Consider the following 72,089-nt stretch of genomic DNA (forward strand, 5'->3'; position numbering starts at 1 on the left):
GGGCCCCAGTGAGGTTGTGGGTGGGGGGTCGATTCTAGGGGATCTGCTAGACTGGAAGCTTCTTGAGGGCAGTTCTGGTCACCAGTCAATCATATTACTATGTGCTAAGCCTTTGGGAGAGTACTATACGACAATAAACGGACATTCCCTGCCCACACCGAACTTTCAGTCTAAGGCGGGAGCCAGACGTTAATATAAATAAATGACAGATATGTACATAAGGGCTGCGGGGCCGGGGATGAATAAAGGGAGCCAGTCAGGGCGACGCAGAAGGGAGTGAGGGAAGAGGAATGGAGGCTTGAGTCAGGGAAGACACTTCGGAGGAGATGGGCCTTCCAATAAGACTTCGAGGGAGTGATGGGGGAGAGTAGTCCGTCGGATATGAGGAGGGAGGGCGTTCCAGGCCAGAGGCGGGACACGGGTGAGAGGTCGGCGGTGAGATAGACTAAATGGAAGTACAGTGAGGAGGTTAACTTAACATTAGAGGAGTGAAGTGTGCGGGCTTTGTTAAGGTTAGTGCCACCTGCACTCTCCCAAGCAGTCAGTCCAGCGGTCTGTACTCCCAAAGCACTCAATAAACGCCACTGATGGACTCTTGAGCATTCATCCCTCTCTTCGGAGTTTAATTCCAGTTACATGCTTGCGTTCATGCGAGCAAAACCTCGCATTAGACAGTGAAACTGGGCTGCAAACTGATTTCGCTCAAAGGTTCATTGCTCCTCCTGCCAGAGAATCCCTCAGCCCATGTGGAACAAGTCAGCCATCCTCCGAGGACAAAAGAAAGACAGACGCCTCTTAGAACCCCCCCCCCCCCCCCCCCCCCCCCCCCCCGACAAATCCAAGTTGGAAGAGTTTGGCTTCCCAGTGTCCGTCCTGTCAGACGGCAAATGGGAAATTTCTTCGGTGCATTAGAGCTGTAAGTCAGTGGGGCAGTTGGCTCCCCTTGTGGTATTAAAAGCCCTTATTTCAGTAGCAGAAAAAATTAATCACCAACCCAAATGACTTCTGTAGTAAAAGATGTCTGCACCCAAACCTGCTCAGAAAAAGCTGCTCTCTGCTTAGTAGAATGCGACGGACTGGCAGGTGTTCAATGAAACCACTTGATTGATTGATTGACCGATCAACTGGGGCTTCCTTTGGGATAGCTGAGGCCAGGAATCTTTCAGAAATAAGAACTGCTCCTCCAGCTGCAGGCCAGTGGAGGAATCTCGAACCCAGCCCCCACCAAAATTCCAAAGAAAACAATGGATTTCTTTTCTCTCTTTCACAGGCAGCAGTTAATAGGCCTTCCCCTCCAGAGTACTGAAAGTAGGCATAACAAAGCCAGTCACCAGGACTGTAATACCCACTGAACTGTTCACTTGGCAATCTCAGTTTCTTGGAGGAGAAAATTGCCCCATTAACCGCTCTGTCCTGTTTTGTATCAGACTGTCTTTTACTTCGTTTTCACAAGTGACATTCTCTGAAGGTCTTATTCTTCCTGTCTGTGGTTAATACTAATAATAATACCTCAAACGTGTATAGCACCTTTTCTATTCTTCCAAAGTGCTTCCACATCAGCTATTTTAACTTTATAGCATTCCCACGAAGCAAGAAGAGGTATAATTTTTCCCCATTTTACAGTTGAAGAAACTGAGGGACAGAGGGGTTAAGTGGCGATCACCCAGCAGTCTCTAGCAGAGGAGGAATTCATTGTTACTACTAGCAATAATAATAATAATGATAATGGTATTTGTTAAGTACTTACTATGTACCAAGCACTGTACTAAGCACTGGTGTAGATTCAAGATAATCAGGTCCCACATGGGGCTCACGGTTTAAGGTGGAGGTAGAACAGGTGTTGAACCCCCATTTTACAGATGAGGGAACTGAGGTACAGAGAAGTTAAGTGATTTTCCCAAGGTGACATGGTAGCCAAATGGTGGAATTGGGGTTAGAACCCAAGTCCTCTAGAACTAGGGATTTATTCTCTCGACCCAGCTGCCTCCCTGCTAATATGTCTCTGTCTGTATTGTGTGATGTCACTCTAGAGAATGATTTTTGAAGCATTTTCTTTGCAGGATACAGAAATCAAAGCAGGGTTAACTGAAAGATTTGCATTTATCTTAATACAATATGGACTTTATCAAAATGAACAGCAATATTTCATTTGCTATTTGCAAAGTGCCTTGAAGACATTAGTTTTGCCAGGAACTCCAGACTTTGGATTTGTTTTGATTGATGTGCAAAGCAGAATGTCTTTAACCAAGACACAGAAATCGTTCGCTAGCCCAAGCTTCCTGTGGTAATTAGGTGTGAGGCATGTGCAGTTAGAACAGATCTGATCTAAGTGGAAACGCAAAGGAGGCCGAGGGCGGGAAAGAAACCCGAAGACTTTAACCCTCGTGCTCTAGGATTTAGAAGATGGAATTGAGGGGCGGCACGGCGAAGGGAAGGAACAGCTCAAACCCGAGGAAACAGATTAAAATTCAGACTAGACGTAACCAGGTGGAGATGCGGGCAGATCCACGCCAGAGAGAGTCAAACTGCCAAATGCAGAGTCATACGAAGCGGCATGGCCTAGTGGATAGAGCATGGGCCCGGGAGTCAGAAGGACCTGAGTTCTAATCCAGGCTCCTCTACTTATCTGTTGTGTGAACTTGGGCAAATCACTCCACTTCTCTGCACCTCAGTTCCCTCATGCGTAAAATGAGGATTAAGGCTGTGAGCCTCTTGTGGGTCAGGGACCGTGTGCAACTTGCTTAATACAGTGTCTGGCACATAGTAAGCGCTTAGTAAATATCACAATCATTACTATTATTATTTCTTATAGAAGGAAAATTCACAGAAGTCAGGTGGGGCCAAGGTGGCAACGTGCTGGTAATGGCCAGGACCCTGGTGTCCGTGACCTGAAATTGAAATCTGAGCATTAGAGAAGCAGCGTGGCATAGTGGAAAGAGCCCAGGCTTGGAAGTCAGAGGGCGTGGGTTCTATTCCCCGCTCCGCCACTGATCAGCTGTGTGACTTTGGGCAAGTCACTTGACTTCTCTGTGCCTCAGTGACCTCGTCTGTTAAAATGGGGATTGAGACCGTGAGCCCCACGTGGGACAACCTGATTACCTTGTATCTCCCCTAGTGCTTAGATCAGTGCTCGGAACATAGTAAGCGTTTAACAAATGCCATTATTATTATTTACCATCCCGGAACCTAAGCCCTCTTTCCTTCTCTTCAACTCCCTTCTGCATCACTCTGACTTCCTCCCTTTATTCGTTTCCCTCTCCCAGCCCCATAGCACTCAGGCACATACTCATAATTTATCAATTTGTACAAATTTCTGTCTCGCCCTCTAAACTGTAAACTTGTTGTGGTCAGGGAATGTTGTTATATTGTTTATATTGTATCCTCCCACGCACTTAATACAGTGCTCTGCACACAGTAAGCGCTCAATAAACACAATTGACTGATTGACGGAAATCATTCGCTGTGCTGGACACCCAGTTGGGAAGAAATCCAGGAGAACTCCAACCTCTGCACTCAGTAAACCCTAGTAACATCAGGGGGGCTGGGGATTTTGGCCTAGGGGAAGCAGCGTAGCCTAGTGGAAAGAAAATGGGGCTGGGAGTCAGAGGACCTGAGTTCTAATTCCACCTCACACTTGGCTGCTGTGTGACCTTGGGCAAGGCACAACTTCCCTTTGGTTCAGTTCAAAATGGGGATTCAATACTTCTTCCTCCTGCTCAGATGGTGAGCGCCAGGTGGGACCTGATTATCTCGTAACTACCCCAGTGATGACATTTGCTAGCATAGTTCAGGGCTTGAACCAATACCACAGTTATAATTATTGGCCCCAGTTGAGGCAGAAGAATCAGCAGTCAGGAGGACCTCTGTTTTAATCTCAGCTGAGCCACTTTCTTGTTGTGTGACGTCGGGTAAGTCACTAACCATCCCAGGGCCTCAGCGTCTTCATCTGTAAGATGGGGATGAAACACCCATTCTCCCTCCCTCTTAGACTGTGAGTCCCCTAGGAGACAGGGACTGTGTCTGATAGGATTATCTTGTTTTTATCCCAGTGTTTGGCCCTAGAAACCACTTATCAATTATTGTTAGCGAAATGGGTCTTGGAAGACCCGGTAAAAGGGTGACGGTGGATTTGCTTGGAGAAGTCTTCAGGGGACTTGGGCCCAGACTGTTGTCCCCAGGTGGGTGATCAGTCATTGGTATTTATTGAGCGCTCACTCTGTGCAGAGTACTGTATTAAGTCCTTGGAAGAGCTTACATTCTAGAGGGTTGAATGATGGTTACCCATGTGGGCTACCACCCCAAGAGGCTGGCCCACACGTGAAGGGATATCAACTAGACACCAGAAATAATTTTACAATGGTGAGATCCTGGGCTCTCCTATCGAAAGGGACCGAGAAAGCCCCTTGTCTAGAGATGGTTCAAGAAAAGAGCAGACAGAAATCTCTCCGGGGCGGTTGGAGTGCAGCTCTCCCCAGAGACAGGGGATGGAGGAGATGACTCTTTCATTCAATACCGGTCTACAGAGAATCAGAACTCTGGTCCTTATCAGTTGTTAATAATAATAATAATGATGATGATGGTGATGATGGTTAAGCATTTTCTATGTAGCACTGTTCTAAGCGCTGGGGTAGATACAAGGTAATCAGGTTGTCCCATGTGGGGCTCACAGTCTTCATCCCCATTTTAAAGATGAGGAGACTGAGGTCCAGAGAAATCAAATGACTTTCCCAAGGTCACACAACAGGCAAGTGGTGGAGCTGGGATTAGAATCCATGTAATAAATAACAATATTGGTATAAGTGCTTACTGTGTGCCAAAACCTCTATTAAGTGCTGGGGCAAGGTACAAGATAATCAGGACCCACATGGGGCTCACAGACCAAGTAGGAGGGAGAACAGACATTGAATGCCCATTTTGTGGATGAAGGAACTGAGGCACCAAGAAGTCAAGTGACTTGTCCAAGGTCCCATAGCAGACACGCAGCAGAGCTGGGATTAAAATCCAGGTCCTCTGACTCCCAGATCTGTGCTTTTTCCCCTAGGCCACCCTGCTTCTCTGGGTGGTCTCTCCCCTTTCCTGAGCATTTGTGATTTTCAGTGGTAACTTACTGGTCAACAAGACAAGGGGCTCAAAAGTACATGACATTTGACTCACCATCGGGTGAAGTGAACATTTTCCACCCAGGGCTAACCTAATGTATGGGAGAAGGCTGGGCAGGGATGGTTAGATGGAATGAAATGAAACGTGGGGTGAATCTGAGGGCAGTTCTTTCAGTGGGTGCAGCTACTCAACAAAGGAGGTTTCACAAGTTGGGTGATTTAAAGCCAATCTGGGAGAAACCTCCAAATATCTCACAATGGGCCACTCGATCGCTCTCCTGCCTCCGTCACTGGCCTTTGACCCTCTTGAACTCCGGGGGTAGGTCATGTGAGGATGTCCGAAGCTGTATTCACCCCCTGGAACTACCATCCCATCGTCCTCTTTTCCTCAACTCTACATGGTGCCAAGGAAGGCCAATTTAGCACTAAGAGGACTGACTGAGGTCTCCCAAGAAGCAGCTCCATCCAACTGCCTCATCTTCTCCATCCTTAACCTGGGTTTCCCAGATGACACCAGACCTGAAGAGAAGCAGATTCGCTGCTGGGAGCTGACCTCTAGAGGGTTGAGGTGGAGCCAGGCACTGTACTAAGCACTGCGGTAGAGACAAGCTAATCCGGTCAGATACCGTCCATGTCCCATATGGGGCTCACAGTCTTAATCCCCATTTTACAGACGAAGTGAGGGGTAAAGAAGTTAAGTGACTTGCCCAAGGCGCACAGCAGACATGTAGCAGAGTCAGGATTAGAACCCTTGTCCTCTGACGCCCGGGTCCATGCTCTTTCCACGAGGCCACGATGCTTCTCCAGCAGTCGGGAGCGTCAGGAGACCCCAGAGAAATGCTCAAAAGTCCGAGCCGATTCAGGATTGTTTTTGTCTGTCTGTCTCCCCCGACGAGACTGTAAGCCCGTCAATGGGCAGGGATTGTCTCTGAACTGTTGCTGAACTGTACATTCCAAGCGCTTAGTACAGTGCTCGGCACATAGTAAGGGCTCAAGAAATACTATTGAGTGAATGAATGAAAGTGGACTTCTACCAAAATAGCAGCCACATGACACGATAAAGCCACGCTGTGGACCGATCTACCATGTGACATCACAGGCATCTCGGGTCTACTTTTACGGATGGCCATCACAGGCCACCCTAGCCGTAGCCCAAACAGAGATGTCATTTGCCTTTTAAACCTTAAAACAACTTTGCTACCTAATGGTGACAGGCCTGCCCACTGGGGTCAGGATTTCAAATTCCAGAGTTACCAGAGTTGAGTTTTGGCAAACCTGGCAGAAATAAAGTCCTGCATAGATTGCATTGATAATGCCTTGAGGATTTTCCTTCCTGACAAAACTGTTAATAATGGCCTATAGAAAAATCATTTCGTTCTTGATATACAGTTATTACTGCACCCAGTTAGTTGGGAAGAATTTTATTATTCTTTCTTGACATAAATGCGCCATTATAATGCTAAGTGAAGGGCTCATTAGTCTTCATGAATACTAAAAATGGTGAGGGTTAGTTTGCCGAATGCCTGACCTTTCCAAACATTTTGTCTCCTAGAAAAAACCCGCAACCTCCTCCCCGTGTGCGATGCTGTTTGATGCCCTGGCTAATTGGCCACAAATTTCCCTTCTAACTTTGTCAAACACTGGGCAGAGTTGACAGTAAATGTCACTGTAATTGTGGGCCACATTAAATGAGTCGAGGGGTTCCATTTTCCACTACCGGTCCACAACACACACCACAAGCAACCCCCCAAGTAGCCTCAATCTCTGGAGTACTTAGATTGGCAGGGGATTAATTAATAATTAATAATTATGGTACTTGTAAGCGCTTACTAGGTGCCCTGTCCTGTGCCAAGATGAGGTCTAGACACAAGATAATCAGGTTGGACACAGTCGCTGGCCCTCAGGAGCCCCACATTTTAAAGTAGGAGGGAGTAGGATTTAATCCTCATTTTATAGATGAGGGAACTGAGTCAGAAGTGAAGTGACTCGGCCAAGGTCACACAGCTGACGAGTGGCAGGGCCGAAATTCAAGCCCTGGACCTCAGATTCTTGTTCCTGTGCTCTTTCCACTAGGCCTAGCTGCTTTCCAGGTATGGATTCTCACTTTTCAGCCCCAGCAGGTGCGCAGCATGGCCTAGGGGAGAGAGCACGGGCCTGGGAGCCAAAGGACTTGGGTTCTAATCCCTCTTCCGCCAAATGTCTGCTGTGTGACTTTGGGCAAGTCACTTCATTTTTAAATGCCTCAGTTACCTGACAATGGGAATGAAGACTGTGAACCCCATGTGGGACAGGGAACTCACAGTCTAAATCAGGAGAAAGATTTAATGCCTACAAGTGAGGTAACTGAGGTTCAGGAAAATTATGTGACTTGCTGCTATCCTCCTTACTTTTCTCTACTTTTTTTTAATATGTTACTTCTTAAGCATTTACTATGTGCCAAGCACTGTACTAAGCACCAAGGTAGGTACAATATCCCAGCTCTGCCACTCGTCTGCTGTGTGCCCTTGGGCAAGTCATTTCAGAGCGCCTCAGGTACCTCATCCCTAAAATGGGGAATAAGACTGTGAGCCCCACGTGGCACATGGACTGTGTCCAATCAGACTGGGATTAGAACTCAGGATCTTCGGACCCCCAAGACTGCGCTCTATCCATTAAGCCACACTTTCCCTCAAGTTGCACAAATCCAGCACCCCTGGGCAAAAAATGGAAGCTCTAGAATCTCGGGCATTGAAGAAGAGCCCTTAGAAAGGGCTGATGATAGTTTGAAACTTGATTTCCGAACCATTCAAGGACACTTGGTTTACGTTGCTTGAAGCAAGGCCAGACCTGGGGGCCCAGGCTGGCCAAGGAGAAATGCTAGAGCAATTGGCCTAACGTACAAAGAACACATCCCCTCCTTCTCCTTTTGCCCGTAGAGCATCCCTGCAGACACAGAGGAGACAGGACCAAGGTGGAAGGGAAGGAGAGGAAAAAGGGGGAGGGCTGCAAAACGGGCTGGAAAGACAGGAAAAGCCACTCCAACTGCATAAGGGAAGACTTTGCTAGCTACCTCCTAAAGGAGAGAAAGACAAAGAGGGTCCAAGAGTCAGAGGACCAGAGGCAGAGACTGAGAGACTAAGGTTCAGAAACAGGAAGAGACACAAACTGGGTAGATGGGGGAGTGAGGGAAAGTGTTAAAAACAGAAAAAAGAGAGATAATGAGAGAGGAAGAGAGACTGAGGTTCTGAAATAGGAAGAGACCAAGACGGGTTCAAAAGCAAGAAAATAGAATAGGGTGAGAGAGAGATTCAGAAACAGAAAAAGAGACAGGGAGACAGGCGAGAGAAAGAAAGACAGAGAGACTGAGATTCAGAAACAGTAAGAGAGAGACAGCGAGACTGAAGGGAAGGGAGACGGGGGCGGCGGGGGGGAGGATGTTCAGAAACAGGAAAAGACAGAGACACTGAAATGAGAGAGAATGAGAGAGGTAGAAAATCAGAGAGACAGGTTTAGAAAAAGGAAAGGAGAAGGGAAAAAATAAGAATGAGGTTCAGAAATGGAGAAAGAGACAGAGACTGAGGAGAGGAATGAGAGAGATGAAAAGACAGAGACACTGAGGTTCAGAAACAGATAGAGATAGAGGGGAAGGGAGACAGACATGGGGAGCGAGAGTGGGAGCGGGGGGTTCAGAAACAGAAGACCAAAAGGAGAGAGAATGAGAGAAGAGAAAGAGGAGACACAGGATCAGAAACAGGAAAAGAGACAGAGGGACTGAGGGGAAGGGAGACATACAGACATATAGAGACAGACAGATAGACAGAGGAAAGCACACGTTCAAAGCCGCATCGCTGTGCCCTTTCCCCCGTGAAAGCCGAACGCACGTTCTAGGAGCACCGTGGCCAGAGCTGCCGACTTCAAGGTCTCTGTGTCACACATGGTTTATCAGGAGAAAAATGATAATGGCCACAAACTGCAGTGGATTTTACTGTTAATGGGAGCGCGGAAGGGAAGAGACTGATACACTGAGAATAATGAAAGCATCACTCTCATTGTTACAGAACAAATCCCAGATAAAACCAACGGCCGACCTAATGCTAAGATCGCTACCAGATAATTAACGGGAACCATTTTCAGGGCAGAGTTTGAAGGAGGTCATCCTCCTTGCCGGCGGATTTCTGTGACGGGTTCGGAGGGGGCCGGGGATGAGTCCTGCAACAGCTGCCTCGGTTTGCGGCCAAGCTTTTAGTACGGTGCCCTGCACGTAGTAAATGCTTAATAAATACCACTGATTGAATTCTCTCTCAGCAAGATGGCAACTGCTCTGGGATTTTGGAAGAGCTTGAGTTTTTTGGTCTGGCTTTTTTTGTGGGGGGGAGAGGGGAAGGGGGAGGTTGTGGTATTTGTTAAGTGCTTACTAGATGCGAGGCACTTTACTAAGCACTGGGCGGATACAAACTAATCAGGTTGGAAACAGTCCCTGTCCCACTTGGGGGTCACAGTCTTAATCCCCATTTTTACAGGTTAGACAGAAGTAAAGTGACTTGCCTAAAATAACACAGGAGACAAGTGGCAGAGCCGGGATTAGAACCCAAGTCGTTTTGACTCCCAGACCTGCGTTCTAACCACTAGGCAAGCTGTTCCCTCCTCCAAAATATCTCACAGGTCTTCTCGGGGAGCGTGGAGATACTCCAAAAATTTGCACAGGGGTAAGGGGTGTTTGTGAAGCTCCAGGGGGAGAACAATGGGGAAACGGGGAGCAAGATCCCCCCGCAGGCCAAGGGGTGATACCCAGGGGAAGGGATGAAGGCCAGGCAGCAAGCATATTTCATCATCATCGTGCTATTTGTTAAGCGCTTACTATGTGTCCAGCACTCTAAAAACCACTGAGGGAGGTACAAGATAATCAGGTCAATTGATACAGTCCCTCTCTCACATAGGGCTCACATTCTAAGAGGGAGGAAGAACAGATAACTAACCCTTATTTTACTGATGATGAAACTGAGGCACATAAAATAATAATCTTGGTACTTGTTAAGCACTTACTCTGTGCAGAACACTGTTCTAAGCGCTGGGGTAGGTACAGGGTAATCAGGTTGTCCCACGTGAGGCTCACAGTTAATCCTTATTTTACAGATGAGGTAACTGAGGCACAGAGAAGTGAAGTGACTTGCCCACAGTCATACAGCTGACAAGTGGCAGAGCTGGGATTCGAACCCATGATCTCTGACTCCCAAGCCCGGGCTCTTTCCACTGAGCCACGCTGCTTAAGTGACTTGTCCAGGGCCATACAGCAGGCAAGTAAGAGAGGCAGTGTGGTCTAGTGGGAAGAGCTTGGGCCCAAGAGTAAGAGGACATGGGTTCTAATGCCACCTCCAGAACTTCCCTGCAGTGTGACCTTGGGCAAGTCATTTTGTCTCTCCGTGCCTCAGCGCCCTCATCTGTGAAATGGTGATTCAATACCTGTTCTCCCTCCTTAAACTGTGAGCCCCATGTGGGATTTGATTATCTTGTATCTACCCCAGTGCTCAGTACAGTGCTTGACACATAGCAAGTGTTTAAAAACCACAGTTACAATTATTGTAATTATCATTATTTAGTGGCAGAGCTGAGGTAAAATGCAAGTCGATTAGACTGTGAGCCTGTCGTTGGGCAGGGATCGTCTCTATCTGTTGCCGAACTGTACATTCCAAGCGCTTAGGACAGTGCTCTGCACATAGTAAGCGCTCAGTAAGTACTATTGAATGAATGAGTACTGAATGAAAGTCCCCTGATTCCAAAGCTTGTCTTTTTCCACTAGTCTATGTTCGGTAATAGAGGAAAAGGTTGGGCAAGGACTTGAGCATCTGTTCTCTCCCGCCGGGCACTGTACCAAATGCCGGTTTAGATGATCCAAGATAATCAGGATGGACACAATGCCTGTCCGACGTGGGGCTCGCAGTCTTAAGCCCCGTTTTTACAGGTGAGGCAACTGAGGCACAGAGAAGTTAAGTGACTCGCCCAAGGTCACACAGACAAGTGGCAGAATGGGGATTAGAATCCAGGTCCTCTGACTCCCAGGCCTGTGTTCTTCCTGCCAGGCCATGCTGCTTCTTATTAGGAGGAAGAAGCTTGATTTTCTAACTATTAGTATTGGTAGCTATATCATTAGCATTATTATAATTAGGGCTATGAATAGGAGCATTATTAATACTGTCAGTATTAATATTGTCACTATTCACTGTGGTATCATCAACATCAGTACAGTCTTAGTGTTAGCAATATTAAGATTCCTTATAATATTAGCATTTTCTGTATTGGTTTTAGTTTTATTATTGTACCGTCTGGGTGACGGGATTCAGTGACAATTATAAATTCTATGTTGGCAATGTAAAACTTTGCTTGGGAGGTAGTTAGGGTTCATTAGGTGTGGACAGGGACTTAGTTACAGTTTTCTTCTCACCTACTGCGGTACCACAGCATTATGCTGATTCTGCCAAGTAATTCCCCAAATTTTGCACGTTTTGTGTGTGTTGTACAACACACCTCTAGAGTACAGTCCTTCGCAGGGAGCAAGCAGTTCCGGAAAGCTAGACCACGAGCCTGGGAGTCAGAAAGTCATCTAATTCCACGTCTACCACTTGCCTGCTGTGTGACCTTAGGAAAGTCACTTAACTTCTCTGGGCCTCAGATGCCTCATCTGTAAAACGGGAATGGAGACTGAGCCCCCTGTGGGACAGAGACCGTGTCCAACCCGATTTGCTTGTATCCACCCCAGCGTTGAGTACCGTGCCTGGCACATAGAAAGCACTTTAATACCATTATTATTATCATCATTATTAATAATCCACAAAAATTCCAAAGTCGCACTATGCTGTAGGCCCCGCACTTCCTCTTAAAACACAGGCTCTAGAGCAAAAAGGCAGCAGGGGTCAATCCAGGGTCCACCCAGGGTCATTAGCGCTTTGCTCTATATCTTCGGAATACAGCCAAGAGAATCTGGGACACATCCTAAGTGTGACTGCACCCCCACCCATGTCAAAATTAGACCTGAGTTCTAATCCCAGATCTGTCACTTGCCTGCTGTGTAGCCCTGCGCAAGTCGCTTAACTTGTCTGTGCCTCAGTTTCCTCAACCATAAATTTTTCTCTCCCCTACTTAGCCTGTTGGACCTGATTAATTTGTAGCTATCCCAGGGCTTAACATGTAGTAAGCACTTAACCCATAGCATAATCATTATTAACAATAGTAATAATAATGTAATAATAAATGAGAAGGAGCCCAACCCCAGTGAATATTGCCACACATCCAGGATCAACCTGACATTCTTCGCTCCCCAGTTAAGATACTTTAGTGTACATTTGCACAAGCCGGGACACTTTCAAATGTCCTCACGTGACCATCGGATCAACGTGGCCTAGTGGAAAGAGCAAGGACCTGTATCAAGAGAACTGGGTTCTAATTCCGACTCCACCACTTGTCTGCTGTCTCTTGGGCAAGACAGTTCGTGTCTCTGGGCCTCAGTTTCCTTATCCGTTAAGTGGGGATTAACTACCTCTCCTCCCTCCCCCTTAGGCTGCCTGCCCCGTGTGGAACAGGGACTGTGTTCGGCCTGATCTTCTTGTATCCGCCACCGTGCTTGGCACATAGCAAGCGCTTAATCATTTTCCCTATTATCATCTAACCGAAAAACAATGGTGACCGAGGGGAAGCTCTGACAGAGATCGCAATGATCTCTTGATGAAGAGAAAACAGAGGATTGGAGCTGCTTAGGTGAGACAGCTGTTCGGCTTCCCCAAAACGGACTGCATCATTCGCACTCAGAGATGGTTGGCACAGACAGAGCCCTGGCACTAGATGTAGACCAGAAGTTGACAGCTTATCGGGCGCTAGACACGACAACCCGTCCCACGGGGCAGAATGTCAGAAAAATAATCTTTGTCCGAGAGAGCACCACCACCCTGAGCCTCTCCAGCCAGGAAACGTTCTGCCGTCGTGACTCATTCTCCGAGCTGAACGGGAAATGCGCGAATCCGTTGAAGACGCCATCTTGGAAAGACCCGGGAGACGTCGCAATGGGAGAGAGAAGAGCCGCTCCCTCGTTGGGCAGTGCACCCTGGCCGGTGCCCACGTTCCTGGAGATTCTCACAGAGTGCGTACGCGGTAACTAATGTGATTTTTCCTTATTTAGAAAGCGACAGATGTTGAAAATTGTATCTTCTGTTTAGCCTGATTTGTGTCACGCTTGAGGCGCCCAAGTCGAGAGGCGAGACCATCAGTAACAGCTGAGGCTTCCCCCCACCTTGGCGAGCGGGGCTAAAGGGAGATTTGTGGAGAATTCAAGAAACGCAACCGAAGAGAAATGATCATCTACACGTTGGGCCCATATAATAACAATCGTAGTATCGAATAGCACGTAGACCTCTATCCCACCCAGGGATCGCAATCTAAGAGACGGGTAGAGCAGGCATTTGACTGGCATATAGTAAGTGCTTGACAAATACCATAGTTATTATTATTATTCTCTGGGCCTCAATTCCCTCATCTATAAAGTGGGGATTTAACCCTCCCGCAGACTGTGAATCCCAGAATGAACAGGGTCTAATGCAGTGCTGGGCAGTCAATAGCAGGATGGCCAAATTTGCTTGGGATGGTCAGCTCAAATTCAGAATAACTAAAGAAACATTAAGATTGAGCTTAACTTGACAATAGAGTTCTAGCCTTGGAATTTCAGGGTGTTCAACATCTCGGAGACCTCTTCCATCCCAACTGTGGTCACTAAGTTCTCCAGTTTCCTGCCAGGCAAGCCCAAGGTCAATCAGTCGATTGAATTTATCGAACACTTACTGTGCGTAGAGCACTGTACTAACCGCTTGGGTGGGTACGCTGTAACAACAGACACATTCCCTACCTACAGTGAATTGACAGACTAGACGGGGAGACAGACATTAATATTAATCAATTTCAAATATGTTCATAAGTGCTGTGGGGCTGTGAAGAGGATAAGAATAAAGGGAGTAAGTCAGGGTGTTGCAGAAGGGAGTTGAAGAAAAGGGAAAGAGGATTTGGTCAGGGAAAGTCTCTTGGAGAAGATTTGCCTTCAATAAGGCTCTAAACAGAGTAATTGTCCGCTGGATATGAGGAGGAAAGGCATTCCAGGCCAGAGGCAGGATGTAGGGGAGAGGTAGGCGGCGAGATAGATGACATCGAGGTACAGTGAAAAGGTTAGCTTTAGAAGAGCCTCTGTTCAATTCCGCTTCACGCCTCATCTTGAAGAAAGAGCACTCCGGCCAAGATGAACATTCATAAAGCTGATTGATTCATTTTGTCCATTATCTGTATGAAGCTCTTTTATGTGGACATTTGGGAACTTTGAAAAGTTTGAAGAAAAAAAAAGCAGGTGATGGAGAAAATAAATAATGATAGTTGTTTGGCAGCCACAGGGACTTGTTAAAAGCTTGTAATCAGTTTGCCAAATATGTGCCGATATCCGAGTATTTTTTTCTTGCAAAAATTTAGGTGTAATATTGCACACAGTAAGGGGCCTAATTAAATTTTAAAATAAAATCGACTTTAAGAATGATTTCCAAGGTCTAGAAATGGAAATATCTTGGAAGGAAGCTTGAAAGTTCTCAGAGGGTGGGGGGGGGGGGGGATTGTGCTTCCTATAGAAAAAAAATACACTGAAAATTTGGGGAGATGGCCAATGAAACAGTTGGAGCAAGGTTTGGAGTTTTGTATTCCCTTTCTGAAAGCAACATGTGGAGTTCTGAGCCTTGAATCTTGGTTGGCATGATTGAACTCTAAGACACTCCAAGGTCTGCGCCTTATATTCAACTCAGGGTGAGTTCCTCGAGGAAACTGCTTTTTAAATCCATTTTTAACTATCTAAACCACTGGCATCACCCAGTAATTTGAAAAATAATCAAATATTACCTCAAAATTATCCCCGGAAAGAATTGGTGACCCTGGAAAGAACTGGTGACTGCTGGGGGACAGGTGGGGAAAAAAAAAAAATCTATGGCTAGCGTGTCCCCCTCTGGCTTGAGGGTTTTGGGGAGTTGTTTTTCTTTTGGGATATTTGTTAAGCACTTATTGTGTGCAGAACTCTGTATTAAGAGCTTAGTTATTGGAGAGGTTTGGTCAAGAATGGGAGGAGGGGCGATATCTGAGGGAAGCAGGGGGATCCGGTTAGGACAATGGGTCCGGGGTGGTGGAGGCCTTTTCAACCAGCAGAGAGCCACTTTCCTGAGCTAGAGAAAGGCTCGGGACTCGTCCCTGTTGTCAGCAGAAAAAGATGGAAACCGAACCCTGGGGATTGTGGGAGTACCGATAGGTTCTCCCCAAATCTTGGAGACCTGCGGGGCCTGAGTTACCCTGGGGGGAGGTGGCTCGAGGCCACAGTCGCCCCCCCACATCTAAACATTTCACACATCTAAGTGTTTCTCTCCTCTCCACACCCTCCTGCTTTCAAGATGAGAGAAAGTCTATATTGACCCCTTCACTCCCCCTCTTCTCCCCTTACTACTAATAGTAGTAATAATGTTATGTATTAAGCATTTTCTATGTGCCAAGCTCTGTACTCAGCACTGGGATGTATGCAAGCAAATCCAGCTGGACACAGTCCCTGTCCCAAGGGGGGCTCACAGTCTCGATCTCCATTTTACAGATGAGGGAACCGAGGTCCAGAGGAGTGAAGTGACTTGCTCAAGGTCACAGAGCAGACAAGGGGCGGAGCTGGGTTTAGAACCCATGACCTTCTGACTCCCAGGCCTGTGGGCTATCCACTATATCACTAAAGTACTTCAGGGCTGAGGAGGAAGATTGAGTCCAAACAGGAGAGTCAGCCCTGTGTTGCAGCCCTCACTTAATCCAAACTACCCATGCTCCCATTGAGTGGAGGATGGTTGCCCCATTCTGGGGGATTCTGTCCCCTAATCAACAGGTAGAAGCCAGGAGGAGAAGCCCCCTCCAGATTGCTAGTTTGCTATGGGCAGGAAACGTGTCTACTAATTCTGTTGTATTGTACTCTCCCAAGCTCTCAGCATAGTGCTCTGCAAAAAGTACTCAGAGCACTGTGCTGAACACGTGGGAGAGTACAATGTAACAGTCACATCCCCTGCTCGCAACGAGCTTACGGTCTAGTCTTTCCTATTCCCTACCAGTGTGGTTGTTAATGTAATTTATTAAGTGCTTACTATGTGCAGTACTATACACTGTACTAAGCGCTGGGGTAAATCAAAGCTAATAAGTTGGGCACAGTCACTTTCCCACATGGTGCTCACGGTCTTAATCCCCATTTTACACATAGAGGAACTGGGGCAAAGAGAAGTAAAGTGACTTTCCCAACGTCGCACAGCAGATCAGTGGCAGAGCGGGGATTAGAACTCAGGTTCTTTTGACTGCCAAGCCTGTGCTCTAACCACTAGACTACACTGCTTCTCGGGACCCAGAGAGTAAAATCCACTCAAGTCCCTCCTCCCACCAACCTCCAGACCCCCGAATGGCAGAGGCAGAAGGAGACCCCCAGGTGGGAGATCCCTTTCTTCCTCTTCCCACTCTCGCCTTCCTCCTTTTGGGGTAACGTCTCCTCCCTCGGTAGTCCTGGGGCCGGGGGGCCTAGAGACTGCCGAACAGCTGGGCCCCATCACTTCCCATGGCGGCGTTTGAGGAGACGAGGCTGACAGTGACGCACAGAGGCTGTCCCACTTAATGACTCCACCATTCTCCATCATTATCCCCATCATTAGGAAATTAGGAGGACAGAAGGTATTTACTGTAAGCCTGCCACCTCCCAAGGAGAGATAAATAGAAACTGATAAATGGGGATCTTCTGGTGCTGTTCGTCTATTAACCTTCTGCTTCCCAGCTCAGGAATATGTAGGCCATCCTGCCATTAATACCAAATAATTGGCACCGCGATGCGGCGTTTGATGGTCCCTTTACCACGAGGACCTCTCCCGCCTGGGTTTCTGGGGCCAGCTCACGATTAGGGCGGAAGCTATGTGATACTCTACAGTCGAACGGAGAGACACGATACAGAACTTCGAAGAACTTACAGTCTAGCAAGGGAGACAAACACTAATAAGCTCCTTGTTGGTAGAGGTTGTACCTACTTATGCTATTGAACCCTCCCAAATTTTTACTACAGTGCACTGTATAATAAGTTGAGCTATTGAACTGCTTCAGTTGTACTGTACCCTCCTAGGTGCTTAGAATAGAGTTCTGCACATAGTAAGCACATAGTAAGCACATAGTAAGCACTCAAATACTACTGATTAATCGAAATGCCTTCAGGGAGCCAGGCCAAGGTGAGAACTCAAGGTGCCAGCCTCCCAACCGCATACCAAGGCAGCCTCTCTGCTAGGTACCCCTCTTCCAACCTCCCCTATGTCATCCATCCATCCATCCGAGAAGCAGCGTGGCTCAGTGGAAAGAGCACGGGCTTTGAAGTCAGAGGTCACGGGTTCGAATCCCGGCTCGGCCACCTGTCAGCTGTGTGACTTTGGGCAAGCCACTTCACTTCTCTGTTCCTCGGTTACCTCATCTGTAAAATGAGGATTAAGTCTGTGAGCCCCACGTGAGACAACCTGATTCCCCTGTGTCTACCCCAGCGCTTAGAACAGTGCTCGGCACATAGTAAGGGCTTAACAAATACCAACATTACTATCCATCCTACTCGCTGTACCAGGAAGCTTCTAGAATGTGAGTCAACCACCTTGTCTTCCCATAGCCCCCCATTAAGATCTGACCTCAGCCTCCCACCTACCCACCACCTAAGCCATCACACAGACCCTCGCCCCCTACATAGAATGACTTCCCCTCTCCACTAGGATTTATTGAGCACTGCCGGACAAGCAGTGTGACGTAGTGGAGAGAGCACAGGCCTGGGAATCAGAAGGTCACGGGTCGTCATCTCGGCTCCACATGTCAGCTGAGTGAACTCAGGCAAGTCGCTTCACTTCTCAGGGCCTCAGTTCCCTCATCTGTAAAATGGCGACCGAGACTGTGAGCCCCACCTGAGACAGAGACTGCGACCAACTCGATTTACCTGTATTTACCTCAGCGCTTAGTAAAGTGCCTGGCACATAGGAAGCGTTTAACAAATACTATTTACTGTATGCCGACATAGAAGACGATCAGGCCAGGCCCAATTCTTGCCCAACAAGAGGCTCCCAAACCAAGAGGTAGTGAGAGGAGTCTAGGCGCTTGGTTCTGTGACCTTCAGGCACTCGCTATTTGCCCCACAGACCTTACGTACATATCTATAAAAGTTTACATTAACGTCCATATCCCTAACTGTAAACTCATGCTGGTCCGGGAACACATCCACCTACCTACTCTGTACTCCCCCAACCACTTAGTACAGAGCTCTGTGTACAGCGAATGCCCAGTTACCATAGATGGATCGGGAGACATTAATATAAAGTATAAATACGTACATAAACGCTGTAGGGCTCTAGCCCTCTTTCACACAAAACACAACCCCGCCACGGAGAGCACAAAGAATCGAGGACAATCTCGCCTTAGTCTCCTGAGCACGTTTCACAGCGGAGACAAAGGCTAAACGTGACACGGCCACCCCACCCCCCACCCTCCCCACAGAGACAACCAACTCTGGTTGAGAGAGAAAAGGTTTAATGTCAGCAGAGAGATAAAACGCGCCGTGCGCAGTAAACAGAGCGACGGAGGAAATGACATGACAACCTTATTACTGGTGTTCAGGCACCATGGCCTCTCTGTCAGAAAAACACCGGATCACCCATTTGAGAACTTCATAAAATTAAATGATCAATAGATTATGGGCAGCACCTCCTGCCTCACAGCATAAAATAAACAGCGCTCTCTGCAGTAAATAGCCCAAACAGTGATGCTGTCCACTCCTCCCGGATATACTCAGCAGGGTGTGTTTGCCTCATTTCTGCCCGGCCTGGAAGTGGTCCGGCCTGGGGGGGGAAATGGCTACGCGTGACAGGAGTGTCTAACGCTGAACTGCCCTGGGGGAGGGGCTTTTTTATGGTATTTAAGCGCTTGCTTTGTGCCAAGCACTGTACTAAGTGTTGGGGTAGAACAAGCTGGTTGGACACGGGCCAGGTCCCATAGTCTTAATCCCCACTTTACAGATGAGGTAACTGAGGCACAGAGAAGTGACTTGCCCATCGTCACACGGCAGACAAGCAGTGGAGCCGGGATTAGAGCCTAGGTCCTTCGGACTCCCACGCCCGGGTTCCATCCTCTAGGCCATGTTACTTACTTCTTTAAAGGGCTGAGGCGAATTCCCACTAATCCCCCTTTTTTGTTTTTAGCACCAAAACAATCTCTCCCTGATTTTCCCACAGCAGCTCTGGAGACTCCTATGACCCCTTGCTCATGTCCTCCCTCCAGCCTAGAGATCCCTGCCCCTCCACATCTAGCAGACACCCAGTGAGTCTTGGGTCTATACCCCTTAAGTTTTTGGATAGTCACTCCACAACATTTATATACATATCCTCCTACTCCTCTGTTTCTTCCTTCTGTACTTTATCTTAATGTCTGTCACCCTCACTAGACTGTAAGCTCCTTAAGGGTAGAAAGCCTGATCTACCCCACTCTATTGTAATATATCCTCCTCAGCCCTTCGTACGGTGCTTTGAGAAGTGTGCTCAAGAAATCCACTGATTAGCCGATCCAGGGCTCCCAGGCCGGGTGGTCCTGACAGCCATAGATTGAGTCTGTGTGCATAAAGTGAGTCTTGGGGTTCTTCTCTGGGGGGACCGGCCCTCTGCAGCCTGGAGCTTCTAGACTGTCAGCTGGTCGAGGGCAAGAAGTGTGTCTGTTATATTGCACGATTGATTGAATGAATGAAAGAACAAACACCCCCACAGCCTCAGGGAAAGCAGTGATCTGCACACACGACTTGGAAGCACACCCAGGTTCAAAGGAAGCCCTGGAAAGTGCAGTGGTGGGTTAAAGTCCTGGGAAAGCAGGGAAAGGACACACCTCCACCTGCTTGCTAAGGTGTGGGCTTAGTTCTCCAGGAAACAGCCATGACTTTCCCACAGGGATCGAGTCCAGCACGTGGGCTGGGTCCATTTTAACGCCCCAGCCAGTCAGACCTGCACCCGGAGAAGTCTCAAATGCTCTCTTGGGCTCTTTAGTGCCCCACGGTTCCTCCTAGGCCCACCCTAGGATGCCCACCCGGCCATTCCACGTATTTGACTCCACGGTTGGCTCCCAGGCGTCCGGAGTCCGCGGGCGTCGGGGTGGGAAACGCAGACACGATTCCGCCCTCGATCGGTGTTAATTTAAGGATTAATTTCCATCCGTCTCAGAGACTGGCAGCGTCCATCAATTACGGCATTAGCCGGCGAGCGGCTGCAGCTGCAAAGAGCGGAATTAGCGTTTGTGCTACTGTCATTCACCGGAAATTTTACAGCTCTAATTAGCCGGCTAGGGAGCCCGTCAACGTTGTGCCGGCTGACCGGGCCGATGGCTGAGGGGACGGTGTGTTAGGGCCTTCCCTCCCCTCCTCCCGTCTCCTCAGTGGGTCTGCTCCCGCCTCAGCGCTCTGAGACAGACGCCCGTCGGTCTGACGAGGAGGTGGGATGCGCTGCTTATGATAATAATTGTATTTAAGTGCTTACTAGGTGCCAAGAGCCTGGAGTAGATACTATAAAGACAGATAATAATAGTGGCATTTGTCAAACGTTTAGTAGGTGCCACTCCTCAACATTAACTTTAAAACACTCCATCACCTTGCCCCCTCCTACCTCTCCTGACACTCTGCTACTACAAACCAGCCCGCACACTTGGTTCCCCTGATGCCAACTTTCTCACTGTACCCTGACCTCACCCCCATTTCATACCTCTGGCCTGGAACGCCCCCCCGTTATATCCAACAGACAACGACTCTCTCCTCCTTCAAAGCCTAATTTTTTGAAGAGATTTCTCCAAGAGGCCTTCTCTGACTAAGCCCTCCATTCCTCTATCACACTCTTCTGTGTCGCCCTGACTTACTCCTTTTATTCCTCCCCCTTCATCACTTAAGTATCTCTTTGTAATTTATTTACATGTCTGTCTCCCCCTCTAGATGTAAGCTCATTGTGAGCAGGGAATGTGTCTGTTGTATTATTCCCTCCCAAGTGTTTACTACAGTATCCTGCACACAGTAAGCGCTCAACAAATACAGTTGACTGATGACTGCCAAGCCTGTGCTAAATGCTGGAGTATATATACAAGGTTATTCCATCATATTTATTGACCCCTTACTAAGTGCAGAACACTGTACTAAGTAGTTTGGAGAGTACAACAATAAACAGACATTTCATGTCCACAGTGAACTTACAATCTAGAGATCAGTTCAGACACAACCCCTATCTCTCTTGGGGTTCACTCTCTAAGAGGGAGGAAGACCAAGTATTTCATCTCCATTTTACAGATGAGAAAATGGAGGCACAGAGGAGTTGCGAGTGGCCCAAGATCCCACAGGAGGTAGGTGGCGAAGATGGGTTTAGGATTCGGGTCCTACGTTCTTACCATTAGGCGGTTCTTCTTTTCAACTGGACGCTGGCCCTTGTTTGTCCAGGATGGCCTGTCTTCACCATCGGTCCAGAACGTCAGAATAAAGTCTGCAATGAAGAAAGGCCCAAGGTGTTTCACCCCGCTGCTTGGGGCTGGGGTCACTGAGGGCCATTCCCCAGACCCAACCCGATCCTCTATTCCCCCGACTCCCGGCTCCTCGGGGCCAAGCCAAAATGGCTGAAGGAATCTGCCTTCAGGAAACAGAGGTGGAGGGGCCAGGGATGGACCCCATCTTTCGTGAGGAAGGCAGGGCTACGCTTCTCCAGTGGGTTGGAGAGAGGAGAGTCCCCACTCCCCAGGGGTGGAGAAGGGTGTCCCTTCCGGACTGTTTGTCCCTTCCAGACTGGTGCCGAATAGGTTCAGATTCTGCCGCCAGCCTTGCTTGGAGCCAACTCCAGGGCCCTAGTGTTCTCAGTCCTGAACATTGTTTTTCCCACAGTTCCACATTTGCACTGATGCTATGCATCTTCCCCTTCCCCCACCCGCCTCCACCACTCAAAAAAAATAAATTCCTCTTCACCCAGATCCCCAAGCAGTCCAGAGAGAGACTGGAAGAGGGGGGAAAGAGGATAATTCTCAATTGGCCCCCTGCAAAACTTCCTTTCTGCCTGAACCAGGGACTCCCGCTCCTAACTGCCTTTACAACCCACCCGGAGCAACCCCCACGAGAAGGGGAGAAAGGAAGGTCGTGTGGAAACTGCAGATTTTCCCAAGTTTAATCCCGGTCCCACGAAGCCCACCCAGAGCCAGGAGAGGTAGCAGATGGCCCCAGACAAACCCAATTAATCTCCAGCAGCTGAAGCAGGTCAACGTGGACAGAGATTGCTTCATGAGTGGCTTGGGGGTGTTTTGTTTTTTTTTTTTAACCTTCTTAAACTGCACTGTTCTGTGACCTGTCCCCACCGGTCTGTCCCGCTGGCCAGAGAGAAAGGTTACAGTTCCCCATCCCCCTCCATCACTATGTCACCTGGGATTGCATGAAGTAGAGGAGGGGAGTAAGGGAGAGGCGATGAAGGCTTTCTGGGACCCCAGAAGATAGTAATAATAATAATGGTATTTATTAAGCAACTACTCTTTGCCAGGCCCTGTACTAAGACCTGGGGTGGATACAAGTTAATCAGGTTGGACACAGTCCCTGTCCCACTTGGGGCTCACAGTCTCAATCCCCATTTTACAGATGAAGTGATTGAGGCATAGAGGAGTGAAGTGATTTGTCCAAGGTCACAAAGACAAGTGGCAGAGCCAGGATGAGAACCCATGATCTTCTGCCTCCCAGGCCCATACTCTATCCACTAGATCATGCTGCCTGCCCAGAAGAAACTCAGGGTTTGAGATCTGGGAGCTGATGGCTGTTTTTGTTGATTTGGGAGAAGAGTGTCCTTCATGAATTCTTCTGGCACCAAGCAATGGACTGCCCACCCAACACCCTCAGTACTTGGCAGAGTATCCCTCTACCCCACTGTGAGGAAATCCAGACAATGGAGATTTTGTATCATCCTAAGATTCCTCCAGCCACAGAATCTGCTGTCCGTTACCTAGCAGGGAGCTTTCAAATTTGAGAGTCACGCTGTTTCTATCCTGAGTTTCATTTGAATCCTCACCTTATACTTAGTCATCTTAGTCACACCTAGAAGCTCAAAAATCCCCAGGCAGGTCCTTGAGGTCACTGGGTTCTGCAAACCTGGCCTCCAGCTGCTTAGGTACTGTAAGACAAAATACCTCGGTCAGCCCCAATTTGTGACAGACGATTGAGGATGATGGCTCTGCCACTTATCTAATTTGTGACCCTGGGCAAGTCACTTCACTATGCCTCAGTTACCCTGGTCTGTCAAATGGAGATTAAGACTGTGAGCCCCATAAGGGACAGGGACTATGTCCAACCTGATTACTTTGGATCCACTGAGTGCTTAGCAAGAAAGCATAGAAAGCATTTTACAAATAGCGTTAAAAAAAGAAGAAAGGATGAGGGGATTAATCAAATAGCTGCTGTGGTTGGGAAGATACGACTCAAAGATTGCCCCCAAGTGGTAGTTATCCCCTGAGTTTCTTCTGAGGAAGACTTGGGCAAGTCACAACTTCTCTGTGCCTCAGTTACCTCACCTATAAAATGGTGATTACCACTGCGAGCCCCATGTCGGACATGAACTGTGTCCAACCTGATTAGGTCGTATGTACCTCAGTGCTTAGTACCTGGCACCTTAGTACCTTAGTGCCTGGCACCTAGTGAGTACTTCACAAATACCACTGTAAAAAAGTGACACTCATCTAAAATGGCTGATGGACAGAAGACTTTATCTGCAGCCCAAACTCATTACGATGCCATGTGCTCTCCTCGCGTTAGTACCGTGTTTACAGTGGAACAGATTTTTCCCTTTGGGATTTTCCATTTCTATGCCAGAAGCCATTAATCCATCTCAGCCAATAACTCCTAAGGCATGTCTGCAGTCATCAAAACACCCAAAACCTCAGTGTTTCCAGAGCTCTCAAGAGGTCAGCATTCCCGCTGGGAAATAAATCCCCACCACTGGGAAGTTTCTGTTCAGGTTGCCTGAAAACTGGGAGGGGAAAATGAAGAGTTTATAGCAAAGAGTAGTGCTCAGAATTCAAAAGTCAGCAAGTGTGCCCTCTCATCCCCGCCTCTGTTAGCAACAATGATTGCAAAGGGTCCCTTTCCCAGCATGTGGTATATTTAGTATGTTTGCCTAAAGCCCTAGGACAGACTCCTTTTTACACTTTACCCTGAGGACTGGACCTTCATTTCTTACCTCTGTTTCCCATATTTTAGTCTACTCAGCTCTTTCCAATTGCATTTTGTGAGGACTTGGTCAAAAGCCTTTTGAAAATTTAAACGCTGTATATTTTATCCACAGTTTCACCTTCGAAACCTATATATTAAATTCCCTTCAAAGAACCCCAGCAAATTAGTGAGACAGATCTTCCCTCTGCCAGAAATCAGGTTGTTTGTCTCTTAAGTCTTTTTCCAAGTGCTCACTAATATTCATTCAGTTGTGTTTATTGCACACTTACCGCGTGCAAAGCACTGTACTAAAAGTCTGGGAAAGTACAGCAATAAAGAAACGTTCCCTACCCACAACAAGCTTACAGTCTAGAGATGAGTTCAACTTAATTATAAAGCCAAATAATTTGCCAGATGTAGAAGTGAGACTCACTGGTCTAATTCCCAGGAAGTCCTCTGGCAATCTATTTATGAATGGGAACTCCACTGACCCTTCACCAGGCCTGTGATACAGAGCCATTTGTAATGATAGGTTACACCCTTTTTCCGGCAGCTTCCCAACCTTCCCATTCTTCAGAATTCTCAGATTGGTACCCCAAAGAGACAACATGACCTAGTGGAAAGAGCATGGTACCGGGAGTCAGGAGGGGCAGACTCTAAACCTGGCTGCTCTGTCACATGACCTCGGGCACCTGCATGACTTTTCTGAGCCTCAGATACCTCATCTGTAAAATGGTGAGAAAGGTACCTTGTTTGGCCTTCTAAAACTGTGAGTCCGATGAAGAAGACCGCGAGCCCGTCGTAGGGTAGGGATTGTCTCTATGTTGCCAGATTGTACTTTCCAAGAGCTTAATATAGTGCTCTGCAAACAGTAAGCACTCAATAAATACAACTGAATGAATTGCATCAACCCCAGAGCTTGACATATAGTAAGTCCTAAATTCCACCATGATTACTTATCTCATTATTTTGTATTTACCTCAGAGCACTAAGTACAGTCCTTTTCATATAGTGGTCAATAAATATCACTATTACTATTCACCTTCATTTGTCAGTTTAAATCTAGCAGCTCCCTGACAGCATCCTCAGTAAAGACCAAACTAATAAATTGGGAGCATTTGCGGTTGCTGCTGAGAACCGATAGTTTTCCTCCCTCCCTGCTTTGAACTCCAGAGACGAACCTGGATCCCCTTAGAGTGTAAGCTCTTTGAGGCCAAGGATACCAACGTTTTTGTAGCGTATTTGCACTCAAATACCACTGACCGACTTCTGCCCTTCCCCCAGCTGAGATTAGTCAGGGAGAGGAAAGATGAAGACTGAATGATCAGTTCATGTGTGCGTCACCTTTCCACTGATCTCACTTGATCTTTGGCTTGGTTTTCAGCCCGTCTTCATCTGACATCTCTAGCCTGTGATCTCACTGTGGGCAGGGAATGTGTCTGTTGTTGTATGGTACTCTTCTAAGCGATTAGTACAGTCCCTTGCACACAGCAAGCACTCAATAAATACGACTGAATGAAAACCGTAAACATTTCCATGGGAGGGGGTGCTTGGGTTCTGGGATAAAAGGCTGAAGGCACCATGGAATTGCTTCGGTGTTAACATGGGTGAGAGCCATTCCTTCCCTTGCAGGTCCTACTAGAAGTTTGAGTCTTCTCCCCTCTTGAAGATATGGCAGTGATGGTAAGACCTTTTGGTCCAAGCCCTGGACTATTCAGGGATTCAGAGCTCCACTGAGAAGATGAAGGGGAGGAAAGGATGAATGATGTGTGAGTCAGGATGAATGGATGTGTAAATTCCCCAACTGTTAATCTTTGGACAAGGTCTGAGCTCCCCAAAGTCACCCCTCCGCCTCTCCCCTCCCCCCCACCAACCCCCTCCCCTACTTTCCCATCCTTCCCTGCAGTATCCTCAGAGGAGATCTCCTCCCTCCTTGCAAGTGCCACCCCCTCCACCTGCGCCTCGGACCCCATTCCCTCTCACCTTCTTAAAACCATCGCCCCTGCCCTCCTACCTTCCTTAACTTCTATTTTTAACCACTCAATCTCCAAGGGCTCCTTCCCCTCTGCCTTCAAACACGCCCACGTCTCCCCCATCCTAAAAAAACCCGCTCTTGACCCCACTTCCCCCTCCAGTTATCGTCCTATCTCCCTACTACCCTTCCTTTCCAAAATCCTAGAACGGGTCGTCTACAATCGATGCCTAGAATTCCTTAACTCCCATTCTCTCCTAGACCCCCTCCGATCTGGCTTCCGTCCCCTCCACTCTACCGAGACTGCTCTCTCTAAGGTCACCCGTGACCTCCTTCTTGCCAAATCCGATGGCTCCTACTCCATTCTGATCCTCCTTGACCTCTCTGCTGCCTTTGACACTGTCGACCGTCCCCTCCTCCTCCATACCTTATCTCACCTCGGCTTCACGGACTCTGTCCTCTCCCGGTTCTCCTCTTACCTCTCTGGCCGATCATTCTCGGTCTCCTTCGCTGGAGCCTCCTCCCCCTCCCATCGTTTAACTGTTGGAGTTCCTCAAGGGTCAGTTCTCGGCCCTCTTCTGTTCTCCATTTACACTCACTCCCTCGGTGAACTCATCCGCTCTCACGGCTTTGACTACCATCTCTACGCAGATGACACGCAGATCTACATCTCCGCCCCTGTCCTCTCCCCCTCCCTTCAGGCTCGCATCTCCTCCCGCCTCCGGGACGTCTCCACCTGGATGTCGGCCCGCCGCCTAAAACTCAACACGAGCGAGACTGAGCTCCTCATCTTCCCTCCCGAACCCGGTCCTCTCCCAGACTTCTCTATCACCGTGGATGGTACGACCGTCCTTCCCGTCTCTCGGGCCCGCGATCTCGGTGTCATCCTTGACTCGTCCCTCTCGTTCACCCCACGCATCCTATCCGTTACCGAGACCTGCCGGTTTCACCTCTACGATATCGCCAAGATCCGCCCTCTCCTCTCCACCCAAACGGCTACCTTACTGTTACGGGCTCTCGTTATATCCCGGCTAGACTACCGTGTCAGCCTTCTCTCCGACCTCCCTTCCTCCTCTCTCGCCCCGCTCCGGTCTATTCTTCACTCCGCTGCCCGGCTCATCTTCCCGCAGAAACGATCTGGGCATGTCACTCCCCTTCTTAAACAACTCCAGTGGTTGCCTATCGACCTCCGCTCCAAACAAAAACTCCTCACTCTAGGCTTCGAGGCTCTCCGTCACCTTGCCCCTTCCTACCTCTCCTCCCTTCTCTCTTTCTACCGCCCACCCCGCACGCTCCGCTCCTCCGCCGCCCACCTCCTCACCGTCCCTCGGTCTCGCCTATCCCGCCGTCGACCCCTGGGTCATGTCCTCCCACGGTCCTGGAACGCCCTCCCTCCTCACCTCCGCCAAACTGATTCTCTTTCCCTCTTCAAAACCTTACTTAAAAATCACCTCCTCCGAGAGGCGTTCCCAGACTGAGCTCCTCTTCCCCCTCTACTCCCTCTGCCATCCCCCCTTTACCTCTCCGCAGCTAAAGCCTCATTTTCCCCTTTTCCCTCTGCTCCTCCACCTCTCCCTTCCCATCCCCACAGCACTGTACTCGTCCGCTCGACTGTATATATTTTCGTTACCCTATTTATTTTGTTAATGAATTGTACATCGCCTCGATTCTATTTAGTTGCCATCGGTTTTTATGAGATGTTCTTCCCCTTGACGCTGTTTATTGCCATTGTTCTCGTCTGTCCGTCTCCCCCGATTAGACCGTAAGCCCGTCAAACGGCAGGGACTGTCTCTATCTGTTCCCGACTTGTTCATCCCAAGCTCTTAGTACAGTGCTCTGCACATAGTAAGCGCTCAATAAATACTATTGAATGGACAAACCCGTTGCAGGGAAAGGCAGCTCATTAGCCTCCAAAGGTCAGAAGGACTTGCGTTCCGATCCGGGCTCCGCCACTTGCCATCTGTGTGACCGTGGGCAAGTCACTTCACTGTGCCTCAGTTATCTCATCTGTAAAATGGGAATTGAGACTGTGAGCCTCATGTGAGTTAAGGACTGTGTCCAATCCTATTTGCTTGTAACCACCCCTGAATTAGTTCAGTGCCTGGCTCATAGTAAGTGCTTAATATCGCAATTATCATTATTATACTTTTTATCCCTCCAAATACAGAGAATCCCAGTGACTGGGACTGTGGTCAACCTCACTATCTTGTATCTACCCCAGTGTTTGACAATAGTAAACTCTTAACTCATATCAGCATCATCCTCTTCAGGATCGTAATTCAACATTCTGTCCTCACCCCTCCCAAAGTTAATAAAAAAAGGGAAAAAAGACTAGTCTTTTCTTCAGCTCATTTGAATGGCTCAGGCCATCTTCCTTAGTGACATTCATTCATTATATGAGTGCTTACTTGGTGCAAAGCACTGTACTAAGTGCTGGAGAAAGCATAACAACAGACACATTCCTCCCCACAACAAGCTCACAGTCTGGTGGGGGGAGGGGGACGAAGAGACAGACATTAATATTAAATAAATTACAGATAAATACATATGCACTGTGGGAACGGGAAGGAAGATGAATGAAGATACAAGTAAGAGTGGTGCAGAAGGGATTGGGAGGAGAGGAGGGATTTGTTGGGGAAGGCTTCTTGGAAGGGACCTGCCTTCAATAAAGTTTTGAATTGGGGGAGAGCAATCATCTGACTGATGAGGAGTGAGGGCATTCCAGGCCAGAAGTAGGATGTGGTGAGAGGCCGGCAGTGAGATGGACGAGATCGAGGTACGGTGAAAAGCTGAGCCCTAGAGGAATGAAATGTGAGGGCTGCGTTGTGGTAGGACATGAGTGAGGTGATATAGGAGAGGGCAAGGAGATATAGTGTTTTAAAGCCCACGGTGAGGAAGTGCCCAGCTCAGAGCAGTGCTGCAGTTGAAAGCAACAAAAAGAGCAGAAATTGGGCCCATTTGCTTTCGCCATAAAAGAACACGCATTTCGGGGTATTCGGCACTTTGCCCTTTCATCTCCCCCAAGCTATGTGCAGGTCTGGTGCGCTGGAGCAGAAACCTGCCAGAAGTTGAGCTCATCCAAAGTTTTCCGGGGGAGCAGATGAAGAAGAAGGTCAGAGCCGGCCAGGCTCTCTTGGGCATGTCAAGCTGTCCGATTGGCTTCAGGGCTCCCTAGCCATCTTGCCTTTCAGGCAGGCTGGGAAGCTGTCCAGTTTGGATATGAAAAGAGAGAAAAGTGAGTAGGGAAGGGAGAAGAGATGCCAGGAAAAGAAACAGTCTAGGAAAGGGCTAACGTTTCCCCCTCAGAGGGAGTGCTCCTCTTCCACCACCATGGCCGAAAGCCCAATTTCCGGCCCGGAAATATAATATTAAGAAAACACTCGGCCTTCGGAAGCGGGGCTATTACCCGTTCAGAAAGAACGCGCTTCCTGGAGCCCAGAATTGCTGTGGTTAGCATGTTGTAATTGGGTGTCCCAGCCCACGCCATACAGGAGGTGGGTTTTTCCCCAATTCTTATAGCAGCCACCTTGCTTAGACAGGTCATTGAAATCCAGTCTTTGGAAAGGGCTCAGAGTTACGGTGATGGGCAACCCTACCCAGAAGGCACCTAGACTACAGGTGAGAGCATTACAGCGAGTCCAGGTGAGGTGAGCTGCCATTCTGGTTTCCTATTGTTAGACATTCACAGACTAGAATGCAAAGATGCCTTTTAAAGTCAGTCAAGAAACATCTCTCTTCAGCAGAGTAATGAAATGGCTTCAATTCCAACTGAGTTGGAAGGGAGGAGAAATAGAAGCGGGCCCATTTTGGATAGGAAAAATAACCCAAGCAATATTCCAAGCAGGTAGTGAGCATAAGACTACCAAACCAATTCCCCTAGGAATGCTTGTTACACGGACAAGAGTCAAATCCAGAAAACCAGCATGTCCTTTAAATGTCTCAAGGAAAGAGCGAGCACCAAGATTCAGACAAAACTGAAGGGCACGTAAGGGCTCACCCTTCTTTAAGGCTGTGAAAGATGCCACATTTGATTTCTAGAGCAACACGGCATACTGGCATTTTGGGAAAGTCAAAAAGCAGCACCGAGTCAGAGGTGACGAGATCTTGGAATGCATGCAGACCGTCAATATAAATGCCCTGCTTGCCACCTCAAATGACTACTGGGTGAGACTTGGCTAATAAAGGGCTCCCCTCAGCCCTTCTTTCAGTAAAGCAAAGCTCAAACCTGTTCCCAAGAAGCTGAACCCTAGAGGAACCCCCACCTCCTCACCTAGGACCCTAAAAACCTCCATTCCCCTTCACTGGGCACCTCCACTTGACATCTTCAATTAAAGACCCTCACCTCCCACGACAGCCTGTGAACACTGCTTTTAGAGGTGTGCTACCTGGAAATTTGGAAAGTATTTTCAACTTACCTCTCCATCTCTATTCAAGTAGCACTTACCTCTAATAATCTCGGGTCTCTAAGTTCCCTGAATCACTCACCCATCCCACTTGGTTGTAATAACCAACTCTGAAGAGATAGTTCACAAAGCCTGCCACTCCTTGATAAGGTAACAATTCAATCAAAAAGCCCAACTCAAGCCATCTAGTCCTAGCTTAAACCACCCCAAAAGGGTTTTAACCTCCTAGCCTCCCTTAGGGCCCCTTTGTGTACCTGAAAATTTTCCGGTGGAAGTTTGAGTTTCTCTGGATAGTTGTAACGTCCTCACAAAGTGCAGGACAACAGTTTGAATCCTTTCTTCACACCACTAAAAAGCAACTGATTTCCTCCCTGTCCAAAGCCCCTTAGCCACTTCCTCTCCCCCTTTTAAACATGGCTAACCTTCTGCTTCCTGTTAGCTAGATCACGTCTCCTCCTTCCTAATCTCCTCTCTGATTGGTTTCTCTGGCCTACGGTTCAGGTGAGATTTTAGGGAAATAATTGATCATTATTCTAATGACCTCCCCTTACCTTCCTCTTCTAGCCAGATTTGCCCGGTAGAGGCAATCAGGTCAACAAATATCGTGTTTTTAGGCAGATGACTTAAAATAGTCCTAATAAAATTGATATCTCCATTGCAGTATTCCTGTGGGAGCTCTCAGAATGGTCCCTCTAATCAATGAATGCTTCCTGCCTCAAAATTTTAGTTTCTTTTCTTAGATGCAACCTTTCTTTCCTTCTCCCAGGTGTACAGATGGTCTAGTCTGAGCCTCACAGGGCCCATCTGAGGAGAATATATAAACAGTGTGGCCTAATAATAATAATAATGTTGGTATTTGTTAAAGCTCTTACTATGCGCTGAGCACCGTTCTAAGCGCTGGGGGAGATACAGGGTAATCAGGTTGTCCCACGTGAGGCTCTCAGTCTTCATCCCCATTTTACAGATGAGGTAGCTGAGGCGCGGAGAAGTGAAGTGACTTGCCCACAGTCACACAGCTGACAAGTGGCAGGGCCGGAATTCGAACCCGTGACCTCTGACTCCCAAGCCCGGGCTCTTTCCACTGAGTCACGCTGCCTGAGCATGGGCCTGGGAGCCAGAAAGGCCTGGGGTCTGATCCTGGGGCCATGCTACTTACCTGGTGTGTGACCTTGGACAAATCACATAAGTTCTCTGTGTCTCAGTTACCTCACCTGTTAAATGGGGATTCATACTTGTGGCCCGTGGACTGTTTCCAACCTGATTAGCTTGAATCTGCCCTAGCACTCAGTCAGTGCCTGGCACATAGCAAGGGCATAATAGCTACCAAAAACAAAGATTTCCAGAGACCTGAGGTGTTGCTGGATATGGTGAGCAAAAATAAAGACAAAGTTCTAAAGGCAAGATAAAACAAAACCTCAGGATGTTTGCCTTAGTCGGGACCCTCTGAGAGACGGTCACAGTTGCATGTCCTTAATTTCCAGTGCTTGCCCATTCACCTTCACCTCAAAAAGAAACTTCTTAGCATCCAACCCAACGTCCACACTCCACTCCTATAACATCCACCTAAACTCTGCACCTCCAACTCTTCTACCTCACCACAGACCCCTTGCCCACATCCCCCTTCAGGTCTGGGACGCGCTCCCCCTTCGTATCCGACAGTCCACGGCTTTCCCCACCTTCAGAACTCCCCCGAGATCACCTCTCATTCATTCAGTCATTCTTTCATTCATTCAATGGTATCTATTGAGCGCTTACTGTGTGCAGAGCACTGTACTAAGCACTTGAAAAGTACAATTCAGCAACAATCCCTGACCATAATGGGCTCACAGTCTCCTCCAAGAGGTCTTAGAATAATAATAGTAATAATTACGGTATTTGTTACGTGCTTACTAGGTACCAGGCTCTGTACTGAGCGCTGGGGTGGATACAAGCAAATCGGGCTGGACACGGTCCCCTTCCCACGTGGGGCTCACGGTCTCAATCCCCATTTTGCAGATGAGGTAACTAAGACACAGAGAAGTGAAGTGATATGCCCAAGGTCACTCAGCAGACAAGTGACAGAACCCATGACCTTCTGACTCCCAGGCTCCTACTCTAGCCACTACGCTGTGCTGCTTCTCTAAGCCCACATTTCCCCTTTTCTTCCTCCCTTCTGCGTCGATTATTAACTCAGCTGTGTGCTAACCACTACGATACTCAGCCCAGCCCCACAGTATTTATGTTAATATTCATATACTCTACTATTTCCCCTATCTCTAATCTATTTTAGTGATGAAACTAGACTAACCCTAATAATAGTATACTACTAAAAAAAAAATATATGGTAGTTAAGCGCTTACTATGTGCCAAGCGCTGTTAAGCACCGGGATAGATGCAAGTTATTCAGGTTGGACACCGTCCTTGTCCCACGTGGGGCTCATAGTCTCAATCCCCATTTTACAGATGAGGTCACCGAGGACCAGAGAAGTGAAGTGACTTGCCCAAAGTCACCCAGCTGATAAGGGGCGGAGCCGGGATTAGAACCCACGACCTATATTGTAAGTTATTATTTCTTCATATTAATGTCTGTCTCCCCCTCTAGACTGCAAGCTCATTACGGTCCCCGATTAGACCGTAAGCCCGTCAAACGGCAGGGGCCGTCTCTATCTGTTGCCGACTCGTTCATTCCAAGCGCTTAGTACAGTGCTCTGCACATAGTAAGCGCTCAATAAATACTATTGAATGAATGAATGAGTGAATGACTGAATGACGGGAAGGGAACGCGTCTGCTAATTCTGTTCTACTCTTCCAAGCGCTCAGTACAGTGCTCTGCACATAGTATGTGCTCGATAAATACGATTGATAGGTACCTAGGTGGTGTGGGGCTGTGGGGGTGGCCACCCTGAGAGGCAGTGGAACTTGTAAAACAGGATTGGAGTGGGGGAAACTGAGACAGGGCTGATTGCTTACAGATCGCTTACCCCATCCTCTGGAGTTACACTGCATTTGAACCCACGGGTCAAAAGCTATTGTGCGAAACTCCTGAAAAAACACAGCTCCAGTTGCCTGCCCAGACAAAAGCCTTGAGATCGGCCTTGAGCACTCGTCGGCTTCCCACAGAGAAGAGAAAAGAAAAGAAAAGAAAAAACTATTCTAAATTGCTTTCTTTTCAGTAACTGAGAGACCTTTCCCGGAGAGCGTTTATCACCGGCCGTGACAGCGCCGAGCCATCGCGCCCGGTTTTCCCGTGCAGAGTGAGAAGCGACGTGGTGTAGTGGACGGAGCCCCGGCCTGGGGGTCCGGAGGAGCTGGGTTCTAACCCTGGTTCCGTCTGCTGTGTGATCTTGGGCAAGTCACTTCACTTTTCTGTGCCTCAGTTCCCTCATCTGTAAAATGGGGATGAAGACTGTGAGCCCCCCGTGGGACAGGGACTGGGTCCAACCTGATTAGCTCGTATCTACTCCAGCGTTTAGAACAGTGCTTGACGCATACTAAGGGCTTAACCGCTATTATTATTATTATTATTATTCACCCCCGGCAAGGCCAGAGAGGTGGAGCTTCCTACCGCAAGCTTCCCGACTTCATAAAAGCCATCAGTCTGGGACCCAGGTGACACACCCCTGGTCAATCAGTCAATCAATCAATTAATCGAATTTATCGAGTGCTGGCTGTGTGCAGAGCATCGCACCAAACGTTTGGGAGAGTAATAATAATAATATTCATTCAACATGTAAATCCAGCTGGGAGCCAACACCGAGTGTGTTTCCTGAGGGGTCGGCACCTGGAGCGAGAAACTCCAAGGAGCTCGGAGAAGATACCGCTTCGGGGAGGAGCGAGGGAATTTCAACTTACTTCCAGCCCCTCCGCGAAGAGTCCGGGCCCGGGAGAGACCGAGGCCCGCACCCCAACACCTGCCCGGCCTAATGGGCTCTGAAATGTTGTTTCAGAATTAATCAAGTCATTTAAAATCATCGCTGCAGCCTCCAGTCACTACTCCTGGACATAAATGTGCTGATCCCAATACTAATCCAGAGCGGGTGACTTGAACAATCTATCACCGTAATTGCCGTTTTAGGGCTGCAAATTGGAGCTAAAATAACCAGATGCAAAAGAGATGGCTTTGTGAGGCTTTCAAGATGGATCTCCAAAGTTCAAGGAGAGTTCAAGCATGGCAGAGGCAGTGGAAGGGGGTCAAGTGGAAGGGGATTGTTCATGTTCAAGAGGAATTAACTTTACAAATATATTGTTTCGGAGGTAGTAATTGTCTCATCTCCCACCAGTTCACACCCCATTGACTCCCAGCCTTCTTCTCAGCCATTTGCAAGCCTTCTTCCTCCTGGAAATACATTTGATTTTGACAAAATATTCCATTGCCCAAGCGCGGCTAATTTTCCAAGCTTGTCCCCCTCCTTTAGGCAGCTCATTAGAGGCAGAGGAGAAAAAAAGGCTTAGCCACCGGCGGTGGCTACGTCTCCCTGCCCCGGAAGGGTCAGAGGGATGGCCACTGGCCCAGCCTCTGACCTCTGGTCTCTAAGGGACCGGGGATCTGGTGGATTCCTCAGCCCAAAGCCCAGGATGACAGATTCCGAGTCAGGCTCGGCTAATGATGATATTAATGATGATCATTCTAATATCGAGAAGCAGCCCGACCTAGCGAATAAACCTGGAAATCAGAAGGGACTGGATTCTAATCCCAGATCTGCCACTTGCCTGCTGGGTGACCTTGGGCAAGTCACTTCATTTCTCTGTGTCTCAGTTACCTCATCTGTAAAATGGGAATTGATACTGTGAACCCCACGTGAGATAGAGACTGCGTTCAGCCCGATTTGCTTTTATCCACCCCAGCAGTTAGTACGGAGCCTGGCACATAGTAAGCGCTTAACAAATGCAACAATTATCATTATTATTATCTTCTCTGTGTCCCCGTTACCTTATCTGTAAAACGGGGATTAACATCAGGAGCCCCTTGTGGGACATGAACTTTGTTTAACCTGAGTAACTTGCATCTAATCCAGCACTTACTATGTGCCAGACACTGTACTAAGTGCTTAACAAATACGATTTAAAAAGAAACAAACAAAAGCAAGAGTAGAGACTCTTTGGGGGTCCAACATTGCCCTGTAGATGGCTACCACCATCTTGTGACTCTTGGATTGAGAATCCTTAAAGGCCTGGGAAGTTCCTAGGGTTCATCTATCCGTCACGGCTACTTTCCGTCTGTGTGCCGTTAAGCGCCTTACCTTTTCCGAGCCTCGGTTTCCTCATCTGTAAAGGGGGGATAGAGCACGGACCTGGGGGTTAGAAAGTCACGGGTTCTAATTGCGGCTCCGCGCTTGTCTGCTGTTGTGACCTTGGGTGAGTCACTTAACTTCTCTGTGCCTCAGTTACCTCATCTGCAAAACGGGATGTAAGACTGTGAGCCCCATGGGGGACAGGGACTGTGTCCAACCTGATTACCTTCTGTCTATCCCAGCGCTTCGAACAGTGCTTGACATACAGTAAACACTTAACAAATACCATAATTATTAGTAGTAGTAGTAAGTGCCTGGCACACGGTAAACCCTTACTAAATACCACAATTATTATTACTCTTATTATTACCCGTTCTCCCTTCCCATTAGACTGTGAGTCCCAGCCGGGAGGGGAACTGGATCCAACCCGATTATCTTCTCCAGCACAGAGTAAGCGCTTAACGAGTACCACAGTGATGATTATTACTGTTACATCTGTGGGCTGGCTGCCGAGGTTGGGAAGAGTGCCCACTCTCTACTGGAATAGCAAGACTCCGAATTAGGAGACGACCCAGCACACACACAGGTCGTGGCTCTGGCTCTCTCCCGTTACCGCCAGAAGAGCGGTGTTCACTTAGCTCAGGATTTCCACAGTGGCAGGCATTGTAAAACAGATTCTGAAAGTGATTCAGAAACAACCACCCCTCCTAGTCCTCGTTCCTAACTTTAACCCAAGAGTTCTGCCCCTCTGATGGCTCTTCCTACGTACTTCCCTCATGACCCTTCAGGGGTCTGCACAGAGTAGACGTTCACTCGACAGGACTGTCGGCTTAATACCGGCCTCCTCCTCTCTGCCTTCCGTCCGGGGCCGCCCGATGCCCGCAAAGCTCCCTCGTTGGCCCTTCTCGGGTCACACCCGCACTCTCCCTTTGTGCCACGATTCCCAAGGAGAAACCGCTTGGAAAGGTTGTAGATTCAGTCAGTAAGTCCTTCCTGTCCCACCGCGTCCACTCAAACAGCTTTTCTTCCCTCATCCCCAGACCCTGAGTCCATCTCTTCTTGCCCCGTCTCCCCGATCTCGGAAAGCATCCTTCCCCTCATTCTCTTTCATTCTATCATTCATTCAGTCGCATTTATTGAGCGCTTTGTGTGCAGAGCACTGTACTAAGCGCTTGGGAGGGTACGATATAACAACGGACCCATTCCCTGCCCAGAACGAGTGGGCAGTCTAGAGTGGGAGCCGGGCAGTAAAACAAATAAATAAATAAATAAAAGATATATACGGATATACACATACGTTCCCAGCTTTCCTTTAAGCAACGTGGCTCGGTGGAAAGAGCCCGGGCTTGGGAGTCAGAGGTCATGGGTTCGAATCCTGGCTCTGCCACTTGGCAGCTGTGTGACTGTGGGCAAGTCACTTCTCTGTGCCTCAGTTACCTCATCTGCAAAATGGGGATTAACTGTGAGCCTCACGTGGGACGACCCGATTACGCTGTCTCTCCCCCAGCGCTTAGAACAGTGCTCTGCACATAGTAAGCACTTAACAAATGCCAACATTATTATTATATATATATGTTTATGTGTATATGCGTATATAGAAGTTATGTGTATATTGTTTAGCTTAGCGTTGCTGCCATTACCACCGACACCCCATTCCTCTCCATTCCCTTCCCCTTCTCTGCCTTGCAGCCTCAGTTCCTTCATCTGTAAAATGGGGAGAAGATGTCTGCACCTCCTGCCATTTTTAGACCGTGAGCTCCATGTGGGATGAGAAAAATCTGACCTGATTTTCTTCTAACCAGTCCAGCACTTAGAGTAGTTCTTGGCACAGAGTAAATGTTTAACAAATACCATTACTAACTAACGTGCAGATGACTATGAACGGCCGCGTAGGCCAGATCTAGCGCCGTGGATGATCAGCGCGCTAAAGATCAGGGAAGTCCTCCTTGCAATCCAAGATTTCCTGATTTTACAGAGCTAAACTGTCCCAAAATTCTTTGCACCTAGGTAACATACTCTTCTTCAGTGTGCAGATTGACAAAGAAGCATTAGCATGGCCCAGGGGAAAGAGCAAAGGACCAGGAGTTGGAATCAATCAGTGGTATTTATTGAGCACCAACTGTGTGCAGAACAAGAGCTTGGGAGAATACAACAGGACAGAGTTGTATCGCGGGAACGGAGGGATAGTGGATAGAACAGGGATCTGGGAGTCAGAAGGACATGGGTCCTAATCCTGGCTCCGCCATTCGTCTGCTGCGTGACCTTGGTCAAGTCACTTCACTTCTCCGTGCCTCATCTGAAAAATGGGGATTATGACTGTAAACCCCACATGGCATGGATTGTGTCCAACCCAACTTTTTTTTTTTACAGTATCTGTTAAGCGTTTACTATGTGCCAGGTATTGTACTAAGCACTGAGCCGGATACAAGCTAATCAATTTGAACACGGTCCACGTCCCACATGGGGCTCCGGTCTTAATCCCCATTTTACGGGATTAGGACAGCAAATGATCACTTGGAATTTTTGGTACCAAAAGACATCGTCCCAGAGAAAACTGTCCCTGAAGACACCGATCCAGTCAATCAATCTATCAACTGTATTTATTGAGTACTCCCTATATAGTGGAGCACTGTACTAAGAACTTGGAGAATTCAATGCCACAGAGTTGGAAGACACGTTCCCTTCTCATCGATGTTTGCAGCCCTGCGGGAAAAAGCCTACGGGCCTTCCCAGAAAGATGGGTTTGGAGGAGCTGGTGCCCCATTTTCTCCTACGTTTCTTGTCATCTGGGGGCAACAGAGTCCTGGAGATAAAGTGCCAGGAAGTCCAGCATCCTGCACCGTGGCTGAGGAAGAAAAGAGGGTGCCCAAAGGTGGTGCCCAAGTACTATCTGTCAAGTACTCTTCTAAGCCCTGGGGTAGATAGAAGATAGTCAGATAATCAGTCCCTGCCCCACATGGGGCTCACAAACTAAATAGGAGGAAGTAGGATTTAATCTCCATTTGACAGATGAGGAAACTGAGGCACAGGGAAGTTAAGTGACCTTCTCAAGGTCACCCAGTAGACCAGTGATAGAGCTGGGATTAGAATCCAGGTCCTCTTACTCCCAGTTCCGGGGTCTTTCCATTAGGTTATGCTGTTTCCCCTTCAATAATAATAATAATAGTATTTGTTAAGTGCTTACAATGTGCCAAGCACTGTTCTAAGGGCTGGGGTATATACAAGATGATCAGGTTGTCCCACGTGAGGCTCCCAGTCTCAATCCCCATTTTACAGATGAGGTAATTAGATACAAGGCGATCAGGTTGTCCCACGTGGGGCTCACAGTGTCAGTCCCCATTTTACAGACGAGGTAACCGAGGCACAGAGAAGTGAAGTGACTTGCCCATAGTCACAGCGCAGACGAGTGGCGGAGGCGGGATTAGAACCCCTGACCTCTGACTCCCAAGTCTGCGCTCTTGCCACTAGGCCGTGCTGCTTCTCTAAGCACCTGGATTCTCACCCCAGCACCACAGCACTTTTAGTCTATTTCCCTGATCTGTCAATTATTTGAATGCGTCTTCCCCCTGCAGAAGGTAAGTTCTTTGTGGGCAGGGATCACACGTCAGTCAACTCTGTTGTATCCTGCTTTCCCAGGTGCTTCAGTAGAATCCTCTGCACACAGTAAGCCCTCAGTAAATGCCATTTATTGATGGATTGATTGACTGGGGCATTTCGGGCTGAATTGTTTGGACACTTACAAAATGGCAGCCATGAGTGCTGGTGTAGCACGGTGAAATTATGTGTGTCTTCGGGTCCGATTTTGTGGGGTACTGTTACTGACCACCCGTTCCACAGTTCAGGCTTCCATTTGACCTTGGGTAAGTCCCTTAACGTCTATTTGCCTCAGTTACCTCATCTGTAATGGGGATTAAGACTGGGAGCTCTCTGTGGGAGAGGGAGTGTTCCAACCCAATTATCTTATACCTACCCCGGCACTTAGTACAGTGCTTGCCGCACAGTAAGCACTTAACCAATACCATTAAAAAAAACAACGATTGATCCACTGTTCATTTTCCTCCCTTTCCCGCATTCTAGCTTCCCCAGTTCTCAGAGTATGGCTTTCTCCATCTCTGTCTCTCGCTCGCTTTTTTTCTCTCTCTCTCCCCCTCCATTCCCATTTTCCCCCCCACCCCTACCCCCACCCCCCGCCTTCCCCTCTCTGGATATCAGGCAGATAAGAGTTATCAGTAAAGGTCATCCTCAATTTCTGTACAAAAATGATCTGTCTCGGTGTGTAATAAACATTTATCCGTGCCTTTATTAGCTATATTGGATCTGACAGTTCTGTTAAACCATTTTCTTTCATTTTGCTAGGTCATGACGGTTAATGCCGCTAAAAAATCTCATCACCGCTTCTGATCACTGCATTGTCTCCCTGTATGATCAGATTGGGGAAAGGTAAGCGCTGGCTGGAATGACCTATTAAAGTTACAGCCCGCTGACTTCCTTCTTCTCCCACAATAGAAACGGGAGGGTGACGGGAATTTCGCTCCGCCGGTTCTGAGTTCAGCTGTTGGCCTTCTCGGTGGCTGTGGGGCTGGGGGACGTGGATAAGGAGAAGCCCCAGATAATTCCCAAACCTTGACCTCCTCTGAGTCCTTCGCCTGGGGTATTTAGCATCCATCAATATCAGTCACCTGTGCTAATCGAGGGCTGACTGAGTGTCGAGCATAATACTAAGCGCTTGGGAGAGAACGATATAACAGAGTCGATATCATCATCATCATCATCGATGATATTCATCGGGCGCTTACCGTCTGCAGATCCTGTACTAAGAGCTTGGGAGAGTACAAAACGATAGAGTTGACATCATCATCATCATTATCAACAATGGTAATTATTCATTCATTCATTCAATCGTCTTTATTGAGCGCTTACTGTGTGCAGAGCACTGCACTAAGCACTCGGGAGAGTACGAAATAACAGAGTTGATATTCTCATCCTCATTAATGGTATTCATTGAGTGCTTACCATGTGCAGAGTCCTGTCCTAAGCACTTGGGAGAGTACAAAATAGCAGAGTTGATATTATCGTCATCATCATCAGTGGTATTTATTCAATGTTTACCGTGCGCAGAACCCTGTATCAAGCACGGGGGGGGAGTACAAAATAACAGAGTTGATATTATCATCCTCATTAACGGTATTCATTGAGTGCTTACCATGTGCAGAGTCCTTGTACTAAGCACTTGGGAGAGCACAAAATAGCAGAGTTGATATTACTCATTCAATAGTATTTATTGAGCGCTTACTATGTGCGGGGCACTGTACTGAGCGCTTGGAATGTACAAATCGGTAACAGATAGAGACGGTCCCTGCCCTCTGACGGGCTTACACACCTCGATTCTATTTTTTTGCTATTGTTTTAATGAGATGTTCATCCCCTTGATTCTATTTATTGCTATTCATTCATTCAGTGGTATTTATTGCGCACCTACTATGTGCAGAGCACTGTACTAAGCGCTCGGAATGGACAAATCGGTAACAGATAGAGACGGTCCCTGCCCTCTGACGGGCTTACACACCTTGATTCTATTTATTTGCTGTTATCGTCATCATCATCGATGGTATTTATCGAATGCTTACCGCGCGCAGAACCCTGTATTAAGCACGTGGGGGAGTACAAAATAACAGAGTTGATATAATCATCATCATTAATGGTATTTTTTGAGTGCTTACTGTGTGAAGGGCACTGTTCTAAGCTCTGGGGAGAGTACGGTGCGAAAGAAAAATCAGGCAGGCAGCAAACTGCCCCCCAAGCTCCCACCCTGGGCCCCCAAAGCCAGACCCCCCCTCTAGCTTGGTATCCCGGCTCCTGCCACACCCTTCAACCAGTTTGGCTCCAAACTTCTTCACAGCCGTCCCTTTCAGGGCCCTAAATTTGGGTACAACGACAGATGCGCTGACCGCGGGCGGGGAATGTGTCTTTATTAATATATCGTACCCTTCCAAGCTCTCAGTACAGTACTTTGTACACAGCAAATGCTCAGTGTAGACGATTGAATGAGTGAATGAAAGAATGATGCTAAGGACCTCAGTCCCACCCTCTGAACCTGGCACAGGCCTGAAGTCTCATTTTGGCCCCGCCCACCGCCACCCGGACTCGCTCGGCGCGGTGCAGCGCCCTCATCTAACCCTTCAGTCGGGAAAAGCAGCGGGGTGTGGCGGATTGAGCACGCGCCTGGGAGTCAGAAGGTCATGGGTTCTAATCCTGGCCCCACCGCGTGTCTGTTGTGTGACCTTGGTCAAGCCACTTCACTTCTCTGGGCCACAGGGACCTCATCATCTGGAAAATGGGGCTTGAGACGGTGTGCCCGGCCTGCGTCCGATTTGCTTGTGACCACCTGGGTCCTTAGTCCGGTGCTTGGCACTTAGTAAGTGCTTAACAGATATCACAATTATTAAAAAGGCCCATCTGCTTCCTGCCCTCCACCTCTCCCGCCATTATTCCGGGGCTGGACCCGCTCTGACCCCTCGGCGGTCCCCCCCAGAGCGGGGTGTCCTGGGCAGAAGCGTCCCTACCGGCGCCCAGCTATGGACAGGGAGGGGAGGAAAGCAGGGGAGGCAGGAAAATGAGGCAGTAGAGGGAAGCAGGGCCCCCTCTAGACTGTGAGCTCACTGTGGGCGAGAAGTGTCACCGTTCATGGTTGTACCGTACTTTCCCAAGCACTCAGTACAGTCCTCTGCACACACTAAGCACTTAAGAAATAAGATTGGATGAATGAACGAATGAGTAGTGGCCAAGCTACCCCTGTTGACGACAGGAGTGGGCAACTCCATCCAATCTAATTCAAACTTGGAAGACGTCCCACTCCACCCCCAGGGTTGTTCCTCGTCACCGGCTCCGTTAACCGCTTCCTCCTGGGCCCCACACGAATCTCGCCCCGAAGGCTTTCTCGGCAGGATGTCCGGTTTAAAGGCCCGCAGCCTGTTCGAGGGGCCTCCTGCCCGGTTTGGCCGGAGGGAAACCGAGCACCGGGCGGTGGATCTGGGCCAAGGAAGATGGCGGCCCCCGGCATGAGATCGGAAATGATTAGAGCTACAGCTGGGGGCCGGTTGTGAGCCCCCCGCCGAACGCCTCGTCACGCTCTTCCCTGCCGCGAGACAGCGTTGTCCCACCCGCTATTCACCGGCTTTGATGATATTAAGATTGTCGAGGAGGTGGAGGGGAGGTTTCAGCGCCGTGAGCTCTCCCAGGGTTCTTCCTCAGAAAATGCCTTCAAAAGGCCGAGTTAAACTTGGCTCATCCCTTATGCAAACATCCCCGTGGCCCACGCCTTCACCAACGGCAGCCCAGCGTCGTGAAACTGGGAACGTTATTTGCCTCAGAGGTACCCGGGAAGGAAAATGACGATAACAATAACACTAATGATGGTATTTGTTAAGCGCTTACTATGTGCCAAGCACTGTTCTAAGAGCTAGGGTAATAATAATCATTATTATGGTATTTGCGAAGTGCTTACTATGTGCCAGGCGCTATTCCGAGCGCTGAGATCGATTCAAGGTAATCAGGTTGGACACAGTTCCTGTCCCACATGGGGCTGACATTCTTAATCCCCATTCTGCGGATGAGGTAACTGAGACACAGAGAAGAGAAGTGACTTGACTAAGGTCACACAGCAGACAAGCGGTGGAGCCACATCCTCTGACTCCCAAGCCCGTGCTCTTGCCACTAGGCCAGGCTGGTTCTCGGAGAAAAACCGAGACATTTCCTCCATTTATAGTTCAATTTACGGGGGCTACTCCCCACCCCCAATCGCAGGGTGTCGGAAGAGGTGACCGGGTCTTAAATCAGGGAACGGGGCGATTTATTGCTCCCGACAGTGCGGGCGGAAGCCACTGGGGTGTTTTCACTCCTTTTGATTTTGCTCGACAGTCCGGTCAATGGCTCCAGTGAGGTGGGGTGTAATGGGAGTTTTAGAAAGAATAAGCGTATTGTGAAAGGATCCCAAATCTGTGTTCCCGGGGCTCGCTTGGGAAAACGTGCTCTTTTGTCCAAAAGAAACAATGGTTTCTGGGAGCCTTTGCTCTCTTCTCTGTTTTCCTGCCGCTTTCGGGCTCCCATTCGGATTGAGAGGATCCGGCGGCCCCAGGGTCAGGCAGAGCGTGGGCCTGGCCGCCTGGTCCCTGTGTGTCCGGAGGGTCGGTCTGGCATCCCGGTCCTGGAGGTGTCCAGAACGTGGGCCCGGTGTCCGAGGCCTTCGGGGGAAAGAGGGCAGCGGTCACCCACCGCCCCCCACCCTCTGAAGGAGTTGCAGTGGGTCTGACTGATTCTGATGCCGTTTTTCTGCAAGGAGACTCTCTCAGAAGAGCAGGTTCTAAATAATGAAGTGCTTACTCGGTTCCCTCATCTGTAAAATGGGGATTAAGACTGTGAGCCTCACGTGGGGCAATCTGATTACCCTGTGTCTACCCCAGCTCTTAGAACAGCGCTCTGCACATACAAAGTGCTTAACAAATACCGACATCATTATTATTATTATCATCACTATGTGCCCAGCGCCGTACTAAGCGTCGGTGTAGAGACGACTAATCAGGTCGGGCAAAGTCCCTGTCCCGTGTGGGACTCACAGTCTGAAAAACGGGAATCGTGTCCATCCCGGTTGTAGTGCATCTACCCCAATGCTTAGAAACGGCGTGACTCAGTGGAAAGAGCCCGGGCTTGGGAGTCAGAGGTCACGCGTTCGAATCCCAGCTCTGCCGCTTGTCAGCTGTGTGACTGTGGGTGAGTCACTTCGCTTCTCTGGGCCTCAGTGGCCGGTAAAATGGGGATTAACCGTGATCCTCACGTGGGACAACCTGATGACCCTGTATCTCCCCCAGCGCTTAGAACAGTGCTCTGCACCTAGTCAGCGCTTAACAAATACCAACGTTATTATTACACGGCTTGGCACATAGTAAGAACTGAAGAAACACCACAGTTATTCTAATTCGCCCTAAGTGTATCTACTCCAGTGCTTAATAGGTGTTTGGCACATTGTAAGTACTTAATAAATACCACTGTCGATAACGATAATAATCATAGGATTATTATCGTCGGCACTACGCGTTTATGGCATTTCTAATGTGTAAGGGGATCACAGAGCTTCTTTAGTGATAATTAAAAGCCCTACTCAACAGTATATCTTTGGGTCTTTTCAACTCCAGGAGACCTTCCCAACTAAGCCCCACTTTATTCTTCTCCCACTCCCTTCTGCGTCGCCCTGACTTGCTCCCTTTAACGATAATAATAATGAGGGTATTTGTTAAGCGCTTACTATTTGCCAAGCACTGTTCTAAGCACTGGAGTAGATACAAGGCAATCAGGTCGTCCCGTGTGGGGCTCACACTCTCCGTCCCCATTTTACAGATGAGGTAACTGAGGCACAGAGAAGTGAAGCGCCTTGCCCGAAGTCTGGTAAGTGGCAGAGCCGGGATTAGAACTCACGACCTCTGACTTCCAAGCCCCTTAAGCCACGCTGCTTCCAAGCCGCCAACCCACTGAGGGCAGAGTCCAGCCCTGCCCAGAACCCCATTACTAGAAATCTCGGGACGTGAAGCAGCGTGGCTTAGTGGAAAGAGCCCAGGCTCAGGAGTCAGAGGCCGTGGGTTCTTAATCCACTACTTATCAGCTGTGTGACTTTGGGCTGAGCCACTTCCCTTCTCTGGGCCTCAGTTACCTCATCTGTAAAATGAGGATTAAGACTGTGAGTCCCACGTGGGACAACCCGATTATCTTGTATCTACCCCAGCGCTTAAAACAGTGCATGGCACATAGTAAGCGCTTAACAGATGCCATCATTATTATTATTATTCGAGGGGACTGATTCACCCCCCCCCCCGCCATTTCCAGGGGCCAGATTGGGAAGCCAGCCCTGTCCCAGCTGGGCAGGAGAGGGGCTCGGACCCTAGGGAGGCAGGAGATGCAGAGAAGCAGCATGGCAGAGTGGAATGAGCCCCAGTTTAAGAGTCAGAAGGTCATGGCGTCTAATACTGACACATAATTGCTCTGTGACCTTGGGAAAGTTCATTCATTCATTTAATAGCATTCATTGAGCGCTTACTAGGTGCAGAGCACTGTACTAAGCATTTGGAATGGACAGTTGGGCAACGGATAGAGACGATCCCTGCCCAACAACGGGCCCACGGTCTAAACGGGGGAGACAGACAGTAAAGCCAAACAGAACAAAACAAAACAAGTAGTCTGGCGCAGACATCATCAAGATAAATAGAATCATAGATATATACATAAGAATCATAAATATATACATCAAAACCTCTCTGTGCCTCAGTTACCTCGTCTATAAAATGGGGATTGAGACCGTGAGCCCCACGTGGGACAGGGACCGGCTCCAACCTGATTTGCTTGTATCCACCCCAGAGCCCCGGCACATAGTAAGTGCTTAACAAATACCACAGTTACTATTATTATTGTAGGGAATCAATCCCACACCCAGGACACAGATGATTCCCTCAGTGAGCTTGTTGGATGACTCTCCTAACTGGAGCCGAGAGCTCCTTGAGGGCTCGGAGTCCGAAACACCTTTTCCCCCAGCCCTTTCTGGGGCTCCTTCTTTTGCCCCCCGAGGCTCTGCCGGAGCTGCAGCTGGAGGCCGAGCCTGGTATCCGGAATGGTAGCCGGAGTCAGAGCCGGAGACGCCGCCGGAGCCCGGAGCCCGAGTCCCAGCTGGACCCGGGGCCGGAGCCACAGCCCAGAGCCCTGGACCCCGGAACCCAGAATCCAAAGTGGGAGCCGGAGCCTGGAGCCCGAAGGACGAGCCGGAGCGAGAGCCACGGCCCGAGCCGGACCCCAGAGCCCAGAGCCGGGGCCTTAGCCTGGACCTCGCCTGCACGGCGACCTCCTCTCTCTCCCCGCCTGCCGGGAGCCGAAGGGGTCATTCATTCACTCAATCGTATTTATTGAGCGCTCGCTGCATGCGGAGCACTGTACTAAGAGCTTGGAAAGTACAACTGGGCAACGGATAGAGACAATCCCCGCCCGACGACGAGCTCACGGTCTAGAAGGGGTCACGGCTCGGAGCGACAAGGGCCCGGCCCGGCCCGGCCCCGCTGGGAGGCGGCAGGGGCTTGGGGAGAAACCCCCGCTTCCTCCTCTCCTCTCCCTCTCTCCACTTGGGCCGCTCTCGGGGTGGACCATCTGTGCCCCCAGCTGGAGCGGCAGCGATGGTCTGGCACTTGAACCACACCATATTTACAGATCTAAACACAAATGGCTACTGCCTGATTGTTTCATGATTCATTAGTCAGACAAGCTCTCTTCTCCCGCCAGCACAGCTGTTACAGAGTAAACCTTTGTCACTTAATAGGCCTGATTATTACTTTCCATCAAAGGTATTGATCTGTGTCACCTCTACTTAAAGGGAAAGGGGAGAGGGAGAGAGGGGAATGAAATGTGTCAGGAAAACAAGGGGAGGGAGGAGGGAAGGATGGGCCGAGAGGTGGCCCGGGGTGACTGCGGGGGGGTGGATCGGGGTCCTAAGACCACCGGCTTCTTTCCTCCCTCCCGCGCACCTCCCACGAAGGGGCTGACCCGGGTCTTCTGACTCCGCGCCCTCGGCAGCGAGCACGGAGAGGAGGCCCATCTCCTCCAAGGGGACTTCCTAGACTAAGCCCCACTTTTCCTCATCCCCCCGTCCCTTCTGCTTCGCCCTGACTCGCTCCCTTCCCCGCTCCCATCCTCGCAGCACTTTTGTACGTATCTGTACTTTTCTTTATTGGTACTGGTGTCTGCCTCCCCGCCCCCTCTAGACCGGTTCTAAGCCCAGTTCTTCCGACTGACTGTTGTGTGACCTCGGGCAAGTCACTTAATATCAGTGATAAGTAATCACGGTATCTGTTAATAATAATAATGTTGGTATTTGTTCATTCATTCATTCATTCAGTATTTATTGAGCGCTTACTAGGTGCAGAGCGCGGTACTAAGCGCTTGGAATGGACAAATCGGCAACAGAGACGGTCCCTGCCCTTCGACGGGCTGACGGTCTAATCGGGGGAGACGGACAGACAAGAACAATAGCAATAAGTAGAATCAAATTTGTTAAGTGCTTATTATGTGCAGAGCACTGTTCTGAGCGCCGGGGGAGACACAGGGTCATCAGGTCGTCCCACGCGAGGCTCACGGTTAATCCCCATTTTACAGATGAGGTAACTGTGACACAGAGAAGTTAAGTGACTCGCCCACAGTCACACAGCTGACAAGTGGCGGAGCCGGGAGTCGAACCCGTGACCTCTGACTCCGAAGCCCGGGCTCTTTCCGCTGAGCCACGTTAAGTGCTTTACAACGTACCAAGCGCTGTCCTGAGCCCTGGGGCGGATACAAGATAATCAGACCCAGTCCCTGTCCTAATAATAATAATGTTGGTATTCGTTAAGCACTTACTATGTGCACAGCACTGCTCTAAGCGCTGGGGGAGATACGGGGTCATCGGGTTGTCCCACGTGAGGCTCAGAGTTAGTCCCCTTTTTTACAGATGAGGTCACTGAGGCACAGAGAAGTCAAGTGACTCGCCCACAGTCACACAGCTGGCAAGTGGCGGAGCCGGGATTTGAACCCATGACCTGTGACTCCCTAGCCCGTACTCTTTCCACCGAGCCATGCTGCTTCTCTACACGGGGCTCACAGTTAAGTAGGAGGGGGAATGGGAATTGAATCCCCAATTTGCAGGTGAGGGAACTGAGTCACAGAGACGTTAAATGACTTGCGCAAGGTCACACGGCAGACGAGTGGCGGAGCAGAGATTAGAATCCAGGTCCTTGGACTCCCGGAACCAGACTCTTTCTACTAGGTCAAGCTGTTTCCGTTAACTCCTCTGGGAAATACAGATGAAATCCTCCTGGTTTAGACTGCGAACCCCTTTGGGGACAGGACCCGACTGTCTTAAAACTACCCCAGAGTTTAGTACAGTGCCGGACACGTAGTAAGCACTTAACAAGTAGCATTAAAAATAAAGATAAAAAGGAAAAGCTGGTTGGTCCCGAAGCAGAGGACACTTGACACGGGAGCGTGCCCATCTAGAACCCGGCCGGACGGTAATTTTAATAACTGTGATATTTGCTAAGCATTTACTCTGCGTCAACCGCTCCGTTAAAAGGCCGGGGTAGATTCAATATAACCAGGTCGAACATAACTCCCGTCCTAAATGGGATTCCCAGTCTAAGTAGGAAGGAGAACGGGTATGGCCTATCTATTTTATCCCTATTTTACAGTTGAGGGAAATCGATTCATTCGTTCATCCGTATTTACTGAGCGCTCGCTGTGTGCGGAACACCGTACTCATCGCTTGGGAAGTACAATTCAGCAACAGATGGAGATAATCCCTGGCCACAATGGGTTCACCGTCTAGAAGTGGGGGAGACAGATATCAAAACAAGTAAACGGGCAAGCGAGGCACAGAGAAGTTAAAACACGAGTTGCCTAAATGGGTGGAGCGGGGATCAGAACCCAGCTCACCCGACTCCCCGAGCGGGGCCCCTTCGGCTAGGCCACGCCGCTTCCATCGTCTCAATCCTTCGATCCAACACGCCGCTTCTCAAAAATACTAAGGTACGGACGCCAAAGAGGCCACCTCATCCTTTTCATCACCTTCCCTGTTGGCCGCCGGTGACCGGGAGGCTCCCGGAGGTCCGGTCCGTGGCTCTTGTCGCAGCTGGACCGTTGCCCGGAGGCGGCCGGCCGGGCCGCCGGCCGGATACTACAGATGGAGGGGCCGGAGAATCCCCGGGCGCCCGTCTCCGCTTTCCTCTCCTGTCTGTTCTCCGTCCTCCAAGCCCGAGGAGAGAGGAGGCTTCGTTCCGGCAGTCGGCACGGCCGGGGTGCAGCGAGGCCCCGTTCATTTATTCATCCAGTCGTATTTATTGAGCGCTTGCCGGGCGCGCAGCACCGTGCTAAGCGCTTGCAAGGTACAATTCGGCAACAGAGGGAGACGATCCCTACCCGACAACGGGCCCCCACCCCAGGAACCCTTTGCTCTGGGTTTCTGGGAGCACAGGGTCAAGAATAATGAGAACGATAAGGACGGTACTTTTTAAACTCTTACCATTTGCCAAGCTGGGGTAGATCCAAGTTAGGTCGGACACAGTCCCTCTCCCACACCGGGATCACCCTCTCGATCCCCATTTTACAGGCGAGGGAACCGAGGCCCAGAGAAGTGAAATGACTTGCCCGAGGTCACACGGCACACTCCGCAGAGCCGGGATTAGAGGCCGTGACCTGCTGACTCCCGAGCCCGCGCTGAGCCACGCTGCTTCTCCGCTAATTATAATCCAATCATTTGGCATCGTCACAGGTGATCGGTGGCGACGGAAAGAGCGTGGCTTAGCGGACAGAGCACGGGCCCGGGAGTCAGAAGGACCTGGGCTCTAGTCCTGGCTCCGCCGTCTGTCTGCTGCGTGACCTCGGGCAGGTCACTTCACTTCTCTGGGCCCCAAATATCTCATCTGTAAAATGGGGGTTGAGACTGCGAGACCCCCACGGGAGACCGCGTCCCACCCGATATGCTTGTATCCACCCCAGTGCTTAGTACAGTGCCTGGCACATAGTCAACGCTTAACAAATACCATCGTTGTCATTATTATTACAGCGCCTGGCACATGCGAAGCACTTAACAGCCGTGTGACTGTGGGCAAGTCACTAAACTTCTCCGTGCCTCATCTGTAAAATGGGAATTAACTGTGAGCCTCACGTGGGACCACCTGATTACCCCGTATCTACCCTAGCGCTTAGAACGGTGCTCTGCACATAGTAGGCGCTTAACAAATACCGACGTTATTATTAACAAATCCCTTGACCATGAGGCCCTTCAGTCTGGCCTGTGGTCGGCAGAGAAAAGGGAGGAGCTGGGACAAGGCATCCCATTCCCGGAGAGACACGGGGACGCCCACCCCGGGCCCCCTCCTCGGTCGCCCTCCGTCCGCCCACGACGGGGACCTGGGGGGGTCGGAGGGAGGCATCGGAGAGCCCCGAATGGCTCTTTGGGATCAGGGCGGACCAGTTTCGGAGCCCAGAGCCCCCATCCTGCTGGATGCTGAGGGTGCGCGACCGTTGCCAACTTGCACCAGACTTGAGTCTGTAACCTAGCAACCGGGGCTCCCACCCCCTTCCCCGAACTCCGGGCTCCAGGCTATTCTGGTGGCCGAATTGTCCCGCTCAGTATCCGCCGTCCGGAGTCAAGCAACTCCCCACTTTCTCCCTCCCTCCCTCCCGGCCTGGGAAACCTTCCCTTCTGGAGAAATAGCCGGGGGCCCGTACCGTCCCCCTGCCCCCGTGCCCACCACGGGCCGAAAATCACACGTTTTTCTCCATAAGGTAGCTTGGGCCGCCAGGGCGAACCCCTAGAGGTGGCACCTCCGCCAACGGAGCTTATAAGGGAGGCGGTTTCTAAGGCTCGGCTTCCAAGGCAGGGCTGGCTCCCGAGCCGCTCGCAGCGGGGCACCTGCTGGGTCTGTCTGGACGAGTCCGGGCTCGAGGTGAGCTTGGACCGAATTGGGGACCCTGTTGACGAATGGTATCTGTTAGGCGTTTACTATGTGCCAAGCACCGTTCTGAACAGCGGGGTGGATACAAGGCGATCGGATTGGACAGAGTCCCTGTCCCACCTGGAGCTCGCAGTCAGCGTGGCTCAGCGGCGAGAGCCCGGGCTCGGGAGTCGGAGGTCGTGGGTTCGAACCCCGGCCCTGCCGCTCGTCAGCTGGGTGACTGTGGGCAAGTCGCTTCACTTCTCGGTGCCTCAGTTACCTCATCTGTAAAATGGGGATCAAGACTGTCAGCCCCACGTGGGGCAACCTGATTATCTCGTATCTACCTCAGCGCTTAGAACAGTGCTCTGCACAGAGTAAGCGCTTAACAAATACCAACATCATTTCACAGATGAGGGAACTGAGGCCCAGAAAAGTGACTTGTCCGAGGTCACATGGCAGATGAGTGGCAGAGCAAGGATCAGAACCCATGTCCTTCTGACTCCCAGATCCGCGATCTATCCACTAAGCCATGCCGCAGGGGGCTTGCAGCCCGGTGGAGGCACCCGGACCCCTCCCTAAATCAAAAAAGGAGATCAAACTCCACTGCCGGATCTGGATCGGCCCCAGGGGCGAGAGGCCGCATCGACCTATACTCTCCCGAGCGATCAGTACAGTCCTCACTTCAGCGCTCTGACACGCCAAGCACTCGATAATTACGGACTGACTGATCGATCAACTGACCGGTCGCTTGGTACGGGGACGCTTCCTCCAGGGGTGCCTACCCTGCGCCCGACATTGAGACAGGGGGGATGGCACGAGACGGCTAGTGCGGTACTCCGCACAGAGTAGGCGCCCAGTAAATATAATGGATTGACTGATTCCGGTCCCTGTTTGGACTCCAATTTCCTTGCAAGCAATGAGGATCTTCAGCAGGTCGGAATACTTCATAGGCAGCAAGGCGGCGGAGTCGCTGGCCAAGTGTATCCTTACTTAATGATAATAATTGGGGATTGTTAAGCACTTACTATGTGCTAAGCGCCGTGCTAAGCCCTGGGTGTAGATACAGTACAAAACAGACAGTAGTCCATATTACACAGCCCAGGGTGGAAAGAGAAATGAGATTTCAGTCCCCATTATGCAGATGAGGAAATTGAGGCCCAGAACGGCGAAGTGACTTGCCCCAGGTCCCACGACAGGTCCGCGGAGGAGAGGTGATGTGTCCGATGTGGCGAGGGGAGGAGGGAAAGGAAAGCGGAGTGAAACGAAGACGGATAGACACTATTCTAAAACCGGTCAGAAGCTGGACTATGAACCTATCGTTGGACAGGGAGTCATTTCGGGCGAAAAGCAAGAGGCTGCCGGGTACCCGAACTGAAACCTGTAATAAGAATAATAGTAATAATAATAATCGCGGCATTTGTTAAGCGCTTACTACGTGCCAGGCACTATACTAAGCCCGGGGGTGGGTACAGCCCACCGGGTTGGACGCAGCCCCGTCCCACGTGGGGCTCACCGTCTCAATCCCCATTTTACAGATGAGGGGAGTGAAATGAAACGACTCGCCCAGGGTCGCACAACGGGCAAATGGCGGAGCTCGGATTAGAACCCATGACCTTCAGATTCCCGGGCCCGGGCTTCGTCCGCTACGCCACGTCGCTTCTCCCGTGGCACCGTGTGGCGAGGGACTGGAACCTGGGCTGAGCGGGGAGCCAGAGAACTAGCCCTTCCAAGGCTCAATTAGCTACCTACTGTACTGTCCTTCATTTGGATCGCTTTAGCCCTCATTTGCTCTCATTACTGTCCATAATTCACTGTTAATCGTTCTACGCAGCTATCCACACCCCACTCAGCCCGTGAGTCCCCGGTAGAGCAGCACGGCCTAGTGGCTGGAGCCCCGCCCTGGGAGTCAGAAGGTCAGGGCTTCCGATCCCGGCTCCCCCACTTGCTTGCTACGTGACCCTCTGGGAAATGAAAAATCTACTGAGCGCTGGCGAGCACTGTACTAAGCGCTGGGGAGAATACAACGTGACAATAAATAGACGCATTCCCTGCCCGCGAGGAGTTCACGGCCCAGCTTCCTCTTTCGTCCTCCGGGGCTCGGCGTCCGATGGTCGCCGTTACTGTCACTCTGAGCACCTACTACTGCGTGCCGGACACTGGGCTCAGCGCTGGGGTCGATGCAGGGAAATTCCTGGTAATAACTGTGGTATTTGTTAAGCGCTTACTATGTATCAGGCAGTGTATTAAGCATCGGGGTGGATGCAAGCCAGTCGGGTTGGACACGGTCCTTGTCCCTCAGTAAATACGATCGATTGACCGACTGATTGAGGCGGTATTCGGATCTTTCAGCCGCCGCCTGATTTTCTTTCGGGCACCGCGACCATCCCGGCCCCAGGTGGGCTGACCAGCACCGCTCTCCGCCGCTGCGGTCTCCATCCCCGCCCCCGTTCGGGGCCTCCATCTCGAGACATTTGGCCTCCTTGAACCCCTCTGGCTGACGAAATCCCCAGGGTTGTGAAGATTTCCCGGAGGGAAGCCCCGAGGGAGCGGCCTCTCCGCTTTACTGTCTACAGCGCCCCCGACCCGAGGGTCTGAGCCGGAGGGGCCGGGCTGGGGAACTTTCCTTCAAGGCAAGCTGGGGCCGAAAAGGAAGGAGCGGTCAGGGGGAGAGTTTAAGACCCCAGAAGGTGCTGGGAGATGCGGGAAAGGACGGCACGGGGCAGATGGCAGAGGGATAAATCGCGGGAGTCCCGTGGCAGCTTCCTTCTGGGTGCCGGTGGGAACTTCGCTCTTTGCGCCTGACCCGTGGCCTCGGGCCCCCTCTCCACCCTCACAGCGGCCCGGACCTCGGCGATGGATTGCCGGTTGGGCTTCCAGGGGGCGATTGATTTTTCATTAGCCCCGCAGGCCGGGTGGGGAGGGCGGGGGGGACGATAACTCACGGATCCGAGCCGGAAGCCCGGTGCCCTTTGGAGCCCTTTGGAGCGACGTTCATTTCCATCACTGCCTCGTGACGCCGGCCCCGGCCACCAGCGGTCCGAACTGCCCTCCCGCTCGGCAGCCATCATTCATCGGGCCCCTGGACGATTCCATCCCTCACCCCACCGGAGGCCGGCCCGGGTCGGCCGGCATTCGAACCCGAGCCCCGGGCCCCAGAGACATCACAGCCCCGACGCAGGGGAATTCATTCACGGAGGAGCGACCCAGGCCCCGGGGACGGACTGGGAGCGGAGAACAGCGTGGAAAGCCGCACGGCTTAGCGGATAGAGCCCGGGCCCGGGAGTCAGAAGGTCAGAGGTTCTAATCCTGCTCCACCGCTAGTCTCCTGTGTGAACTTGGGCAAGTCACCTCTCTTCTCTGGGCCTCAGTTACCTCATCTGGAAAATGGGAATTGAGACTGAACCCCACGTGGGACAGGGACTGTGTCCAACCAATTTGCTTGAATCCACCCCGGCACTTAGTACAGTGCCTGGCACATAGTGAGCACTTAACAGATACCGCGATTATTATTATTATCATTCTCTCCTCTCCTCGGGGAGTCGAGCCCAAAGACCCCGGTTGGTCTGAGCTTGCTCCTCCTGTGTGTGAAGGGGGACGGGGACATGGCGCTAAGGGGTGAAGGCGCTGAGGAGAAAAGGTTTCCCCAGCTGCCCGGGATTCCCAACTTCGGAGGAAGCAAGGAACTAACTCCTTGGGAAAAGTTACGGAAAGCCGCCCAGATCTGACCTGGTGCGTTCGGAGGCCGAAATTGACAAGTTCACACACAGGAGGTGATCTTGAGACGTCTACACGGGCTTTCCGTCCACAGCTGGATGGAATTTATCATTGCGGATATTATTCGGTGCCTACTAGTTGTCGAAGACTGAGCTAAGCTGTCCTATCCGGTCGGACCCAATCCCTATCTCGCACGGGGCTTACCACCTAAGAGATAGGAAGAGTGGCTATCCCTATTTTACAGATAAGGAAACCGAGGCCCAGAGATGTAAAGTGACTTATTCAAGGACACCCAGCAGGCCAGGAGCAGGACTGAATATTAGAACCAAAATCCGTGTTCCTTCAACTAGACCGTGCTGGTACAAGGCTCCAAGATAAGCGCCATTTCCAAGAAGAAAGGGGAGGGCACTCGATCACCTTGACCCCTCCTACCTCACCTCGCCGCTCTTCTACTACAGCCCGGCTCGCACACCTTTCTCCTCGAATGCCAACCTGCTCACTATATCTCATTCTCGGCTATCTGGCCGCCGACCTCTTGCCTTCGCCATGGAACACCCTCCCTCTTCATAACAATAATAATAATAATAATAATGTTGGTATTTGTTAAGCGCTTACCATGTGCAGAGCATTCATTCATTCATTCAATAGTATTCATTGAGCGCTTACTATGTGCAGAGCACTGTGCTAAGCGCTTGGAACGAACAAGTCGGCAACAGATAGAGACGGTCCCCGCCGTTTGACGGGCTCACGGTCTGATCGCGGGAGACGGACGGACGAGAAGGATGGCGATAAGTAGAGTCAATGTTACTATGTGCAGAGCACTGTTCTGAGCGCTGGCGTAGACACAGGGGAATCAGCCCACGTGGGGCTCACAGTCCTCATCCCCATTTTACAGATGAGGGAACCGAGGCACAGAGAAGTGAAGTGACTTGCCCACGGTCACACAGCTGACGAGTGGCGGAGCTGGGATTCGAACTCATGACCTCTGACTCCAAAGCCCGTGTTCTTTCCACTGAGCCACGAGACAATTATTCTCCCCGCTACAAAGCCTTATTGAAGGCCCATCTCCGCCAAGAGGCCTTCCCTGACTAAGCCCTGGTTTCTTTTTCTCCCACTCCCTTCTACATCTCCCTGATCGCCTCCCTTTTTTCACTCCCCTGACCCCGCCCTCAGCCCCACAGCACTTGAGTTCCTACCTACAATTATTTCAGTTAGATTAACATCCGTCTCTCCCACTAGACTGTTAGCTCGCTGTGGGCGGGAAATGTATTTGTTAAACCGTTGTATCGCACTCTCTCCAGCGCTTAGTACAGTGCTCTGCCCACGGTAAGCACTCAGTACATAGAACAGATTGATCGATTGAGAAAAGCTGACTGTGAAAACCCCAGGGGATTCTTCCCGTTTTCCAACCCAGGCAAGGCTCTAGCTTGAGTCCTTCTGAAAGTAATATTTGACCTGGGCCCTTCCCGAATCGTAATATGGCTTCAGATCCGATTCCGGCCAGCAGACGTGCTCTTTGCAGCACAGCACGGAAGGGAAAGGGAAGAGATCTATGCCCTGATGCCTCTCCTGGGAGCCTTAACCCTACTCTCACCTAAGATCTTGATGAATTTTAAAAGCAATATACTGTGGCAACAGGAAGTACCTTCAAGGGACCGAAGAGCGGTGAGTTTAAACCAGGTCACTAGGCCACGCGTTAAGCTAGTGGCAACCGAGTCTCTCCATCCTATACACCCCCCCCCACACCCCATCCTGCCAGAAGCAGCAGTCCGCTCTGCCCCGCTTGAGGCGTCCAATCCGTCGATCGATCAGCGCTACTCAATCCTAATAACTGTGGTGTTTGTTAAGCGCTTACTATGCGCCAGGCAATATTCTATGCGCTGGGGTGGACGCGATCGAGTCCCTGACCCGCATTGAGCTCACAGTCTTAATCCCCATGTTATAAAGGAAGGAAATGAGTCACAGAGAAGTTAAGTAGCTTGCCCGAGGTCACACAGTGGACAAGTGGAGGAGCTGGGATTAGAACCCAGGTCCTTCTGACTCTCCTTCTGACTCCCAGGTCCATAGTCTTTCAACTAGGCCCCGCTGCTTCTCCTTATTGAGTGCTAACTGTGTGCAGGGTGCAGTCTTAAGTGCCTGGGAGAATACAAGAAGCAAGCTCCTTAGGGGAAGCAGCGTGGCTCAGTGTAAAGAGCCTGGGCTTCGGAGTCAGAGGTCATGAGTTCGACTCCCGGCTCCGCCACTTGTCAGCCGTGTGACTGTGGGCGAGTCCCTTCACTTCTCTGGGCCTCAGTGACCTCATCTGTCAAATGGGGATTAACTGTGAGCCTCCCGTGGGACGACCTGATTACTCCGTTATCTCCCCCAGCGCTTAGAACAGTGCTCTGCACGTAGTAAGCGCTTAACAAATACCAACATTATTATTACAACAGAGTTGGCAGACACATTCCCTGCCCACAACGAGCTTGCAGTCTAGAGGACAAGGTTACGATCTGGCGGGGAGGGAACCGACCAAGTATTTTACCGCCCCAAATTCTCCAGGGCAGCCCGGGCCCTTGACCCACCTGACACAAATCCGAATTGCTTTGACCTCCCCTCTGAGGGGACCTCTCGACAGCGAAATTAACACAGAGCCTACGGGGCAGATTTCAATTTCCACTTTGCTCTGCCCTTGCCCCTGGAGATACCGAAGGACGGGGACAAAGCAGAAAGGCCGGAAGTCAGCAAGGGGAAAATTAGGAGCCCGAGGTCCGGATAAGCGGCGTGAGAAGCAGCGTGGAACGGTGAGAAGCAACCTGGTCTAATGGAAAGAGTGCAGGTACGGGAGTCGTGAGACCTGGGTTCTAATCCCAGCTCTGCCACCTGCCCGCTGTGACCTGGGGAAGTCAGTTCACGTCTCTTCAGTACCTCATCTATAAAATGGGGATTAAATCCCCCTCCTACTTAGACTGTGAGTCCCACGTGGACCAGGGACCGTATGGGGCCTGATTAACTTGTATCTACCCCGGTGTTTAGAACAGTGTTTCGCACGTAGTGAGAGCTTAACGAGTACCATCATCATCATCATCCATCAGATGGGCCAGGGGACCTAGTTCAAGTTGTGAACGACCTGTTGCCCTGGCAAAATCAGCAGCCACGAAACCGACGGAAGAGCGCATTTCCTAAGTTCAACCCTCCATCCGTCGTCCGATGGCGGCCCCGCTACGAGCGGACCCAGAGCATCCGGTTTCCGCCCAGGCTCCGATGCCCAGCCTGCGGGATGGCTCTCCCCTTCCAGAAGGCATCACACGTGCGATCCAAAGGAGAAAAATCACTTTTCAGCCCCGGAGGGAGCTTAAATCACACTCCGGTTGCACAAAACGTTAAATGCCGAGCATAAATATTCGGGGAGTTAAATCTGTAACCCTGTATGGATTTTCCATCAGGCCATGATCCATGGCCAGAGTAGGAGGGCTTCACTGCGGCTTCCTGAGGAAGGGAGAGGCTGCCGGTGGGGAAACGGGATGGCGTTTCACCGGCCGTGAGCCTCGGGTCACATCGGGGGCGGAGACATCCTCACCGCCTCGGGGGGCTGGGATCTAGCCGGGACAGAGCTCTCGGGGTGGAATTGCGGTCATCGTTCACCCCCGGCAGAATGTGCCACGGCTCGGGGATGGTCGAGGGCCGTGCGATCTTGTCGGAACGCAGTTTCAAACAATCCAGCCCCGTGGAGCCGAGGAGCGTCTCCGAGTCCGGTCTGCCCAGGTAGCAGAACCCCGGGGCCGTACCAATATCAGCCGTGTGAATCGCCACGGAGAACTCACAGAGACGACGACGATGACGGTATTTGTTAAGCGCTTACAGGGTGCCAGGCACCGTTCTAAGCGCTGGGGTAGATCCAAGGCAGTCAGGTTGTCCCACGTGGGGCTCACGGTCTTAATCCCCATTTTACAGACGAGGTAACTGAGGCACAGAGAAGTTAACCCAGAGTCACACAGCTGACAAGTGGGGGAGCCGGGATTAGAACCCACGACCCTCGACTCTCAAGCCTGTGCTCCTTCCCCTAGGCCATGCTGCCTCTTGCTACTTTTGCGGCTTCTTACTTCTTTGCTACTTGTTTTGAATAGAAAACTAAATGGAAATAGGAATCAGTAGAAATCAATAGAAACCAATCCGTCTCCTCCACGGGACCGAACGCTCCTTGAGGGTAGAGAATGTGTCTACCAAAGTTGTTGTGTAGTACTTTCCCTAGTGCTCAGTACAGTTCCCCGCACACAGTAAGTGATTTAGACTGTGAGCCTCATGTGGGATTATTCTGTATCGAAACCGCCTCTTAGGACAGTGAGGGCGTGGCTCAGTGGAAAGAACCCGGGCTTGGGAGTCTGCGGTCATGGGTTCCAATCCCGGCTCCGCCACTTGCCAGCTGGGTGACTTTGGGCAAGTCACTTCACTTCCCTGGGCCTCGGTTACCTCAACTGTAAAATGGGGATCAAGACTGTGAGCCCCACGTGGGACAACCTGATCACCTTGTATCGCCCCATTGCTTAGAACAGTGCTTGAAACATAGTAAGCGCTTAACAGATACCGCCATTATTATTATTATTATTATAGTAAGTGCTTAACAAATACCGCAATTATTAAGCGCTCGATAAATACCACTGACTGAGGCAATGAAGAAAACGTCTGCCGACGACAATCACCCGTCGGGTTACGCCCTTCGAACTTTGCCCCCGTCGCTCCACTTGTCCTGTGGATCCGTAGCTGCTGGCCGGGCGGAGACAAGGTCTTGGGCCCCATCTCCGTGGGAAGAGAATTCCCGCCACGGTTTGTTCAGATGACTGTGAGCAGAGCACTGTACTAGATGCCAGGGAGAATGCGATAGAACGATAAACGGACACATTCCCTCCCACAGCAGGCTTCGTAGCAGCCCCCTCCGTGGTAACGGGCGACAGCGTGGCCCAGCGGAAGCCCGGAGGTCGCAGGACTCGGGTTCTAATCCTGCCTCTGCCACTTGCCTGCTGTGCCACCTCGGCAAGTCACTTGACTTCTCTGTGCCTCCGTTTCCTCATTTGTAAAATAAGGATAAAATACCTGTTCTCCTTCCCCATTAGACTGCGAGCCTCCTGTAGGAGTGGGACTGTATCAGACCTGATTATCTCGTATCTACCCCGGTGCTCAGTACAGTGCTTGACACAGAGCATCATTATTATTATTGTTATCATAATTAGCGGCGGTATTATTCATTCGTTCGTTCAATAGTATTTATTGAGCGCTTACTATGTGCAGAGCACTGTACAGAGCGCTTGGAATGGACGAATCGGTAACAGGTAGAGACGGTCCCTGCCCTTTGACGGGCTTACGGAGAAGCAGCGTGGCTCAGCGGAAAGAGCCCGGGCTTTGGAGTCAGAGGTCATGGGTTCGAATCCCGGCTCGGCCGCTTGTCAGCTGTGTGACCTCGGGCAAGTCACTTCACTTCTCGGTGCCTCGGTTCCCTCATCTGTAAAATGGGGGTGAAGACCGTGAGCCCCACGTGGGACGACCTGATTCCCCTGCGTCTACCCCAGCGCTCGGAACGGTGCTCGGCACACAGTCAGCGCTTGACAAACACCAGCATTATTAATCGGGGGAGACGGACGGGCAAGAACAATAGCCATAAATAGAATCGAGGAGTTTATTATTAATGGAGTCATCCCGGTCCATGGGCTGCAGAGGGGTTGAAGCAGAAAGACGGGAGAAAGGTGTGACTCTACTCCCCTTCCGGATCCTACTCAGTAATAATAATAATAATAATAATAACGTTGGTATTTGTTAAGCGCTTACTATGTGCCGAGCACTGTTCTAAGCCCTTGGGTAGACACAAGGGAATCAGGTTGTCCCACGTGGGGCTCACAGTCTTAATCCCCATTTTACAGATGAGGTCACCGAGGCCCAGAGAAGTGAAGTGACTCGCCCACAGTCACACAGCTGACAAGTGGCGGAGCTGGGATTCGAACTCATGACCTCTGACTCCAAAGCCCACGCTCTTTCCACCGAGCCACGCCGCTTCTCTAGGATCGGGTGGGGGCACAGCCGCCAAGAGCACCATTCGTTCATTTATTCGGTCGCATTTATTGAGCGTTTACCACTGTACTAGACACTTGGGAGAGTCCAATAGAACGGTAAACAGAGACATTCCGTGCCCACGTAAAACTTACAGCCTTGTCTTTCCCATCCCCTCCCGGTGACCTCTGGTGAGCCCAGCACATCTGGAAAATTTCTAACCCCCACTGAAGCTGGTCAGCTGCAACTCCAAGACTTGGTTCCTCTAAGCTCCTCTGATGGCAGGGATAGCGTCTCTTGTACTGGACTCCCCTCTAGACTGTAAGCTCGCTGCGGGCGGAGAATGCGTCTGTGATATTGTCAGATAGTAATACTAACGGTAATGAGCGCATCTGTTAAGTGTTTACGAGGTGCCAGGCACTGTTCTAAGCGCCGGGGTAGATCCAAGCTAATCAGGTTGGACACGGTCCCTGTCCTACACGATAATAATAATAATAAAGTTGGTATTTGTTAAGCGCTGGACTAGACACAGGGGAATCACGTTGTCCCACGTGGGGCTCACATGGGGCGCGGACTCTTAATCCCCGTTTTACAGATAAGGGAACTCAGGCGCAGGGAAGTTAAGCGACTCGCCCAAGGTCACGCGGTAGAGAGGTGGCGGAGTCGGGATCGGAACCCAGGCCCTTCTGCCTCCCAGGCCCGTGCTCCATCCGCGCTGCTCTCCCGAGCTCGGCACCCAGCAAGCGCTCGGTGACTAGGATTGACCGACTCCCCCAGGTGCTCGGTACGGTGCTCCGCAACACGTAGGCACTCAATAAATACCACTGACTTGAGTAGGGAGCCCAACCTGAGAGAGCTGAACCGCTCCCTCCATTCTAAAAGGGAGATGAGGGAGGGGCCGGGGGCCGGTCGGTCCCCATCCCCGGCGCCCCGAAGCTCCGGCCGGGAGAGGCAGTTGCTCCTCCAAGCTCATCTCGTCGTCACCGGCTGCGTATAAATTCCCCTCCGTCTCATCGGGCTTCTCCCTGTTCGGCCTCCTCTGACCGATATTGGCTCATCGTACTTAATCTAGGGTGAAATTTCCTCGTCTGAGCTAAATTACTCGCAGCCATCAAGGGAAGCGATATTTATTTTTCGTGGGGCTAATGGCCTGTCCCCCGGCCCCGCCCCCTGATGGTTATTTACTGGGGGCCAGATGCTGGAGCTCAAAATGAGTGCTAATGTCAGCAGGTGCCATCGCTCATCCAGCACCGGGGCGGAATTGCGGTGATCCCGTTGACATTGACTCGGTGACTCTTAAGGCCATTACCCTCCGCGAGAGATGAACCTCTCATCATCGCCCCGGCTCTGACAGCTGATTAGCGACAAATTACAAGCAGGAAGAGGCTGAGTCCGGGCCGGCGCTGGGGGTGGGGAGGAGGGACCGGGGGGGGGGACGCGGGGGGAGGGGGGGAGGAGGAGGGACAGGGCAGGGGGCTGTTGGAGGAGGAAGGGAGAGGGGCACGGGAGGAGGGACGGCGGGGAAGAAAGCGGTGGACTGCTCTCCTCTCGTCCCTTCTCCCCGCTCGCTGTGGGGTGTGGAAAGGGCTCAGGTGCTGACACAACAGACCTCCCGGACGCGTGCCGTCCCAGGGACCTCGGTCTGGGGGAGGACCCCCGCGGCCGGGATTGGTTGCCGGAGTCCTACCGCGCCGGGAACGAGAACTGCTCTTCTGTCCATCCGGCGCGAGAACCGGACTGACCGGCCCCGTGATTTCCCGCAGGAGCACTCTCCTCCCGCCGTCTTAACGAAGCAGACCTCCCTGCCGGGCCCAGATTCACTCCAGAGAGCAGCCCGGACAGGCTCCCAAAATGCCAGTTTGGTCAAGCGTCTTCCTGAGCGCAAGCTCCCGCCACCCACCATCTTGTTCCCCGGGGGTCCTACCTGGACGCGGCCCCAAACTCCAAACCCCTACCCAACTCGGGCAGTGATGTGGACCTAATGTCCATCTTGTCACAGACCTCCCGCCCGCGTCCCGCCTCTGGACCACATACTCCCTCTTCATCTCCTCACCTCTGAAGCCTTACTGAAGGCACGACTCCTCCAAGGGGCCTTCTCCGACTCAGCTCTGATTTCCTCTTCTCCCTCTCCCTTCTGTATCGCCCTCGCACGATGATTTTCTCCCTTTACTCCTCCCCCTTCTCGGCCGCACAGGAGTCATGTACATTTGCACGGTTTATATTAATGTCCATCTCCCCCTCTAGAATGTAAGCTTTTGTGAGCAGGGAATGTGTCTGCCAATTCCGTTGTACCGTACTCTCCCAAGCCCTGCACCCAGTAAGCACTCAATAAATGCAATTCAATGACTGACCCATCGATGAGGTGCGGGACAAGGAAGCACCCTCATCCCCGGTTAGGTATCTAGTCATTCCGACCTGTCACGACACTGTTACGGCACAGAGATGCCGCGTCGAGGTCGGACTGTTGGCGCGGCCAGCCCGACCGTGGCTTAGCTGATCCCTGAGGAACAGACGGTTCCCTTCGGCCTCGCGCTCCAATCTCTGGCCTCTCCGAGCTTTCTCTGCCATCTTGGAATCATCCACCATCTTGGATTCATTGTCAATATTATTATTATGGCATCTGTTGAGGGCTTACCGTGTGTCCAGCACTGTTCCGAGCGCTGGGGAAGATACAGATTAGTCGGTCTGTGGAATAGGGCTCTCGGGTTCTGTCTCGCTGAATGATCCAAGTGGAAACTCAAGGCCTACAGGGGGGATGGTAAGTTTGGAGTTCAAAATTAGTTCTGGACTCTGATTTACCTGGCCTCCTGCCCCACGCTGATACCCAGTGAAGGATAAACTCTATGGGGATGACCGCGCTGTCTTTCAAACGATGCTCTATTACCACCAAGTATCAGAGTCCCTTGAACGCTAGGCAGGTGTCAGGAACTAGAATTTCACGTGGGCCTGGGAGTCAGAAGGTCGTGAGTTCTAATCCCGGCTGCGCCACTTGCCTGCTGCGTGACCTTGAGCAAGTCACTTCACTTCTCTGGGCCTCGGTTCCCTCATCTGTAAAATGGGGATTGAGACCGTGAGCCTTACCTGGGACATCGACTGTATCCGACCTGATTTGCTTGTATCCCCCACCATGCTTAGTTCAGTGCCTGCCACGTAGTAAGCGCTTAACAGATACCATAATTATTATTATTATTTGTCTCCAAAGACCGTGAGCCCCACGTGGGTCAACCCGATTACCTTGTATCTACCCCCAGCGCTTAGAACGGTGCTTGGCACACAGTAAGTGCTGAACAAATGCCATCATCGTCGTCATTATTACTACTCACATCCGTCATTTAGAGTTTCATGGGGTTTGATATTCTATAGGGGATTCTTGATTTAAGGTCAAAGGTACATTCATATACAGATGCTTAATTATACCACCGCTCTCCCCATCTTCAAAGCCCTACCAAGATCTCACCTCCTCCACGAAGGCTTACCTGATCCTTTAGACCATAAGCTCGTCGTGGGCGGGGAACGTGTCTGTCTACTCTTGTATCGTCCTCTCCCGAGCACTTAGTACAGTGCTCTGTACTTAGTAAGCACTCAGTAAATACAACTGAATGAATTAACGTTGGTATTTGTTAAGCGCTTACTAGGTGCAGAGCACTGTTCTAAGCGCTGGGGGAGATACAGGGTCATCAGGTCGTCCCTCGTGAGGCTCACAGTTCATCCCCATTTTACCGGTCACTGAGGCCCAGAGAAGTGAAGTGACTCGCCCACAGTCACACAGCCGACAAGTGGCAGAGCCGGGAGTCGAATCCATGACCTCTGACTCCCAAGCGGGGCTCTTTCCACTGAGCCACGCTGCTTCTCTCATATCCCCAACATATTCCCCCCAAATACCACCCTTCTATGTCACCTAAGCACTTGGGCCCTCACGTACACTCTCACGCCCCATAGTATTTAACACCCCTATCTATAAACTCTCTTCCTTCCTCCAACCTGAAATTTATTTTATCGTCATCTCCCGGGCTGAACTGTAGACTCCTCTTGGACAGATATGGCATTTACTAACTCTCCTGACTTCTTCCCAGTGCTGAGTGCAGTGTTCTGCACAGAAAAAGCTTTCAATGAATACCACTGATCAGTTGACTGATTACCCTACCCAGTGACATCTACAGTGACACGCAGATAGAAAATGAGATAGAATGAAAAAAGGCCAGCTCGGTTTCTGATCGGCTGCGAAACCCACGTCGAGTTGAATAACCTATAAGACTGCTGGAGCGTCCGGCTTTTTGTATGGCTAGGACACCTGGGGATAATTGATTTACCTGTATTAATGTCTGTCCCCCGCCTCTAAGCTCACTGGCCACTACTGAGGTTGAGGAAAAATCAGATCTCCCGCCCGCTCCAAGCTCCTGCCCACCCGGAGGGAGGCAGCAATCTGGCGAGGGTATTTCTTGAGCACTTACTGTGTGCAGAGCTGTGGGCTAGCAGCAGCGGATAAGGACTGGGGTCACCGGGAGAGGCGAGGGCCCAGAGGGAGGCTTGAGGAAACAGGCATCTGAATGAGATGAGATGCCTCCCTGACCGGTCAATTTCCATGGCATATTTCGGGTATCTCCGCCTGCCGCTCGACTGCGACTTGTCTCCCGTCCGCAAACGCCCATCCGCGGCCGCGGACGGTCCACCGTGCGGCCGGGCCCCTTGGCCGGCGGGGGTTCGCCGGTGCGGCGGCCAAGAGGCCGAGTCAGGCGCGGGTCGAGCCCCCGGACGGGCCGCGGTGGAGCAGAGACCGTGGGCGGGGTCTGAGGCGGGGCTGGCCACCTTGGCCGGGCACCGGTGCCCGGGACAGTGGGCAGAGATTGGCAGGAAGCGGAGAAAGGCCACATTCGGTCCGGATAAAGGGCTCCAAGTGCCGTGCCCGGAGAAGCAACGTGGTCTAGTGGAAAGAGCCCGGGGCCCGAGAGTCGGAAGGACCTGGGTTCTAATCCCAGCTAGGCCGCTTGTCTCCTGTTTGACCTTAGGTGAGTCGCTTCACTTCTTAGTGACTCGGTTAGCGCATCTGTAAAATGGGGATTAAGTCATTCAGTCATATTTGAATCGAGGAGCAGTGTGGCTCAGTGGAAAGAGCCTGGGCTTCGGCGTCAGAGGTCATGAGGTCGAACCCCGGCTCTGCCACTCGTCGGCTGTGTGACCGTGGGCAAGTCACTTCACTTCTCTGCGCCTCAGTTCCCTCATCTGTAAAATGGGGATGAAGACCGTGAGCCCCACGTGGGACGACCTGATTCCCCTGTGTCTACCCCAGCGCTTAGAACAGTGCCCTGCACATAGTAAGCGCCTAACAAATACCAACATTATTATTATTATTATTTAATTCAATCATATTTACTGAGCGCTTACTGTGTGCAGATCGCTGTACTAAGCCCTTGGAAGAGTACGATATGACAGTAAACAGACCCATTCCCTGCCCACAACTAACTCACAGTCTAGAGTGTGAGCCCTTTGTGGAACAGGAACTGCTTCTAACTCAATTGCCTTGTATCTTGGGCAAGTCACTTCACACCTCTGTGCCTCGGTAATCTCATCTGTAAAATGGGATTGCGACTGTGAGCTCCACGTGGGACAGGGACCGTGTCCAGCCTGATTTGCTCGTGTTCACCTCGGTGCTTAGGACAGCGTCTGCACATAAGCGCTTAGCAAATTCCACCGTTATTGTTATGACCATTATCATTATTATTATTATGGCCAAGTGGCAGGCTGAGCCAGGCAAGGCTTGGCAGCCCGGCACCCTGCCGAAGGAGCCGACCTCTGCTCAAGAGACGTGTGGCAAAGATGGTTCTGTACGTGGAAATGGCTCAAAAGTGACGTGGACGTTCCTCTCAGCGCGGCCGATTGATTTCCTCGTGTTGATGTTCTGCGCGGGATTTATAAATATCCTTGAGGATGACTCAGGGGGTTAAGTGACCTGGAAGCTTAGATATTCGACTGCATTTTATTATCCGCTGTTTTTGCCTTTCGTCGTATATTATTTTTCGCTCTCCTCTCATCACAGTGATTTGCCCCTTCCCCTTCCCGGCGTTTCAGGGAATCAGCTTGGCCTAGTGGAGAGAGTCCAGGCCCGGGAACCAGAGGATCTGAGTTCTGATCCCGGCTCCCCCCACTTGCCTGTTGTGTGGACTTGGGCAAGTCACTTCATATATTCCGCTCAACTGTATATATTTTCATTACCCTATTTATTTTGTTAATGAGATGTACATCCCCTTGATTCTATTTATTAGCTATTGTTTTAATGAGATGTTCATCCCCTTGATCCTATTTATCGCTATCGTTCTCGTCCGTCCGTCTCCCCCGATTAGACCGGGAGCCCGTCAGAGGGCAGGGACCGTCTCTATCTGTTACCGATTTGTCCATTCCAAGCGCTTAGTGCAGTGCTCTGCACATAGTAAGCGCTCAATAAATACTATCGAATGAACTTGTCTGTGCCTCAGTTTCCACATCTGTAAAGTGGGGAATTAATACCTGTTGTCCCTCCCCTTCAGACTGGGAGCCCCATGGGGGACAGGGCCTGATCTGACCTGATTATCTCCTGCGTCTACTCCAGGACTTACCGCAATGCTTAGCATGCGGAAAGCACTTAACAAATACCACAATTATTATTATTCTCTAAATGATTATCAGCGCAAGCGGGGCTTTCTCTCGCGGTATTTAATATAATCAATTACGTTAAAAGGCAAGGATGTGAGAAACTCTGAGACACAAACCGCAGATGGTTTCGAGCTGTAGAGTGATGAACTATTTTTAGTTTCGGTTTGAATTTGACTGGAAAACTTTGGGTTTATCATCCAGATCGGGGTAGCTAAAACCGCCGGGCAAAATATCAACATAAGAAAGCAGATCACTGGGATGAGAGGAGAGGGAATAATAATACGATGGAAAGGCAAAAATAGTGAAAAATAAAAGAAAGTCGAATATCTAAGCATCCATTCACTTAACCCCTTGAATCATCCTCAGGGATATTTACCAACCCCACACAAAATATCAACGTAAGAAAATTAATCACTGTCCTGAAAAGAACGGCCGTTTCATTTTTTAGCCATCCGCGGGGGCGTTTTTCAACCCCACGCAAAATATCAACATAAGAAAACGAATCATTCTAATGAGAGGGGGAGAATCATAAAAATAATGGAAAGCAGACGTATTGAATTTTCTTTTAGAAATAACTGGCAGCTGATTCATACTTCCGAATGAAAAAAATACAAGCTCCCGGGTTGAAAACCTCTCAGGTGTTCTAGTAAAAATGTGGCTTCACTACCCTTAAAATTTCAGGAGATGATTAAAGATGTCATTCTTTATCCATCCTAATTCAAATCAAAGGTTCACGCCACTATCACAACGAGGTTAAAATATGTTAAAATATTAAAAGATGACTGGACCTTGGTAATCTTACATTGAAAATGCATCTGAAATCTCCTAAAGTAGTCCACCTGTCTTCAATCACTGTATTGTGGGATGTATTGAGCGCTTACCATGTATGGAGCTCGATAAAGCAAGCTCGCTGGCAAGGTGGGGCTGTGATGGACTCTATTCCTCAGCCCACTGAGACAAACAAAAAAAGTCTTCCAAAACAAGAGACAATTCGGGCGGGGACTGTGTACGCCAACTCTGTTCCACCTTACTCTCCCCAGCCCTTAGTACAGTGCTCTGCACACAGTACTCTAAGCTCACTGTGGGCAGTTAATGCATCTGTTTATTGTTGTATTGTCCTCTCTCGAGCGCTTAGTACAGTGCTCTGGACGCCGTAAGCGCTCAATAAAGACGATTGAATGAATGAAGCAATAGTAAGCGCTCAATAAAGACCGCTGATGATGAAGCAAAAACGTATTTAGAATTTTGAAAGCAGAGCCTTTCATAGCATAATGATGATGGCTATTTGTTAAGCGCTTACTATGTGCCAAGCACTATCCTAAGCGCTGGGGTAGATACGAGGTAGTCAGATTGTCCCACGTGGGACTCACGGTCTTAGAGAAGCAGCGTGGCTCAGTGGAAAGAGCCCGGGCTTGGGAGCTGGAGGTCATGGGTTCTAATTCCGCCTCCGCCACTTGTCAGCTGTGTGACTTCGGGCAAGTCACTTCGCTTCTCTGGGCCTCGGTTCCCTCGTCTGTAAAATGGGGATTAAAACTGTGAGCCCCACAGGGGACAACCCGATCACCTTGTATCCCCCCAGCGCTTAGAACCGTGCTTGGCAAATAGTAAGCGCTTAACTACCGCCATTATTATTATTATTATTATTATTATTATTAATCCTCATTTTCCAGATGAGGGAACTGAGGCCCCGAGAAGTGAAGTGACTCACCCAAGGACGCACGATTTGTACGTTCCAAGCGCTTAGTACGGTGCTGTGCACATAGTAAGCGCTCAATAAATACCATAAATACTACTGGAGTGGCGGAGCCGGGATATGACGGGGGTCGCTTCGGTAGCTGTCAGGGAGTCCTCTGTGTTTCCTCCCATCCCCCCAGACCCGGCCCACAGTTCAGACCCCCCCCCGCCCACCGTGTGGTCCGAGGATCGGAACCCTCCCAGCTGACCGTCACCCTAACCCTACGCAGAACCAGTCTCCCCCAGCGGGCCTCTCTGCGGGCGACGGCGTGGCCCTGGTGGAGACGAGGTCGACGGGAGCAAACAAGCTAAATAATAGTAATAATTCTCGTCCTTGTTAAGTGCTTTCTGTGAGCTGGAGTAGATACAAGATAATCACTCACGGTCCCTCTCCCGGGTGGGGTTCACTGTCTAAGAGAAGCAGCGTGGCTCAGTGGCTACAGCCCGGGCCCGGGAGTCAGAAGGACCCGGATTCTAATCCCGGCTCTGCCACGTGTCCGTTGAGTGACCCTGGACAGGTCGCTTCACTTCCCCGGGCCTCAGTTTCCTCATCTGTAAAATGGGGATTGAGAGCGTGAGCCCCACGTGGGTCAGCGACTGTGTCCAACCCAATTAAATCATGTCGACCCCGGTGCTCAGAACAGTGCTCGGGACATAGGTGAGCGCTTAACCAGTACCATAATTATGATTATGTGGGAGGGAGAACAGGTATCATCCCCATTTTCCGATGGGGAGACAGAGGCCCGGAGGAATGGAGTGACTTGCCCAGTCTCTTAGACAGTGAGCCCGTCGTCGGGCAGGGGTTGTCCCTATCTCTTGCCGAACTGTACATTCCAAGTGCTTAGTACAGTGCTCTGCACACAGTAACGCTCAATAAATACGACCGAATTGAATGAAGGTCACAGAGCAGACGAGGAGCGGAGCCGGGATCAGAATCCAGGTCCCCCGACTCCCCCGGTCAGTGCTCCCTCCACGAGGCCAGGCCGCTTTCTGCTGAAATAGGCGGATTCATTCATTCGATCGTATTTACTGAGGCTTACTTTCTGCCGAGCACCGTACTGAGCATTTGAGAGAGTACGATACTAGAATAAACTGACACGTTTCCTGCCCACGGTGAGCTTACAGTCTAGAGGGGGAGAACAGTCTAGAGCGGGGGAAACAGCAGCAGTGGTAAGGGGTTTTGCCGACTGGAGGGGCCAGCCCTCCCCCTTCTCCGCCCCCCACGGGCTCCAGCCGAGGCCAGATGACCACTCTAGGTCTCTAAACACTGTGCAGGATGTGCCGAGCACTGTTCTAAGCGCTGGGGTAGATACAGGGTAATCGGGTTGCCCCATATGGGGCTCACAGTCTTCATCCCCATTTTACAGTTGAGGACCCTGAGGCCCGGTGAAGTGAAATGACTCGCCCGTGGTCACGCAGCAGAAAAGTGGAGGAGCCAGGATCAGAACCCACATCCTCTGACTCCCAAGCCCGTGCTCTTGCCATTAGGCCTTGCTGCTTCAGGAAGACCCAAACTTCAGAACGCTCCCTATAGTCCTAGGAGCCAGTTGGACAGAAACCTGAGACCCAGTGGCTCTGGGATTCTCAAGAGTTGCTGGACAGGGAAGGGTGGAAGAGGAGCAGGAGGGAGTGGGAAGGAGAGGACCTGTCATAGTGCTTGGCACGTAATAAGTGTTGATCAAATATCATTATTAGTTATTATTATTATTATTATCAAAGGGAGAATCTAGGCCCCGGCTGTGGGGAGAGGGGGACAGGACCAGGCTGCAGTCAGTTGAGCCCCTGCTATCCGATAGCCGGATAGAAAACTTCATCAAAGCTTGAGGGTCGACCAGGGGAGTCTTAGCTCCACAACTTTAGTGGTAATTGCATTTATTCCCCCTTTTAGGATCACCCCTGGAGTTTCCAATCATCTATCAGTCTCAACTACGGGAGGGAGAGTCAAACAGAGGCCTACCCCTTCCATTCCCAGCTTGGCCGGTGGCTAGCGAGGGGAAGGCCATCTGCCACAAGTCAAAACTCACCCGTTCTGGGCATCAGCGGCTCGGGAGAGAGTCAAGGGCAGAGACTCGAGCTGACTGCGCCGAAGTAGGCGATGGTCAACCGCTTCTGGACATTCACCAAGAAAGCTCTATGGATCCACCACTAATAATGTTGGTATTTGTTAAGCGCTTACTACGTGCAGAGCACCGTTCTAAGCGCCGGGGTAGACCCGGGGGAATCGGGTGGTCCCACGTGGGGCTCACGGTCTTCATCCCCATTTCCCAGATGAGGGAACCGAGGCCCAGAGAAGTGAAGTGACTCGCCCACAGTCACACAGCTGACGAGTGGCAGAGCGGGGCTTCGAACCCATGACCTCTGACTCCAAAGCCCGTGCTCTTTCCACTGAGCCGTGCCGCTTCTCCGACTAGGACGATGGCAGACGGAGACGTTCTGGGAGAGATGCGTCCGCGGCGTCGCCGTGGGTCAGAAATGACTCGACGGCATAAGACACGATAGCATTATTTAAGCACTTACTGTGTGCAGGGCAAGTACTGAGCGAGGGGAGAGAATACACAGGTCC

Source organism: Ornithorhynchus anatinus, chromosome 10, assembly GCF_004115215.2.
Source record: "Ornithorhynchus anatinus isolate Pmale09 chromosome 10, mOrnAna1.pri.v4, whole genome shotgun sequence".
NCBI lineage: Eukaryota > Metazoa > Chordata > Mammalia > Monotremata > Ornithorhynchidae > Ornithorhynchus > Ornithorhynchus anatinus.